This window comes from Pseudopodoces humilis, chromosome 14 (assembly GCF_049639895.1).
Source record: "Pseudopodoces humilis isolate 2021_Gansu_Grassland_sample_001 chromosome 14, ASM4963989v1, whole genome shotgun sequence".
Taxonomy (NCBI): Eukaryota; Metazoa; Chordata; class Aves; order Passeriformes; family Paridae; genus Pseudopodoces; species Pseudopodoces humilis.
In genome coordinates, this window is record NC_142213.1 from 14148956 (window position 1) to 14220000 (window position 71045).

A 71045-nucleotide genomic window follows, 5' to 3' on the forward strand; every position below is an offset into this window, starting at 1 on the left:
TAAAAGCATAAATTGTTACAGTAGTCACATTAGAGGAGAAGTTTACCTGCTTTTTTAGTCATCTCTGGATATTAATGTTACCCTGAAAAAGTGAGACATTTTGGAGGATTTGGAGTGCTGGGGAGGTCACCCTGGCCTCTCTGCCTGTGTCCTTTTAGCCATAATTGCCATCACCAATTTCAGGCCTCTGCTTTCCACAGAACTGCTTTTGACTTGATGGCATCATGTTGACAGAGGACCTACAGACAACAGAAGAGCTTCCTAATGCAAAACAAAATTGCTTGTTTTTATGGGAATTTTCAATAACCATGTGATTCACTGCCATGTACCTCACCACAGTCTCATCAGCCCACCCGTCCTGCCTATTTGATTTGGCTTCTCTAATCCACAAAACAAGGCCATGAAGTTGGACTTTAAAAGAAACCTTTCCTGAAAAGGGAATGTTTTGTAGAAAATCATAAGCAGCAGAGAGGAATCATCACCCATAAGAGGATACTCTGCGAAGCAGATAATGTAATCCTGGTAATCAGGATAAGATGAAGCATGGTGAGGCTATGATTTGAAATCCAACTAGAAGTTTCCCATTCACAGCTTTCTTTGAAACACTGGGGATGGTGTTTATAGCAGAAGCCATGTGTGCCATACAGGAAGAAAGCACAGAAAACATTTTCATGGTGGGGGGCTGGCTTTAGAACACGTTTTGGTGAGATTCTGGCTTTCAGGAGCTGGTCTCAGCAGAACAACCAGGCAGAGCAATGTCGCCCTGAAAATTAAGCTTTCTGATAATGTTTTCATAGTTTTAGTTACTTTCCCATGAAAGACCTATAAACATAAGTTGTTTATCACATTCCTTCTAAGAAACATCTTTTGATGGACGTTTTCATGACCAGTGTGCTTGGGAAGGTGGTAACTTAACTATCCAATCCCTGTTCATTGTCAAGAATCTGTAAATACTGGAGTCAGAGAATAAAGGCACGGTTTTCTCTGTTCTGACACTGAGAGGTGTTTGTGTGAATCAGTTTGTGTCCTCTAGCGATAGAGCAGCCCCTCTCCAGCACAGGGGGTGTCCCCAGAGGGCTGTTCTTGGTCACTGTGCCCGTGCAGAGGTGTGCTCAGCCCCATGTCCCTGCCAGTGCCCAGGGACACCAGAGCACTTCTGACATCTCTCCCAGCCTGCTACAGCGACCATCTGGCCCATGGAGTTGTTCTGAGGTGTAAAGCATGGCTTGGGGTGGCTCTAGTGCTGAGGAAGGTGAAATAAAAATAGATAAATGCAGAAAACGTCACATGTCGAGCTTTCATACACAGAATAATAAAGCTGGGGAACAGACTGAACTTCCACGTACGGTGCTTTGAGTTGGGAGCAGTGGAACAGACTGCAAATGCACACCCAGCTCAAAGAAAAACACTGATTTTGCTGGGATACAAAACTCAATCAGTGCTTAGATTTGCCCTCACAGTGTTCATCTGCTAACAGTATTGTGGCTGAATCCCTTCTGGTTATCACCACAGTTAATATCTTTACAACTTCTTCCCAGTTTCCTCCTGAAAACCTGAATTCCACAGCAGCCAAAATTAGTGAGTCGTGGCAGGATCACAGCTGAATGCAAAGAGCTCTAAGAGACAACACATATTGTGGTCAACTTTATACAGTATTATGAGGATTACCTCCTAAAAAAGATCAAAACAAGGCAGACCTGAACAATGGAATTCTCTAACTAGCAGTGTGGCCAATTTATTTAAACAAATGTCTATTTTTACGTGGTGGATTAATGTCATATCAGTGAAGTGAAAGCCTTAATATTTAAGCATCTGTAAATATCTGAATTCTAGAATTTTTATAAAGTTGTAACTGTTTGCTTTCTGCTCATGAACCCTTTATCTTCCCCCTGCCTATGCGCTGCACTGAAGGCAGGTGAGGCTCTGAGCAGGCTCTGGGTCCTGGGCTGGCCAGGACATTCCTGGGCACAGCTGGGCTGCAGCTACAGACCCCCAGCACTGAGACCACTGCCCTGCAAAGCCTCACAAATGTCACCCACACAGCCTGAGTCCCAGACACCAAACTCATCCCCAGCATGCTATGGAGCCTTCCCAACCCACCTGGAAAGCTGTTCCCCGCTGGAATGGCTGCCTGCAGTGAGCTGCACGTGACTGAAGGGCAGCTTGAGGAATAAGCACTCTGCTCATCATTTGTCACTGTGCAGAAGGTCTAAGTCAGAGCAAAGTCACACCCAAACATCAGGACTCTCACCCAGGAAGGGAGAAACGTGTTTTTGCGTTTGAGTTTTGGTATCTACATGTTATCACCCAAATGAGCCTCCCGACAGGAGAGCTTTCATGGAGCAGCACCTGAAGTCAGACACATGCTTATCCCTAGCAGCAGCCACTTTGAACAAATATGTGTTGCAGTTTTTTTTCTGAAAGCCTGCAAATAGAACTATTTGTCCATGAAACTCTTTGTTGGAGCCGTTTGCTCACCTCTAAAGACTCATTTAATGAAGACAGTTTGTCTCAGACTCTTCCAGGATGCTTTTGTAGATTAATTGCTGGGACTTGTGTATTTCTGCGGTGGTCATTATTATTTTAAGCTGACAAAACCTTATTTAAAATTTTGTAGAAGTCAAACTCTTCTGAGCATTTCCTAGAATCCATCTTCCCATATGTTAAATATCTCTTCTGAGTATTGGGCTTTGTCTACAGCCAGTGTTTTCTGATCACCCTTTTTGTACCTAACAAACTTCTGTCTGATGAAAATTATTAGTTACCACTCTGTAATGCACATCTTCTAATCCACACCTACCAACTGAGCTGCTGAAGTTAGGTTTTGGTGTTTCTTACTAGAATCTGTATGAAAGGATGACCTGTCAGAAGTTAACCAGTTCAGATCCTGGGATCAGGGAGGTGAGAAATAATTATTTTTAATCTTGTTTCCCTGAGAACACTGAGAAAAAACATCATAGTCTGCACATGAAGGATGTGGAATCAAGAATAATCTGCCTTTTAGTTTCCATCTTCATTCCTTTGCTTATGGCAGTATCTCCCCAAGTCTTCTAGTGCCACAAACTCTTCGGAGAATGGGGAGAGGTTTCTCTTCCTGGATGTTGTTGGCACTATGCAATTCTCATCTTTGGAAAAAATTCCTTTAGGGCCATGGGCTGCAGGAAAATTACCCAAGAGAAAATTCATCCTGGCCACCAGGAGTGGGTTCCAACCTTGCCAGCCAGAAGCTGAGAGGCATCCCCCACATCTCAGTTTCCTGGGTCAGTGGCTGGAGCTCTGAACCAGCCCCTCACATCTGAGTGCCAGCCTCTGCCTGATACACCCTCACTGGCCAGTTCCTCTCCTTTTGGGGAATAAGCAGTTCCTGTTTCTGAATGGATTTTTCCTCAGTCTGAGTCCTTCCTACCATCAAATATTGATGTGTCAACAGGCTATTCCAAACTTCCCCAGTGTCACCTCCCAGCCCAGCACTGACCATCAGCTGTGCAGTTTGTAACTACAGAGAGCACCAGGGACAGCGAGTCATTGACCCTGCCAGGACCAAAGAGTCACTCCAGGTCTCATTTGGGAGCCATGGTCTCCCAGAGTCCTTCTGAACCAGTGGGAAATGGGTTGATTCACCACCAGACTGAAGAGCTACATTGTCAGTGGAAGGGTTTTCTGCACACTGAAAAGCACTTGTCCTGTCACATTCCCTGCTGCTTCCACAAATGCAGGCTGTGATGGGAGGGGTGTGGAGGGAGCCCCTCTCAGTCAGGCTGCTCCATCCAGGCCTTCTCACAGAGCTACAGCTGCTGAGAGGAATGAGAACAGAATGGGGAATCGAGGCCAAATTTTCTTTCTTTTTTATATAAGGAAAAGTAATATAAATGATTAAGTCAGGGCATCTGATTCATCCATACAGCATGAGGTCAGGTGTTTCACTTGATGAACGAAGACATTGACTTATTAGCTCAGTTTTGGCAGAATTATTAAGAGCGTGTTTACATTCAAGCTCATTAAGAGAGACATCTGAAACCAGAAGCATCCAAAATTAATGGATGCTTTTTGAGACTGTTGGCTTCAATGAGTTGTGTTGCATTCTTTTATTAAGTGGATAGGTTTTTGTGGTTTAGGCAGAGAGCATCTGCAGACAATTCCTTAAAAAATATAAATGTTTTCTTGATCTGTAAAGGAAAATTAATTGAATACGTAGAAGCCCTTCTGTGCATCGGTCCACGTTTGCACACAATATAATTTCCCAAGTTGTATGTGTTTTATGTGAGCTATAAGATTCTTGTTTTACTTGAATGTTTCCTTACACTGTGATCTTTTGTGCTCTAGTATTAATTGGGAAGATGGGATCTCTGTACATTTCCTGATTACACTGATTTAACAAAGGTCATGGTTTTGACTTTCATGATTCACAGTGTCAACACCTTTTCTCTGTGTCACTCACCCATGATTCAAAGACACGGTACATTGACATGCTATGGACTTAAACCCCAAACTGCTAGCTGCAGTGACCCACATCCATGTGGAGTATTCCCTTATGTTCTCACTGCTTACACGCCATTTATAAAGGTATTTAATACAGAAAATCTTATCAATCATTTAAGGCACAACAACTCTGAATACCACGTATCTATATAGAGACACCATGTCTCTATAAACATAGATCTACACAAAACATAATGTATTGTGGGTTAAACTTTAAAACAATTGGTGCTGAGCACAGGAAGATTGGCCCTGTACCTGGGTGAGGCCAGGAATCAGAGGCCATGATGCTGCAGAGGATGCTCAAGTCCTGCTGACTCAGCTTGCTCCCTGCCTTCTGCAGGAGCAGATTCCTCTCACCCACAGTGGCTCAATTCCGAGCTACCTGGCAGCCACATCAGGAAACCTCATTCAGCCATGTTTAAAGCTTTTCTACCAGCTTTAGCTTCAGCTTGACCAGAGGGATGGAAGAGATGACTTTCTAATGGCAACTGTTTTCCTTCCAATTTTTTTATCAAATATTTATTATTAAAAAAATAAAAAAGGAAAGAAAAATAAATAATGTATCCTAAGTAAATAAAACTCACTTCTCCACCTCTACTTAATCAGGCTTTATTTGCTTAGTATCTGTGATGTAGCAGTAATTATACTAATTCTCCAGTCATTCATTGAATCTCTCTCAAAGAACTGGAAAGATGTGACTTGAATTTCTAATCCTTTAGATTTTCTAGCCTTGTACTAGTGGAGAGCCCAGCATGATGTGATCCTGGCAATGCAAACAATGTATAGGAAACAATCTTAGCTTTTTTAAAAAGGAAAGCAAACTCCCTGGTTTTACACATGGGAAAACATATATTCTTCTTTATAATACTGCACAGCAGGTACATCTCTTCCCCCTTTGCATTTGGAGATTGTTGAGACATTTATACTGCAGGTCACAGAAACACTTGCAGAACTGAGAGGCCTAAGTGTTTAAGAATTTGCTGCAGATCTTGTATGTTGGTTTCTTACATGGATTTCTTTCCTTATGAGGTGCTGGCAGTTCTTTGAGATCAAATATATGTTGTTTTTTTTATGTGGGAGATGTTATGAATATCTGTGAGCACAGTGGGAAATACAAGGTAATGCCAAGCCAAACTCAGTGGTGCTCTCTCTTGGACTTAGATATGGTGATCTAATATAATTTCTAAAGATCTTAGTGCAAGTTTAAACATTTTACTCCCAGGAAGTAACCACAGTGTGTAGGTAGAGACATTTCAGAGTCAAAAAAAATCACCTCCATTCTGTTTGGCACTGCTGGGACATCTTGGACTCAGAGCTTCTCATGGTAATGTGGAATTTTGGCTGCTACCCTGTATTTAGCATAGTTCTGCAGAGCAGAGTATTTTTTCCTAATTCGCAAGACTGAGCTGAGTTGGCTTTTACTCCTCTCTGCCTCTGGGTGATCCACCTCATTCAAGCTCTTCCCAATAAATTTGCTCAATCCCTTTCATATGCAGGGGTTGCACTGAGCAGTGGAGGAGAAGCAGCTCCCATCTGCTGCAGGTTGAGCTGCCAAATGCCAACCCCACGCGCTGATGAACCTGACAGATGACAATTTTTATATGTTTTCTTCTCATGCCATCTTATACTCCTGTCTGTTAGGCAGCCAGCATCATGTCTTTTATTAAAACAGGCTATATGCTATAAATTTCAGATACATTTTACAGTGTGGAATAACCTGGCTTTCTGACTGTCTTTGATTTTGTTGTAAGCATGGTGTGCTAGAATGTGAGATCTTGTTGCATTATTATGAATATGTTGTGTTCTCTTTCCATATGTTTCTGCACGAGTGTCTCATCCTGTTAGATCATTTAACAAAGAATGTCAGATAAGAAAGAAAAAGTAGAAACTAAAGTTAATTAAAAATGTATTTGCTGCATGAAGTGAGAACCGTGCCTAGCCAGAATACAGAAATGGTGCTTTCTACCTTAATCAGTTTCATGGAAAGTTAAATGGAGTTTTGTGGTAGAAATGTCACTTGTCCAGAGTAAGGATAAATAAACCAAAGAGGTAGCACAGTCTGCCAGGTTTAACCCTGAATTTCCTCATCAATCAGTGCCTTCTCAGATACTGTGTTAGACTTCTGACTACCACCTGGATCCTGCAATAGCTTCGAGGCAGTGCAGTCCCTGCTTGGAGATGGGAAATGGGAAATTCATGGTGTATATTGAAAACAATCCAGCCCTTTGAACTTGCAGTTTTTATGACCTTTTACAAGCTCCTTCCAGGAACACAAATACATTGTTCATATTTGATCAGGCCCAAAACAAGCCGTGTTCAGGACTGGAATTTGGGGGGTGGGGAGAAGGCAGAAACAAGGCAATTGTACCTCTTGATTGCATGTTAAACCAGTGACATTTAAAGGCAACCAGGGTAGCAGTTGCCAGCCTGTTTTTATGAGCTGCTCTGAGATAGAAGCTCCACAGTGAAGGTCAGTGTGCTGGAAGCAGAGATATGAACATTTTAACATCTCTCTACTTCTGCTTTTTTGAGTCTCTTTATATCCAATAGTCTCTTCCACCCCTCACCTATTTTCTACAGAAAATGCAGTTTGCAGAAGCCATCAGCATACTCAGGTTCCAGGGAGGCTCCTGAGCCCCAGAGTGTGCTGAGTGACAGCACTGTCTGCTCCAGCCCCCCATGTCCACAGGGGGCACGTGCAAAAGCATTTACTTTCTGTGACTAGAAGCAAAATTGGCCCCTGTGACCACAAAAACATGTCAGTCTAAAAGAAAAATGAGAAGGAAAATAAATTTGACAAAATCTAAGACTAGAGTGTGGAACAAGACTTATTTCTGCCAGAGGATTTAGGGGAGAGATTAATATTACTTAAATGTGGTAGGAATTTCATGTCACATCAAGTATGTTACAGTGCTTTTACATCAGCTCAAAGTATGTCTCATCACACATGCTTTGTGTGTGTAAATTTGGAAGTTTTTGCAGCTTGCTCCTTTCCAAAGGTAATCTGCACTGCCCTAATTTCAGAGTGGATTAACTCCAAACAGGAGTGAAGGCTCCTCAAGCAGACATGAGAAAGTATTTTGGTCATTCAAATAGAGGAGCTGCTAGTCATTTAAAAATATTACAGGGAGAATTTACAGACATTCTTAAATGTAATCAGCTATACAGTGCTGGAACCACTCAGGGGATTTCATGAGTTCCTGTAAAACACAGTTCAGCAACATCAGCAGAGGTCTGGCACTGGCAGCCCTGGGAGTGACAGTGTCTGCACAAAGCACCAGGCGCTCATCCACCGCTCACCGCCCGTCCCGCTGGGCTCAGAGCTGCTTTCACACCTGGGGGATTTGGGCAACAGTGGGGTATGAGAATGGGACTCAGAGATGACAGAGATGGCTGTCCCTTCAGGAGGAATTCTGCTGGTTTCATCCAATGGAGAAACTCTCCCACACTCCTCCTGGCTTACCTGGGAAGGTGCTCAGGAGGCAGGAAGGGGACTTCAGAGCTTTCCCTGCCACCATCCCCTCGAGCATGGCCTAGGAAGGAAGTCACTTGTACAAAGTGATGGAGAGTCCTGTTTCAGAAAAAATGCTTCTGTGTTTTGGTTTATCCTACATTAGAGGGATTTTCTAGTAAAACCTGATTTGGAACTGGCATACCATGGAAATGCCATAGGAGCTCTCCACCAAAACAACTAACTTCAGTTTGCCCAACTATTGTTACCTATCTGCCATACAGACTGCTGCAGCAAAAAAATAAGGTCATCAACTAAACACAGCCTTTATTTTAGGCACCTGAATAGTTTCCCTGATTTCTGAGAACTGCTGGATGATGCTGCAGGATCAGCAACTGCAAAGTGAGCTTCTCCCCATGGCATTCCTGTCGTTCATCACCTGTTTGGGGTAAGAGTGCAAGGAGGTGAAAGCTTTTGCTGTACAAGTCCCTTCTGCTAGCAGGATTGAATCAATAAATGACTTCAAATGTTATCATTCTAAGAGCAAGATGATTTGCACAGAGTACTTGCTAGTGAGTGCAGAGCACCATAGTCCCTCATTAGAGTTTTAGTGGAACTGGAGAACATAAAAGAGTCTTGAATTACTCTAACTTAAGACTGTGAAAAACACACTCTTGTGTTTCTTATTCCTTACTTTAATTGAACACAAAGATATCAGCACTTCAGTGTCAGCTGCTACACATAAAATCAAACTTGGAGGGTAGTAAATACAGCAGAACTGAAGGTTTAGTGTTATATATTGAGAGAACCATTCAAGATAGAATTGTCTTAACCAACACTACTACTACAATAACAACCTTAAATTTATTAAAATTGAACTAAGTTTAAATGCATCTGCCTTTCCTTTTCATTTTTATTACATATTTTTTATCTCTAAGAAACAAAACTCACTTAACATAAACTGGGTATTTTCACTTTCCCAGCTGTTGTAAATTTTCACAATGTTGCAACTTCAGAAGAAATTTTTAAACATCAATTTTAATAAAAACTTGAGTAAAAGTGTTTAAAACACGATTTGCCGCTAGTCACTTGATATAAAAATTACTTGTTTTGATTATGTTTATCCAATAGGAGCTTTCTAATCAATCCTTGTACAAAGGGCACAAAGTCATGGAATTGCCTCTCTAGCAGAAAACCAACTTAACCCATTCCTGGGATTTGACTGAAAGACTTGTGCTGCTGAGCAGAGTGGCTGCTGGATTTACTTCCTCAGGTGTTTCTGTCCTGATGGCCTTTCCCTGCCTTCTTCATGTCCTGGTAGGTGGAGCACTGCATGGGGACTCTGGCAAAGTGACAATAAAACCCCCTGCAATGATAGGTGCACATGTGAAAAAAGAAATAATGCTGGATGAAGCACACTGAGCTTTTTGGGTGAAAAAGCAAAGTGTCAGTAATTATTAGACTGTTTAATTAAATGGTGTCTACTAGTTATTATAATGAGGTTCTATGATTAGCAGGGGCTAGCTCCACCTGCCTGGGGAACTGGGCCCTGCCTGGAGCAGGATTTAGGCTCTCAGGAAGCAATCTGGAGAAAGGCAAGTTGCTCTTCAGGCAAATTGTCATAGACCTGCCAGACACAGGATTTGTCACCTGACAAACACACCAGACACACCTCCTGTCACAGGATTTAAGTCATGGTAAGTTCAGTAGGAATGGCTGAAAATGCTTTGAAGAAAAAAATTTCCAGCAAGAAATACTAATTTGATGCAGTTTGGGTATTCTTCAGGACTGTGTGAATTTTACTGGAAGTTCCTGGTGGAAACCTTGCAGAGCTGGGTTTTCCTAGCAGGGAGGCAGCAGCTGGCAGGGTCCACCAGAGCTTTTTCTGACAGGGCAGGGAGCTAGGTAGCTGGGGAGCTAGAGACTAGATCAAAGCTGGCCTGATTTAGTTATTCAAAAAGTGAATGTTCCCAGGTATTTTGTTCTGTAGAAATCTTCATATATCCAGCTAACACATTATGCATCTTTTTTTTATGGCATAAAATGAAACCATTAAAAACACAAAGGAACTTTTCTGCAGATCTTAAAACACACATCCCAGGCTATCATAAATAAAGTCGTTGCTGAACAAAATGGTGACTTTTAATGGAATTGGGGGGGGGGGGAGTATTTTAGAAATGCACCTCAAATGTATTAAAATACAGTTCTCTTACATTACTTACTGCAAAAACCAAATTCTGCTTGTGATTTATACTCACTGTCATGACTACTGATGACTTTTGACACTTCTATTTTTTAATCAGGACATTTGCCTGAAAACAGCTTATCCATGGAAACGTTTTCTTGTTATGATACTGTTTTCTAAATCAATAGGATTGGGTTTGTTGGTTTGTTTTTTGGCTTTTTTTTTTTCCTTAATGTATTTTAACAAGAAACAAACGCAGTGATTTGGGAAGGCTGACAGCAGGCGAGCTGCCCGGGAGGAGCCCCGGCCGTGGATGGTGATGCCGCAACCAGCAGCGGCTCGATAGCTGCGCTCTCAGGTGCCTCGCAGGTACCGGCACGGGCAGCCGCGGCTCTGGCGGAGCGGGACGGGAGCAGCGAGCCCGAGCGGCTCCGCAGGTCCCCGGGGCGGCGCCGGGCGGGGCCTGGCGCGGGGGGCGGTGCGGGGCGGGGGCCGGGCCCGCGGGGCAGCTGCGGCCGGGGCCGCGCATCCAGCGGCTCCAGCGGGGAGAGGCGGGCTCGGGCTGCCGCCGCCTCCGCCGCGCAGGGGCAGAGCCCGAGACGGGCGCACGGCGGGCGCTGCCCGGGCGCAGGAAGGAGGGGAGGGGAGGCTCGTCCCCGCCGCCGCCTCGCTGGAGCACGCGGCGAGCTCCGGGCGCTCCGTGGGATGGGGCTCGGAGAGGCGCCCGGAGTCGGCTCCTCGCTCTCGGGCTGCGGGAGCCCCCAGGCAGCGCCGGGCAGTTGAATCCCGCCCGCGGTGGAGCGAAGGAGCGGGACGCGATTTATTGCTGCATTCCCAGAAACGTCGCTTCCACCTGCGAGCGAGTTTGAGCAGCCGGCTGTGGATTTTATATTTGATTCTCCGCAAACCGAGGTTAGCCGGGAGGCTTTGGCTTTTTGGGAAGGAGCCCTGCCCCGGCCCGCTGTGTGCGATGGATTGAGGCGTGCCCGGCTGCGCCCCCAGCCAGGTCCCCGCCCGCAGCCCACATTGATGCGATGGAAAGTCGGGGGCTGTTCTGCACCCTTTGTTACCTGATGTTCAACGCTCCTCTGCTGTTCATTGTCACCGGTGAGTAGGAAACTTCGTCCTCTTCCCGCGGCGATGCGCCGCTCCGGGCACAACTTGCTGGCGAGAGGCTGCGGGGCCGTCGGGGCTGCGGGGCCGCCCGTCCGCAGCCGAGCTGCAGCCAGGCCCGGCCTCCCCGGCGGCGTTCCCAGCCGGGGCTGGGGGCAGGGAGCTGCCCGGGCGGGCTGTGGCAGAACAAGGTGGCACTGTTGGGCCGCAGCTGCCGGCAGCACGGAGCGGAACGGAGCGGGGCGCGGCGGGCGCGCAGCCCGGGACGGTCCCCGCGCCAATCGGCGGGAGGGGACAGCGGGACACCGCTGCCCCTGGATCAAGCCGGGGGCTTTCTTAGAAGGACCGGGGAGTTTTAAAGTCCTCTTCAAACTTTCCATTGAAGCCGCGGCTGCGGGGTGACGGGGGCCGGCTCGGCCCTGCCCAGGGTGCGCAGTCCTGGATGCTCCGCTTACCCGGGGATCCTTGGGCTCCAGGAAACCTGTGTCGCGGTCAGCGCTTAGCTCTTGAGCTGAAGCAGCTCACGTTAGACTGAAAAGGACTGATTTTGTCTTTTAATCTCTCTCGTTAACCAGCCCTTGTAACTCTATCTTCCCCTCCCAGCTACCTTTACTGAAGTTCCCAAAGATGTGACTGTTAGGGAGGGAGATGATATTGAGATGCCTTGTGCTTTCCGAGCCAGCGGATCCACCTCTTACTCCTTGGAAATCCAGTGGTGGTACCTTAAAGAACCAGCCAGAGAACTTGCACACGAATTAGCCATCAGTGTCCCCGGCAGCAGGAGCAAGGTAATAATACATTGCTATGGAGATATATCTCTTCATCAAATGCAACATGCTTAGGCAGGGATCAGAATAAACTCAGCATTCCCAGAGTGCTGCTTCTGCCCAGTGCCAGCCACCAGCAGGAATCAGCAGTGTGCCCAGGCCCTCTGAGGAATGCAGGAGTACAGGGCATGCACCATGAGGGACTTCATGTCAGGGAAAAACATCAATGCTTTAAGGACTGTAAACAGAAAATGATAAATGTTTCACTGCAAAATCAGCAATGAGGTCCCAAGAAAAGCTGTAGCATGAAGTGTGGACAAGCAAAAACCAGTGCTTCTGTGGACTGAGCTAGGAATCACTGTAAAAGGTGAGAGAGCTTCTGCTCACTGATAGTGCAGCGAAAGGCAGGAGGGATACACCTCTCTGTTGGTATATTAGTGTGGTATCCATCTGCAACCACCAACACACAGTTACTTGTACACATCCACATTGTGTCCATATCTGAAGCTCAGCAAGACGTTTTCAGTCAGATGTAGCAATTAAAATGCATGAAGCAGAGTTAAATCTTGCATGCCTTTTCCCTTCCCCCTCGGAAGCTGCTTGGTGTGAGGGTAGGCTTTAGTCTAAATTTTTCAGCTGCATTTCCCCAGCATAAGCCAGTTCATTCTACAGCCCCCCCGACCAGAGCAAAGACAACTTGCAGGGTTGCACAAGGAGCAGGGTAAAGCAGGACTTTGAGGCTGTGTTGCCCTACTGTGCAGGGCATGTCATCCTCTCCAGCCCCCGTCCTCTGTGCCAGCAGGGTGGCCCACGGCAGCCTCTGTGCCTGTGCCAGCTCCCCTCTCTGTGGCACGCTTGTTTTCCTGCAGAGCTCAAATAGAGATGCAAAGCATATAGACACTGAGCTAATGCGATGCCGCCTAGCTGGGGAAAGTGTAAGTCAGTTGTCAGACTGGGAAATAAATCGCTTGGATTTAAATGTCTTCTTTAACCTTATATAAAAACTGTGAGCTGCTTTTACAATAAATGATGACAGAGCAAGCCTGGAGAATGATGACCGTCTCCCCGAGAGGCGTATCAGTGAGGTCTGAGGCATCACTTAGGTTTACAGTGGTTGGCTGGAGATAAAAACATAACCAAATATGAAACCTGCTGCGTGATACCTGCTCCCAGGGTGTTTCAGGACTGAAGCTCTGCCCTGAGCCATGCAGGATCCAGCTTGCCCGAGCCCTTCCCTGCTGCGCTGCTGGTAACGCGTCTTCCCCAGTGTTTGTCAGTGACTGTGAGCAGCAGAGCATGCAACAAGCTTTTCTTTGGCTGTTGTTCACACCCTTGGGGAAGGCAGCGCTTCTGTGGGACAGCATGGGAACTTTACCAGAACAGTCCCCCGGGCTGAGCACTGGTTTGCTGCCTTCCCCATCATCTGGGGAGCTGCCCTGAGCCACACGGGCTGTGTGAATGGCAAGTGGAGAAAGGACATGGATAGATGCAACTATCTTTCCACCGGGGTGGGAGTATGAGCATCCTGTAGCTGTGCTGGCAGCGCTGAGTCTAATTGCCCTTTTTTTCTGTTCTTTTAGGTAGCAAATAAGGATGCAACCAAAATCAGCGTAAGTGCAGCTCGAGATGGGTGCACACCCCTCCTCCCACGCACGTGGGGTTTACTGCATGCCCCCCTCATTTCCTGACACACGAATGCAGCTGGTCTCACTGGCAGCCGCGCTCCTGCAGCACGGCGGGAGTGTGGCGCCTTTCCCCTCCTCAGTGTGCCGTGCCTCAAGACGTTGTTACCATCTGTTGCTGGTTTTGCAGTCACGTCTCATTCCTTGCAAATCCAGAGGAGGTGACGCTTGCCTTACAGCCCTTCCTTAGCCCCGTTGGAAAAGGACTGTCGGCCAAATCAGAAGAGAATCTTGCTTTTTTTTTTTTCCCCCAGCCTTCTGCAACCCCCATTCCCCTGAGGCGACCCCCTTCTCTGGCTGTCCTGCAGGGAACACTCCCCTTTCCCTGTGATGCGCCCGCGTGTCCCTGTTCCCCTCTCCGCGGTGCTGGGACACACAGCGCAGCTCCGTGGAGCCGGAGCGGGGACACTGGGCCCGGCCGGGCTTGGCTCGCTGCAACGGCGGGGGGCGACCCCGGGGAGGGTGGGGAGGGTTCCTGGGGTCTGCCCGAGCCTGGGAGCCGCCGGGGGACGAGAGAACAGCCGCGGGGGGTGGTGACAGCTGGGAGGTGGCGTGGGAACGATGTGGCCCGCTGCTAGTTCCGGATAGCCCCCGTGAGGTGAGGCTATAGCAGCGAGGTGCCCGTGTGGGGGAAGCAGCCCCGGCCCGTGCTCCCGGCAGCGAGGGGCACGGCGCTGGGGCAGGAGCAGGGTCGCTGAGGCCGTGCCGGCCGTGCTCTCTTGCAGACGGTCCGCGTCCAGGGCAATGACATCTCGCACCGGCTGCGCCTGTCGGGCGTGCGGCGGCAGGACGAGGGCGTCTACCAGTGCCGCGTGTCGGACTACAGCGACGACGAGACGCAGGAGCACAAGGCTCAGGCGCTGCTGCGCGTCCTGTCCCGCTTCGCCCCGCCCGACGTGCAGGCGGCCGAGGCGGTGTCGCACATCCAGAGCGGGGCGGCCCCGCGGCGCCACGGCCCCGCCGCCCGCCCCACGCCGCCGCCCGGCCCCGCCAAGCGCCCGCCGCCCGCCCCGGCCCCGGGGGGCACCAGCGCCGCCGCCACCGCCTCCACGGCCGCCGCCGCAGCCTCCTCGGCCTCGCCGCCGCCCGGGCAGGCCGCCATCCTCCGCCAGCAGCACGGGTCAGGTAGGGCGGCGGGAGGGACGGGACCCCCGTTCTCTGAGCCCCGGGACTGGCACTCGCTCCCGCGTCGGGCACTGTGACCCCTCTGCCGTGGGGGCACTCTGGCTGCGGCCCCGGAGCTGGGTAATCGCGCCCAAGTCTGGCAAAGTGTACTCGTGTTGTCCCAAAGGCCGGGGCTGGTGCCTCGGCCCAGCCTGGACGGGAGTGAACAGAGGCACGGGGATGGGGAGATGGGTCCGAGTACCAGGCTGGGACCTGCATCTCTTTGGCAGGTGCACTGGGGGGCCCCACGTTCACCCCCTTGCAGCTTTTTGGGTGCGGTGTTTGAAAAGGTAGCTACAGCCTCAGGAGAGCAAAACACCATGGAGGTTCTGCAGAGAATTTAGATTTGCAGAGTGGCTTACAGGGCTGGTTGTCCCAGGCAGATACGAGGCCTGTGCAGAGCAGGATGCAGATTCAGAAGGGAAATGTCAATTGCTGTGTAATGAGCTCCACATCTGAATTAATGGCAGGCTAAGAATTGGAGATAGAGTGCTCTATAATGTTTTCAAAATGCAAACATCATGCTAATACTGATTGTCTATCAGTTAATACTGTATTAAGTTATTAATGCTGCATTACCATATTGCAGTTTGCCAGAGAAGGCAGCTATAAACCTTTATTTATCCAATGACAGGAATGTCTGGGATGAAGAACTTACTCTTAAATCTGCACTACAAAAGTGTTTAGAGCTTCTGAGGTGTGGTGCTGTTCTGGCTGGGCTTCAGCTCTCCTGTCAGCCACTGTCACTTAGTTAATGTTGAACAAAAGTCCCTGCCAAGTTATCTGTGGAAGAAGGGAAACAGTTTTATGCCACTGACTATTCAGGGAAGGCCCTGAGCTCCCCGCTCTGCTGAGTCCCTTCTGACGCAGATTCATAATCTTCATGCAGGGAAGTTCACACTTCTTCCTGATACCTCTTCACACTTTCTGGGCAAACAGTTGCAGGTTTTGGCTCACAGTAATGGAAATCATTCCTATATGGGTCACTGTGACCTGCTGGTGCTTTACAGGTGCTGTTTTATCTAGCTACTACCTTTTCCTGTTTTCTGAATAATTTCTTTCTTCTGTAGAAATACATGTGAAAGCTAGATTTTACTCCTTATCATTCCCAAGACTAAGCTGGTTGTTCATTGTTGTCTAGTGGAAGATAAAGTGACAATTCCTGAGATCTTAACTACAGGTCCATGAGGGTATTTAAAGAAATTCATTTTGCTTTTGCTGTGTTCACTGGCCCCCAGAAATTAAACCAGACACTGTAATGCTCATGATCTATTATTTTTTTTTGTTGTTTGGAAAGATCTGCTTTCCTCCTGGGACCCCAGGGCTAAGTGGTGTTTTCATGTTTCCTCTCCACTGTGATGACAGCAAGAATTCCATGCTGACACTAGAGGTTGTGTTTAGGGCTTGCAGCACTGTGCACCCTGCCTGCTGAACCCAGAGCTTATGTGGTGCATATGAACTAAAACCAGGACAGTGGAAGTGCAGTGGGCTCAGTTCCACGTAAACAGATGGATGCGAGCGTGTGCCGCCAAGACAGCATGTCACACATGCCCGTTAGGGCAAGACCTCCTGCCCAGATCAGCTAAACTGCTGTCTGTCCCGATTTTTTACGTGTCTGTGGTGTGGGATATGGCACTTCTGCATCATTTCTAGGCTGCATTAAATTCTGAAAATAATCCGGTAGCGTTGTGGCCAGCAGTGGAGGTAATGGAGTGATGTAAATCAGTGAAAAAGGTAGCAGAATACAGAAAAACATCTAGTGGGGGTCTCCAGGTGGAAACTGATGCTGAGAGCTACCAGACTGGCTAAACCAAAATTTGATGCTGTGAGCTCCCTGCTGGGCACACTGCTCTCTGTGAACAGTGCCACTCCGTGGCAGCTCCAGCGCTGAGAAAGCCAAGTCAGACTGCTCCTGTTCCCGTACTGACTTAATAAGGTGTAAACCAGCACCTGCTTTTGTCCCCATAAGAGGAAGGTGATAAATTGTGTACTTTGGTCTGGTCCTCTTGTAGAATTAATGCCTTTTTACTCTGCTTGAATCAAGACCTCCCTGAATAACAGGCTTCTCCCTGGTTTGTAATTTTTGTACCTGTGGTAGTTTGGAGCTGCCTGTAATTACGAATCAATAGAGCGTCAATCACAGCATGGCTTAGGAGATTTGCAGCTGAGGGACTTGACCCTCAAAACTTCCTGATGCAGGTGCCTTTTGGACCAGAACTGTGTGAGTCTTGTCACCACAAGATGTCTCTTTGGTTGCTTCTGTGAAGCAGACTGCTGCTGTCCCAGTCCCCATCTCCTGGGTATTTCAGAAAGGCTGTCTGGGCCAGGGATTTGGTCTGAAGCAGAAAGTGAGCTTGGTGCAGAGGCAAGAAGTCTTCCCTAGCCATGAATCTGGATAGAGATCTGGATAAAATGTGACGGTCAGTGTGATGAGGACTTGCAGGAGTACCACCTGTTTTTGTGAGGAAAGGGAAGAAGGGGTCTCCAGTGCTGTCACTCGGGTTGGATAAGCACTAAACTTTCTTCAAAACATCGTAAAAGAAAATGACATCTTAGACCTTCTGAGTTTTCCATTTGTATGCTAAAGTGGTGCTTTTTAGAGCTATATTAGGTACAGTAATTATTGTATTATTGTATAAAGAATGCAGTTGCTTTATAGGAAATGTTTTTTTTTCCTTTTATTTACTTAGGGGAGGTAGAAACCCTGTTTCAGGTCCCCCCCTGAGGCAGTGTCACAACTGGTTTTCCACACAGTAGGGCCAACAAATCCAAGTAAATCTTTGTTCACGTGGTGTTTAAGACTCAGGACCTAACCTTGTGTTGCTGTATGAGTTACATCTGCATAGCAGTGTAATACATACACCTCATTATCCTATTTTGAGCTGTAACACATACAGCTAAGTACTTGCACCAAATCTGTGTGTAATAATTGAATAGTCTAATACATTTAAAGTATTTAGCATTTCTAAGTCTTTTCATTGTACACAGGGATATTTCTTCTGTATGAAAGCAGAAATGTGGTCGAACAATGGATTTGCTATCAGCGATTAAGAAACATCCTCATTTAAGACACTGGAGAGCTCTGCCTAAGAGCTGATGGCATGGCACTAGCTACAGTGTCCTGCATGAATTGGCCTCTAATCCTATTTTCCTTGCAATAGAAATCTTCCCAATACTTTCAGTGTAGTAAGAGAGGGCCTCAATGTACTTGGATTCCAATAAACATGATTATAGATCAAATGCTACATTGGGATGTGCCTGCAGGGCTCTTGTTGACTTCAACTGCTGCCCGTCACGCACCACGAAAAAGTGTGATTTTTTACATCTTCTAAGTGAACTGAAACATGAATTTATTAGGATAAATGTGTCTCTTACCGAGATTATCTGAAGAGCAGAGAGTTTCATCTGACAAACTGGGTAGAAATAGAAAATCCATTGTTTTAGACATCTTCAGAAATAGTATTTGGCTGTAGTTTGCGTCAGCATTATGGTATATAAGGCAATAGATGCAGAACAACTGGAAAATTGACAAATACGCCACAAATATTAGCTACTTAAGCAGAATTTTATCTGTGATGTTTAAACAACCATATAAAAACTTGGTTCTGTGGTCTCATGAGTCAGAAAGGTTACTGCTTGTCTGCCAGCAAGGTGAACTGAAGTGGAAACCTAGAAAATGGGATTTGGGCTATAAGGAGACAAAGATCTGCTGGCAAGACCATTTTTAACACTATCACAGAAGCAGTTGTCCATGTGGTTCTAAATGAAATTATATTGAGCTTTTAGTTTAAATGCTTGTACACAAGTGGAATTTTACACTGTAGGAAAATAATTGGGGTGAGCAGTGTGCAGAGTTGTTACTGTTTGGAAGTACTCCTGGTTTTCACTGGGTAGAGTAGGGGGATGCAGGAGCATCACTGAGTGAAACACACGGTGTCTCTGTCTCAGGAAGTTTGTAGTCCAAGTGTTTGAGACAGATAAATGACACAAGAACAATAACTGACTTTGTTGCGTCGTGTGACAGCTGTGAAATTAAATATGAAAACTTAATTTCAGGTCTTCTAAATTTAAGTCCAGTGCCTTAGATGGTGAAGTAATAAACAGGGTCTTCATCTTGACCTCCTGGGAGGGAAATTGACTGTATTATATCCTACCAAATGGTCTCCAAAATGAGTGCCTGTGTATTGGCTTGGGGGCAATTTTTAGTTTAACTTCTGAGTAGAATGTAGATCAGACATTGCAGCTTCCAAATTCCCTTTTATTTGTTTGATCTCTAGCCTCAAAGCTCAGAAGTGAAAGCTTTAAATAAAATAAACAAAGATGGGAGCGTGAAGCAAGGAGCTCTAGGAGGAACACGGGCTCATGTGTTATGCACAGATGAAGTGGTCATCACAAGGAAGAACATAAATCTTCACTCCATGCCTGTCCCTCCCCTCCTGAAAGCCCTTTATGTCTGAGGCAGAAGGAGCTCTGCTCCTGGGCTGCTTGTTTGAGATAAAGCAGCAGGTCACACAGTCCTGCAGCCTCTGTGCCCCTGGTGCTCAGAAGAGCAGGGCATGCACAGCCAGCCCACCTTGAGGCAGGAGACTCTCAGGTCTCTGTTGTGCACTAGGAAGAAAGAGGCCTGGCTGTGCAGCTTGGAGACAGCAGAAGAAGGAGCACGGTGCTTTATTGAGTGTGCAGAGCTGGGGCTGGTTAGGGGGACTCTGTTTGGAGGGGCTGTGGTTGGGTTTGGACTAATTTTGGGTAAGGGTTTGAGCTCAGGGCTCTCCTGCCTTTGTCAGAGCTTGAATGACCCTCTGCTAGTTTGAGACACAGCCCGTGGAGCTCGTTCATGTTTGATAGATGAACATTACATGAAACAGCAAGATAGGGAAGTGTATGAGGCTGCTCAGCTCAGGCTCCCTGCCTTTCCCCTCAGTAATGGCTGGGTCTGCTCCACTTCCCTGTGCTTTTTATGAGACCATGTATGAGCTCAAGTCTGTTGTTACTCCTAGTTAAATGCAACCTGGGTCACATCACATTTTCCTTTACATTAAATAAAGTAGCAAGACAGAGGCCATAACTGAATTATCAGGCTGACCTCCTAAATGTCACTGGATAATAAACATGCAAAAAGAATTCTCATTAAATACACATCACTAGCACTTTAATATCTAGGCAAATTACACTGCTTTGGGGACAAGTGAGGTCAAATATCTTCTTTTGTGTCTGTGTAATATGGATTAATTCTCGAACTGGACAAAAGCACTAACTGCTGTACTGTGTCACCTCATTATCTAGGACAGAAACAAGCTGTGCCTGGGTGTTTTTGTACTGTGGAAATGCAATTTATTTGAGTAACCTCCTTTCAGCGGTTCTTGCTTGTTCCCCAGAGGACAGACAAAACTGTACTAACCTATTCTACTCCAGCCTGTTCAGTGCCCTTGAAGAAATCTGAATATTATTTGAATTTCTTTGATATCTTTTAGTTATAGATTAAAATATCTATAAAATCTAAATAATATCTAAATCTAATATCTAAAAAATATTAAAAATATTACTAAACACAATGAAGGGAGTATTCCAGGTCCTTTTGATGAATAAGGAAGCTGTACCTAACACTGGTCTAGTTTTCTATGTAAGATTGATTCATTAGTGAGTGAAAATTAGAAATTTATATGAAGAAAGGCTCAGTGCACCCACATGTGTTTTTGCCTGAGCAAACAGCATTTGGGGCAGGAATATACATACACTGCTAGTTCTTTATACGTGATTTCAATAGATACTTTGCAAAACGGAGCCTTAGTTTGCAGAACCATCTAACTTTGTATCTTTTATGAGAGGCAGTAATGGTTGCACACTCCCCGCCTCTGCAATACTGGTGCGGCTTTACTAATGTGTACACTAACGCTTGAACTGTGTTGTCGATTTAAATAGGTCCCTAACACTTTAAAACTTAGCAATCTTGGCACAGAGAAATGCCCAGACAGCCTTACTGGTACTGGTTTTGAGAAGGCTTTTAAGTAGTGTGGGCTGTAGTTGGAAAGCAAACACAAAGTAGCCTCTGCCAGGAAATGAATCTTACAGTAGTCCTACAGTGTAGGTGTTTCTTTTTTACTTAAGAGAGCCTGACAGGACTGTGCTGGCAATAAAAGGAGGTTGCTTTGGATTTTGATTTAGCTTTGCTAAAGCAGTAAGAATGCTGTCAGGCTCACTATTGCTGTTTACTATGTGTTTTTTAAAATTAGATAATGGTAGAGCAGTCCCATATGTCAATAATAAACAGTTCAAGTAGGTTTGTATTGGAAAAAATGGGGTTGTCAGCAGAATGGTATTATTTGTCACAACAGCGGCTAACAACCGAGTACTTTATATTGCTAGGCTGTTATCAGCTGGGAGGCAATTTTATTAGCTGGAAAGAAGAGCAGTTTGGCAGAGCAGCAGCCGTGCTCAGCAGAGGGGTCTGTGTGAGCCAGCACGAGCTTGTGCTGCGGCTGGGAGGGAGCTGTGCTCACACAGCAAAGGGCCCCAAGCACTCCCCACAATATCTGCTCACCCTGCCCGTGGCTGGCAGCAGGGCATCTCTGTGTGTGCAGGGACAGGCTGCTGACTTCCAAAGCAGGCAGAGCTCAGCATGTCTCAGGGACATCGTCTTCCACGCCTGTTGTTTTGTTACCGTGCTCCTGGAGGTGTTCAGGAGACACAGGAATGCATCACCTGAGGACACGGGTTAGTGGTACACAGTGTGGTGCTGCAGAGTTCATGGCTGGACTTGGTGATCTTAGAGCTCTTTTCCAGCCTCACCAATTCTGTGATTCTAGGGGTAAAGTTCGTCAAACTGACATAATTAGAAATAATTTACTGCTTTATAATTTTTAAAATTGGCATGCTAATCTGAATCCCTCTCACACTGAGAAGCTGGACATTTCACATGTACAGAAGAGTATTGAGGAATATCCCATGTCCACAGTTTTGTCAAATAAGCCCTTGCTGCCTTATTCTGCAAAGCTTGGCCTCCCTTACACCTAGGGCATAGCAAAGTCTTTAGTTAGCTCACATCTAGCAAGTATCAGTCATTGGAAATGTTTGGAGGGTCTGTGTATTTGTGGGTCAGTCCCAAAACGCTGCTGTTTGTTTACAGTGAAAAGGTGATCCCTTCTTTATGGAACTCACAGGCTCTGCTTTTTTCTCAGGCACATGCTCTCAATACAGCCATTTTTTATGTGTCATCATGCATTCTGCTAATGCACTTAGCTCTGTTCTTTAAGTATGGACAGCATAGGGTTATTTTTCAAAAAGATCCTTAATCTGTACTTGCATCTGCTTAGGTTTGGTAATTCTGATTGGAGTGATAATTACAACTGCATTGGCAGCTTGCTCCTAATCCTGATCAAGTCAAAAATACTCTAAAAGCAGTGAAGTGAGAGCCACAGTGTCATCATCTTTATTTCTGGGTTGCAAATATTTACAACTTGTGTCAATTATAGAATGTGAAAACTGTGGTTCAGTCCAGTGGGACTCTTACTGTCAATCTTTCCATGAAGATCCAGCCTATGGAATTGTGTGACCATATCTAGCTTGCCTGCTTTTCTGCAACATGACTTTTTAGTCCTCCTACTTACAGTGAAAAACAGAGAATATGCCCCAAACTTGCTTCAAAGTTTAGTAGCTGAAACCAGCTACTTTACCAGTAAAATAATAATTTTAACAATAAAACTACCAGTTTTTTTCATTGCGTCATGATCTGCACAGTTTGAGTTGTGCTTTTGCTACTTGTGAGTATGGATTTGCTCTGGAATTGGTCACATAACAGTACAGAAGATGGATGTGTAGGACTGGCTGCTTATTTACCACCTGAACTACCACTAATGCAGTTACTTATTTTTCTCTGTATTTTAGTTTAGAATTCATTTTCCACCAAATTTCATTACAAAGCATTTTGTATCTCATTATTCAACTTTCAAGGAATGAATTAACTGTTGTTCTTGGTTTTGTTAAGTTAATTTTAGATCATGGAACTGCAGAAAATTCTGGAAATTAAAACAAATTCATAGTTGCATGTCTTGTTTGAGTGTCTTAATAAGATATTTGGCAAGGAGAGATCATCTCACCAATACCAAAGCAGAAATCTGTTTATGTGAGGGTAATACAAAGTAGAGACCAGCTGCAGGTCTTAAAAGAGGAATGTTTACTGGCTTATTTAAATGCAAACCAATAGAAAGTATTTAAACTGTACAATCTATATGGAATGAATTAGTCATTTTAAGCATTCAGGATGCCTTTCTCTCCATTGACACCATCTAGAGCAGTGTTTCCTTTTGGAGCTTGTTATAAATTACACCTGGTGTTGTCTTAAAGTTACTCTTTAATTTCTCCTCGAGTGGATATTTGGGGTGGTGGAAGGGTTTGTTTGGCTCTCTCCAGTGTAGAAGAGACCCCAAGAGCAGCCCCCAAGGGCCTGGCTGCCTCAGCTCAGCTGCTGCTCTGCTGGGCTGTGGGCACTGCCTGCCCTCAGCAGAGCTGTTCACAGGCACATGGCCTGTTTGAAAAAGGAGAGGGAGGTTTTAGGAACAGTGCTGATTGTTCTGTACTCTTATGGCTACCACAGAAGGGAAATGGGCTTATTGAGGGAAAAATTTCCCATATTGTGTTACCCCTGTTTTTTGTAACATTAGTGGGAGATGGTTTTTTGCCAGTCTGTTGGCAATGAAACTGCACATTTCTCTGGGAACCTAACAAACAGAATTATCTCTGTATAAAGGTATTTCTTGCTCCATAGCAGGTATGCATTTCCCTACATTCATCAAATCCACTAGTTCATCGACTCCTGTTTGTGATAGCTGTGGTTAATACAAAAGTGTCATGCCTTGCAGACCTGCAGCAGCTGTGCAGTGGGTGAGATCAATTGTCCATTTAATCCTGAATCTTATGTCTAATGATGTCCTTATGATCCAGGAGAGGGAAGAGCCTCTGTAGAGAGTTATGGAGCACTTGGCTGGTCTGTGTACCATGAGCATGTTTGGCAGGGATTGTCAGCACTAGCATTTTAAGGAAAATTTGGCCTTAATGAGTCTCAGTTAAAATTAGTTCTGTTGAGCTCAAAATCTACCTCAACAGTTGCAGGTGCCTTAAGAAACACATCCCCAACTCTTCTACCAATGCCTTCCTGTGTCCCACAGGCACTCACACATTGACTTCCACCAGAGCACTGCAGTGCTTCAGAAAATCAATACTGCAGAAGGAATATTTTTCTTCTCTTAGCTTCTTATCAGAACCAAACTTTGATTTCTGCAGCATTTCTTTGCATGACTACACCCCTCTGTCATTGCCATCCAATTTATTTGTTTTCTAATCTATAGCCTTCTTGCTAGCATGCTAAAACAGCAAAGTCTAAAACACCAGTCTTCTGTCCTAGGTGAGCTTTTTTTGAGTTATCACATCAAGAACAGTCAAAATTAAGGACCAGGCTGCTACAAGGAACTGGCTTTTTCCTCAACTACACATATTTATTTTTCTCCCTATTCAGGAAGTTTGCACTATACTGCCCTGTATGCAGCTTCTGTAGAGTTATCAAGCCTTAAATTCTGCCTCATCTCATTGTTTTCAGGTGAGTTTAGCCCAGCATGTAAATAAATACAGGTGTGGGCAAGTAAAACATGCTCATTTCAGGACTGCTAAATACTCCAAATTAAAATGGAATCTTATTTGAAATACTAAAACCTGTTGAGTTTCCAAAATTAGGACAGGGGAGGCTTTCAGTTACTCTTAGAACATTTGGCAGTTCACCCCTAAATATAGGCCTGAATATTGCAGTGGATATCTTGAGAGAGAAGGTGAAGAAACAGTGAAATTCAGGTGTATTTGAGAAGACCTAAAATGATGACAGCTTTACAAAACTCTGGTCAATGTCCTCTGGCCAGTAAAATTGCTTTCAGCTTCCTGGAGAGTTTGAGGCTGTGGTATGGATAAGGAAAGTGAAATGTGGGCATTATCATGAAGGGTGTGGAGGGCAATGCTGATAGTTTCAGCTGGCTGTGTGAGAAGATTTACTCTTGACCTTAAAAACCTTGATGTCATGGATGAAGGAACAAAGCAGAAATCACAAGCTTCTACCTGCATGGTTATATAGAAACCAAAAACATATGCTGACTTCTGTGAGATATTTTTGTGAGATGAGTTATGGAAAGCTGTTCCAAAAGTCAGTGAATCATAAATTAAAGCTGTAGTGGATAGAAAACTAATTTTTGTCATCATGCCTTCTAGGCAGGTTCCATGGTGAGCTGATCCCATGCAGCTGCTCGTAGATATGTGGGAAGTCACCACTGCTGAAATTGGCCACACCAAAAGGCAGCTGAGGAGCTGTTTGTGCTTGTGCCTGGGCAGGATGATCCACATGCAGCCAAAAGCCAGGAGCAGTGAGGACACCACAGTTCAGTGTTTTGTTTTTTTTCTGTTGTGCCAATGCTTCTTTGAACAACACTGTGCAGTGCTCTGGGATTGAGCTGGGAGGGTCTGCTGAGGTCAGCACATGACTGCATGCACTTCTGAACAACATCCTGGAGAATTAGTTCTGGGGAAGAGTGGGCATTTGTAGGTATTGGGTGCCAAAAAAAAGATTAAAAAGCAAAAATGCAGTGTGTGGATTGTGCTGGAAGTACTTAAGAGTGGAAGGGTGTAGACAGTTTATAAGATCTTGTCTCAAACTCTGGAACAGTTCTAATGGGGTATAGCTTATTATCTCTTTGGTTCAGTAAGTGTATTGTGACTTCAGTAATTTCAATTAAAAACTTCTAAGAAGCTCTTAGGTCTGAAGTTGGGTAAATTCCCTTCAATTCAGTGCAAGTGCTCCAAATGTATGTCAGTGAGTGAGAATCTGTTTTATCTAGGAGATTATTGCTTGCAGTGATCCTTGACCAGCAACCCATGTAAAACTCCATTTTTTCCATAGATAAAAGAACATGTATCAAGCACAGCCTAAAGTTTCTGGCCTGAGAGAACAGATCAATCTATATGGTCAGTTTGATCCCTCACCCCTTAATGAAATGCCAGGTTTGAGGGCTTTATTAATTGGGCATTGTTCTGTAAGGAAATAGGCCGGGGCTAATAGGTCACTGCATAAAAGGCAGTACAGAGAAATGTCTCGTGACACTGCCAGCCAGGGCCCCAGCTCCATCATCAATAGACAGTCAGATTTTAGGTGTTATCTCATTTTTCAAGGAAAATAGGCTACTGATGTCTTTCAGCTTTTTATTATGTGAGCCACTGCATTTTACCACCATCTCAGAAAAAGACATCAAAGGATTTTTCAGATTCTTTCTAGTAAGAAAAATAGGTGACTGCTGGAAATTGTGGGTTTTGACCGTTGGTTAAATATAGCTTGTAAAAGAATCATCCCATTTTTTTTCTGGGTGTCACAAGTCACTTGGTAATTAATGTTTGTTTTCAATTGAACTGTTTTAAGTCAAACTGTGATTAATTCTGGCATAATATTTTTTTTAAATAGAAAATTGCAGTAAAACACTTATGTCATAAATGGCAAAAAAGGATGAGTGATGCCAGAGAGCAATTCACCATACACAAAGAGAACAATTTGTTCTTGTTCTGCATGTTGGTAGACTTTTGGCCACGAGCATAGAGATGTTATAAAAGCAAAGTTGTAAGTCTGTATAGTGATAAATAAGCATGCAATAACAGATCATCAAATGAATATTCAAAATATCAGTGAAATGTTTTCTCACCAGCATCTGTAGTTTGCAAGTAACTGTGTACTCCTGATTTAGGGTGTTTGGATAAGAACCCTCTGTTCTCACACCTGGGTCAATCATGTGTCAGATCCTCATGCTCAAGCCCATATTTTATTTGTTTAAATCTACAGATGTAGCAATTTATTAACTATAAGTCAAGACTTCCACTACTGCAGTAATAGCAGAATTGAGGACACTAAGTTCAGTTTGTTTATAATCAATGGTTCAGGTTAACTAATCAGGAAGAAAATACTGGAAATTATTTTTCTAGTCTGTTTATATTTAGAGGGAGGAGAATTCTGAAGTTCTGTGTGTCCAATGCTTCCTGAAGTCTTAGAGTAGAACAACACTGAGTGAGTACAAAAAAAAGAAACTTGTATGTGGTGTTCAGTAAGAATAATTGCTTTCAAGGTTTTTTTTAAAATATGTTTCATTTAACTGCTGAGATTCTGTTAACAGAGTCTGAACTCACATTTGGCCATCAGAGAAGAAGGAGAATATAGGTTAAGAACAACAGTAATTTCTACAGAAGGAAAAGGTAAAATTTGGACTGTAGTACTCACAGTTCTGCACTGAAATTTAAAGTAAAACCAGTACATAAAAGTAAAACCAACATAGGAATGATTTTGGTAAGCAGGTACACAGGTGGTACGAGGAGTTGTGACTAACACTGCTTTCCCTTCAAAGCAGAAATGATCCTAAGCTGGTGCTCCTGGCAGCCTTTCAGTATCAGGGTTGTAAGAGCACTTGAGCTTCAAGAGCCCATTTCTCCAGGTTGAGTTTCTCAGTGTTTCCAGGGAAATTCCCCCTCACAAAAACACATCTTGCTGTCTGAGTAACCACCGGCATCTCAGACTCAAGTCCTGTTCATTGAAGGAACAAGTTCAGCCCTAGCAGGGAAAGAACAGGTTCTCAGCACCCTCAGGTTTGACCACAATAAATATCCAGGGCCAGCTCTTCCCTGCAGTGCTGGGCAGGTGTGGAATTGGCACAAATTTGGTGCCATTGGGCTGTGTCAGCTGCTGCTGGGCTGCCCCTGCATCAGAGGCTCAGGGGACAGTGGCAGCACATGGGGACCATGAAGGGGACCATGTCCCAGAAGAGAGGACTTCCCTGCACACACCTTTAGTGTCTTTTTGCAATGAGTTGCAGCTAACTCCTTTAGCTGCTGGAGTTAATTGTGTTTGTTAATGATTTTTTTCAGCTTTCAAAACAAAAATCCTGTATTCATCTTTATGCCTTGCTGTTGCTATGTAGGCAGTCCTTAGCACATGTTTGTGCATGCAGGGATTTAATTAAAACCTTAATAACTAAATAATCACCACACAGTCTGGGTGTCTGTGAGATAGCACTGTGGGGACATTTCTTGAGTTCCTCAATTGCACACCACATTGCTATGTGGTATTTTTGATGCTGGCTAATCGTACTCCAGCATTGCTGGTGAGCTGTACATAGATTAGGAGGCAGCTGGAGCAGCGAGCCCAAGAGCAGTGCTTTGCTCAGGCACTGTTTGAGGCATTTCCTTTGATCGTGCCACACGTCCTAGAGACCAAGACTAAAGTATTCACATTATGGTGCCTGAAGTGAGTTGCCTGAACAGAAGTGCCCTGATTACTTTTCCAGAGATACTGAACAGAGAAAACTTGTTTTTAAAGTTTTCACGCTTTGCAGTGTCTCTCACTGGGTGGCAGTCAGTGTTTTGGGCATTGATTTGGTCGGGTGTTCAGCAGAGAGGAGGCCTCTCCCCAGGTGTCTTCTACACTTAGCTGCAGGAAAAATTCCCACTGGACTAAATTCCCAGTGGACTTCTGCTTTTGTGTGGAAGTGTCCCATATCTATCACTTCCACCCCATGTCAGCAGCACATGCTGGTCCTCTCATGGCTCAGGAAGGTGTCCCTGGGGGCACCTGGGCTCTGTGCCCAGCCTGGCCTTGTCTGTGTGGGCTGGCTCCGGAGTGCCAGGCACCCTGTGCAGGGGCTGCTCTGGGAACGGGGCTGCTCTGGGAACGGGGCTGATCCAGGGAACGGGGCTGTTCCAGGGAATGGGGCTGTTCCAGGGAATGGGGCTGTTCCAGGGAACGGGGCTGTTCAAGGGAATGGGGCTGTTCAAGGGAACGGGGCTGATGCAGGGAACGGGGCTGATCAGGGAATGGGGCTGATCCAGGGAACGGGGCTGTTCCAGGGAACGGGGCTGTTCCAGGGAACGGGGCTGTTCCAGGGAACGGGGCTGATCAGGGAATGGGGCTGTTCCAGGGAATGGGGCTGATCCAGGGAACGGGGCTGTTCCAGGGAACGGGGCTGATCAGGGAATGGGGCTGTTCCAGGGAATGGGGCTGTTCCAGGGAACGGGGCTGTTCAAGGGAATGGGGGTGTTCCAGGGAACGGGGCTGTTCAAGGGAATGGGGCTGCTCTGCCTCCATTGACAGCACAGCAGTGACCATTCCAGAAGTGGCACAGCCAGAGCCTCATGCCTGTGTGTCCTCTCTTGGCTGAGCGTGGCCAAGAGACCTCGGCCCCTTGGCTCAGCCCTCCCATGCCAGGGAGAGGGGCCACACCACGGTGCACACACAAATACCTTCTGGTATCTTTTCAGAATAGAGCTGAGCGAGTATCTTGGTGTGAGCAGGGCCAGCCTTGGTGGCTGCAGCATGGAGGTGGCTGCCACTCACTGCTGTGAGCAATTGCCTCAGTGTGTCCTGCCCCAGGAGTTAGCTCATCGCTCTCCTTGGGACAGGCTGACGGGAACAGATGTGTTCCACACCCGACCTCTGTTTTTCTATAGCTCCTGAGCACATTTTGAATTTAAAATTCTGCTCTTTCCTATAAAAGGTAAAGAAGATGTCAAGGTCTTGCTGTTCCCATTCCAAATGAAATGGGTTCATGTCCTGTTAATCAAGAAGTACAGACGCAGCATTTGTCATTTCCCTTTAAAGTAATGGGTGGTTGATACCTGTCATTTCTCAAGAAACTATATACCAGATTATGGTGTATTTATAGAAATCTCAATTGCTAGTAACTTGGCTGAAGCCAAGTTTAGGCATACCATTAGTAACACATAATGAAATGACCTAAGTGGAGTCAGATTTGGGAGGGGGAGGAAAAAGCTATTTGAGTTGGATAGCTTGAGGATGCTGTTTTACTATTAAAATTAAGCTTCTGACCCCTGGCACTGAAGTGATAAAAATGAATCTTCTTATATTGCTCTTCTGCATTTAATCTTCTATACTGGAAAAGATAAAAAATCAAATCTCCTTCTCTCCCTTGTCTCTTTCTTTTCTAGGTACAGGACCTATTTATGCTACAGACCCACTCCTATACATGTCCCTGTTAATACTGCATAAGCTTGTACATTTATTAGTAAACCACTGACGGACTGCTCCCTCCACTCCTCCTCAGCCAAACAGAAAGGAACCTATTTAATAACAAACAAAACCCCTGACAAAGAAATCCCTACCGTTTTAAAGATGGACAGAAAGAGACTGAAAGAAGCATGATAAATTCTACTTGGGGGGAAAAACATATTTTTGGGGATGCCACAGAAGAGTAAACAACATAGAATAATGCATCTAATTTCCAGACTCTATGGTGTAAAGCCCTGCTCTGTGCATGGCACTTATGATTCCTCTATTTTAATGTAATATTTTTTCTTTTCTAAACCTTTCCTCTGACTCTTCATTTTGCACGAACTGTTGAGCAGTTATCTTTATGACAATATGTAAAGATGTTGGGTCAAACCCTTCCTAAGAAAGGAAATATTTTTAGTAGATTATTGTGTTTAGTTTTTTTTGGATTTCCTTTTTCTTTTTTAATTAAATTATTTCTTTTGGAGACATTAAAAAGGTACATCTTACCATAATTAATATTCACTGTCAATAATATTTATTTTTAAATGAAGATTGGAAACAAGGTAAGACATTTGTTTATAAACTGTATTGTATATTGCTGAATAACAGTTGAATAAAAAGATTTTGAAATAAAGTTTTTACAGATGTGTGTGCCTTTCCCTGTGTCCTGCATGTCCCTGAGAAGCCTTGATGGCTGCGTGCCTTCCCTCCCTTGTCACAGTGCAGAGACTTGAGGAATGATACAGCACAAACAAAATAAAATTGAAATCAGTTATTTTTCAGACACCCTCACCTGATGCCAAAGCCCACAGCAGAAGGTGCAGGCAGCCAGTCCCAGGCTGCAGCTGCCTTTTCCTTGGTGCCACCAGTTACCTCTGGGCACTCAGGGCAAGATCTGGTAGATGGACAGTGTGATAGTGTGTGGCATTCAATGTAAAGTGCTTTGCTTTTCCCCAGGCCTCTCTGAAAAAAACGGTGAATCAAGCAGTGGAAAATCAAAATAAATCATCCTGGGATGTTGTTGTGTTCCCTAGTTCCAAGATTTGGATTTTTAAAAACACATAATTGTGTCACTTTTCTTATCCAGGTGAGCTTTCTCTAAAGAAGCTTTTTTACAGTAAATAGTTATTTTTTCTGTTGCAAAATGCTTGTTTTTCAAGTGAGCCAGTAAGATGATTTGGTAAAGAAACATGACCTTCACTAGCTGAATTAGTGAAATACCTTGAAATTTCCTATGCCCACCCATGACTCTTTTGCTGTCATTCGTGTGGCATTTCAGAGGAGCTTCCTTGTGGGAGAGGCAGAGTGACAGCTCCGGTGGCAGCAGGACTGTGCCTGCAGGAGCTCAGAGCAAACACAGGACACTGCCTCACCTCGTGCCCGAGTCCTGTTCTAGAAGGAGGACAGGAAGGGATTGGCATTTTCCCTTTTCATTTTCCATTTTCATGCTCAGGATTTCCTTTTCCTAGGGCTGCTAGTGACAGCCAGGGATTTGTGGCACTTGGACTCACTGGGTTTGAGACCATGCAGGTTTGATATGTGTACTACACTGTGTAGTAAAAGCCTCTTGCACTGGGGCAGACTCACCATGGGGATCCAGAGGGGATAAAATCTTCACAGTAATGTTCATCCCATTATGGGGAACAATCCCTAATCTCCCCACAAGAAGCTAAACTGCTCTTTGGAAGAACTCGGAGGAGGTGGTGATTGTGAGCCTGGAAGTGCATCAGAGCCACACAAGACATTGAAGATCACAGTCCTTGGCTTCCATGTGCACACGGGAGGGCTTCTAAACCTGGAAGGAAAGGATAGGTGGAAAAAAGATTTGCATGTTGGACCATGTCTAAACAAATACCAGCAGTCCTGTCTGGGAATTTCCTCAAGGACAGTTACTCCAGCAGAGGTGTGCGTGGAGTCTGCAATGTCAGGAGAGTTCTAACCCTTCCACCAAGGGCTGGTCACACAAGTGAAACCTGCCTGTGTTTGGACTGGGGGTCCTCTGGCCAGCTCTTCATCACTGCTGCTGTTTTCTCAAGGGCAGAGAATATTTCTCAGGGCCTCAACTTCCTTCTAAGAGAGAGAACTAAAATTTTTCCACAAGAGGGAGAAGAAAATCTGCCTAAATTGATGCAAATAAATAGCTGAGGCTTGAAGCAGTGAAGCATTTTTACCTAAGAGTAGTTATGCTTCTATTTCAACTTCAGCCCTACCCCAGCTGGTGTGCAAGTAAACAGGTATCTGCTTTGCTCTGATACTTCTGTTCCATCACGTACAGAACACATTGTCTCTTGAATTACAGACTGTGTGGTTTGGAGGAAATACATCAATCATCTTGAGCTTGTCCTTCCCTTCCTTTTGTAGCCTGTTACCTGCAAAGGGATGTGGCAGCAAGTTTGGTGTGCAATGACAGGAGTAGAATTACCAAGGTCTTTTAGACTTTAATCACATTAAAGGTGAAAAAATATTAAATCTGCAAGTAAAAATAACTTTTTTATCCTTTCTGAGATCAGAATTAAGTGTGCCACAGTAGGAATAACAATTCTTATATTCCAATTCACCATAAAACCTCAGAAATACTAAACAATAACCTGGGGATTTGATGAAAAATCTCTTCTAGCAAGAGCAACAGGCATCTTTGCTTTCCAGTGAAGATCTGTACAGATGCAGAGAGAACTCATTCCCAGCGAACAGGATAACTTCAACAAGTGAGATTGCCTTGCTTTACCTTTACCTTCACCTTCACTTTATGTCTGCTTTTAAAAATGTGCAAAATGAGTCCTCCAGGTTTTGGGGTCATGGTTTCCACGTTCAGGCCAGCTTTTTTTTGCAAACTACACAGCCTATAATTGGCCCCATATTCCTGTAGTGCAGGGAAAATACGTGGCTAAAGAAGAGACTGCAGCTTTCAGTACAGTATTTAGTCTTTAAAAAGCACTTAAAGGAATGAGAAACGTTTTGAAGAAAAATTGTAAAGAATTTGGAGCCTTATTGCTTGTGAGTGTGTTGAGAACTTTTGCTAAAACATCTGTCCTTTGAGAGTGCTCTTTCTTCTGAAAAGGGCAACTGCCTCACTTCTGCTGATTGTATTTACAAAGGGCAAAGCGAGGTTTTGCCGTACCCTTAATGGACAGAGGCTAGTGGCAAATCTTGCTCTTTCATAGATCTCAGCATTCCTCGTGGTGTGTGCTGTCAGAATCGATTAGGAGTAAGTGGCTGTGCTGCAGAGCCGTGGGAGGGTGGTGTGGCTCCTGTGGTGCCACACGGAGCCGGGCACAGAGTCCCCCAGCACCGCGGGTGCTGCCTGGGGAGGCAGCCCCTGCTCCCTGCACTGGGGACAGCACAGGCTCCTCACACAGCCAGCGAGCAGGGAAACATGAGGGATGGCTGTTGGGGGCCAGAGCTGAGTCATCTGTAATATAATCATAAGGAAACACACATTTCTCCTGAGAGAAAATCAATAGAACTTTGCACTTTTCCTTGTAATATTTCCAGTCTGCGCCATCAGCTGCAGCTCGCTCACAGTTATACTGCCATAAATTCACTGCGAGTTAATGGATTTCCACAAAAACGAATGGATTTACAGCAGGGTAACAGAGCTAGTGCTGGAGCCGTGCACATGTAAAAATACATGGAACAAAAGCGGTTTGACAGCACACAGGTGACCTTCAAAGTGCCAAGACCGAGGGAGTAAAAACCAAAATTACCCAGTTTGTGGTGTGCTCCTTTCCCGGCAAAGTTCCTGAGGAAAATGGAGCCTGCGGTACTGAAAGCCTCGCTGTGCGTGGCAAGAGGGCCAGACCCACCGAAGAGAAGATGGGTGAGTGAGCAGCTTCACACTGTGATGGAGAGTGCAGAAAGACTGTCTGAACATGGCATTTGTCATTTCCTGCATAAAACATTTTGGAGCCTAGTCTCTCTTAGAATTAGTAAGTAAGTAAATAATGTGCTCCCAAACTTGAGTGTCAAAACTAGGTTGGTTAATGTATGAGCTGCCTCTGTTGCATTTGTTACTCTACAGCAAATTTCATGCTTAGCCAGAGGCTGGCAAAGTTCATTTATTCATTATCCCCAAACTTTGGGCAGTTATTATTCAAACTCCCCTAGTACATCTATTTAATAAGAAGAGAACAGAAAATTGATGGGATCAGAAATGTTAAAGTCTTAATTAATGCTTTTAGCAAAGACTGATTGGAGGGGGGTTGTTGTGAGAATATTAATGCGCAGCAAGCGTGTCTGGCTGGTGTCACTGGGCAGGGGGAGGGCTCTGGCAGCCCTGCCCAGGGAGCTGTGCCCCTGCAGCCCCCTGAGCTCTGCATCTGGGGGACACCACCTGCATCACCCCGGGGCTCTGCGCCTCCAGGTCAGGGAAAACCAGTGCTGCAAGCCTTGGGAGAGCGCTAAAATACCAACATAGGTGAATCACTGCTGCTAATGGGCTTAAATAGCAAAACATCCACTTAAAGCAGAGTAAAGATGGGGAATTCTTTCTTTACTGCTGTTTCTGGGCTTTTGTGGTGTTCCTGTGCAGTGCTGCAGGGCCTGTGCTGCAGTGGGGGCTGCTTGGCAAATGGGGGCTTTGCTGTGGGCACACGGGGACCAGGTTTGGGTTTTGTTCATGCAGGAGCAGCTACAATTATTCCACAGGAAAATGAACAGGAACAAGATGAAAGCTTGAAGAACCCCAGCAAGGCAGTCCCTAAGGTCCCCCTGCCTTTCCTGCCCCAGCACAGCAGCAGCTGCGTGTGACAGGGATGGGGAGGAGGGAGGAAGGGCAGGATGTGCGGTTTGTTGCTGAGTTTAGACCATGTTTATAAAACCCAGCAACCTCTGCTGAGTAGAGATGGATAATATTATAAATGAAGCCAGTCAGGGAAGATATGTGCCTCAGATCCATAAAAACGACAAACCAAAATTTAGCACTGAACAAGGTGGCTTTTTTTTAAGGTCCATGCTAATGCCAATGAGTGGATTGAAATCTCCTATTTCTCCTCTGATGACTGCCCGCCTCCTAATTACAGCAATTATGGACATTCCAAGTAAAACAGAGTTACATTAGGAGTTGAATCGAAGAGGACTGTGATGTAGAGTTAGTTAATGGATTTCCCTATTTGTTGTGTATAGATTTCCTTTCCTGTTATTATTGAACTGTTTCTTAAATCTCATATGGAAAATCATCTGTAGTGTAATAGAAACTAAATTACCAAGATCTTCATAAATAATTCTAAGTGTTTACAGTTCAGCTGAAAATTATACTTTTCTAACAGGAAATTTTTGGGATTTACTCTGGGGAAGATGGGAAAAGGGGTATTATTTTTTTTCTATTCCATGACAAGATCTTAAAAAAATTTTCATTCATCTCTGTGTTAGTATTGTCCTTGAAATATGAAGCAACTCTTTGGGAGTATTATACAGGATGAAAAACACAGATGACAAAGGAATGGGCTCTTATTTTTTTATTTTCTTCTAATTTTGCTTGGAAATCTGAAGTAATTGCTTTCTTTTAATAAACTAAAATAGGAATTCTTCATTACTAAGTATTTTTCAGGCTTTGAATTTACTCTGACAATCCACTGAGTATTATGGCTCATTTTGGGTTTTAGGCTGATCGACTTAGTACCTAGGCAGGTGTTGATATTTCACCTGGCAGTCAAAGTAAACTGTTTGGCAAAAATTAGTAGCATATTTCTGATTTCCAAGTGTTGTGTTTTTATAATAGGTTTTAATTTATTTTTTTCTTTGACAGACAGTCTGTCTGTATTAACAGTCTACGTTAAACATGAGATTTAGCTCTAAATTCCCATGGCAGAGCCTCTTTTTAATGCCTATGCTGTAATTTATTTACTTGCTGTTCTGGACTGATGAATTTCAGTGCTTCCAGAGTTGTCAGAGTTGATCCAAGTGATGGATACCTGTCACTATGTCATAAACCAAATGTCTTTGCAGTTTTACAGATGTGTCACCAGCCCCACAGGGAGAGTGTCTGTGCTCTTAGGCTGGGTGTGAGGAAGGTTGGTGCCAGGACTCTGACACCCTCTTGGCTTTGCCTCATCCTTCCCCCAGGAGAGCAATGTGGTGGTGGCTGTGACCCAGAGAGCAGCAGCTTGGTCAGATCTTAGCCAAGCATCTGAGAACTAAATCCCCCCTTGGGAATGAACGTGCCCTCTCGTGGCATCAGGCAGCCCTGGGCTGGGGGTCAGTCTGTGCTCTGAGAATCAGAGTCAGTTCTCTGGAGCCCACAGAGCATCACCAGCACAGTGGTGAGGACTCTTAATTTGTCTTTCTTTTCTGGGATCCTCTGCAAACACTGAAAGCAGGATGGCAGGGGCTGTATTGCCAGGCTGCCAGAGCCACGGCCAGTGCAGCTCAAGAAAGCTCCTGCCCAGCGTCCTAGGGCACAGCTCAGCCTCACCACTGCTCCTGCTGCTCTGAGCAGACAGGGACAGTGGGAGCACAAGGAGAAGCCACCCAACGCTACCTGAAGGGACCCTCAAGTGCCTCAAGATTTAAAAGCCTGTTTTGACTAGATAAAGTCATCCTGTGTCTGTGGCAGGAATTAAGATGCTGCTGAAACACCCCCCAGTGCTGTACTGAATTGACAGTGCCCTGGGAAGCCAGCAGTGCCTACCCAGTGTGTCTCACTCTGACTGAGCCAAGCAGTGCATTGAGCTCCCGTGCTGCACTTGCTTGGGAATGCTGATAAACCTTAGGAGAAACACATAATGTGCACATCTAAATCCAAGCCAGGCCAAGGAAGAACTGTACTGAGTGATGATCTGAGCTGAACCATGTCTCTCAGTGATACCTCATACCCTGAGGGGAATGCAGCACTTGAGAAAGTGCACAAGAGAAGCTACAGGCAACAGAATCAAATGAGACAGTGAAAATTTACAGTTTGATTAAGGATACATCAGTTACTTTATGGTCTTTACCAAATACACTCATGTTTGTTATTCATTTATGCTAATTCAGTGCAAGACAGTAAAAGTACAATCGTTCAGTGCTACAAATAATGATAATAGTGTAATCCATTTGCAGAGTGCCTGGATATAATTTCAACTTTTATAGTATAGTAGTATGAAAGTCTCAAGTTAGTTAAATGCACAGCAAGGTGCTAATTGCAATCCTGGTTAGAATGAACCTCCGTTTATGGTTAAGTCACTGATAATGTCTTTGCACCCAAGCTAGCCAAGAACCACACAGCCAGACTCCTTATGACATCCTTTAATAATTAATAACCCTGGCATTTCGGTCTGCAGAGAAGCAAGCATGGTTTGACAAGACAGGAAGACCAGAACTGAATACCTATTAGTGCTTCAGTCCTGGAGGAATCTGTGGCTGTGGCCACCTTGCAGCTCCCCAGCACTAGGGAGAGACAGAAGGTGGGCTCTGCCCTCCCTGCCCCAGCACAGAGCAATCAGCAACCACACCAGGCTCCTGTCAGAATGGGAGCTGTAACATGACTTAATAACAAGACTGAATAAAAGGAACTAAATCCACCTTGCCACAGTGTCAAATACAAGTAGTCGAGCATTTTGCAATATTTTTTAAGAACATCAGCTCCCTTTATGAACCTGAGTTAATTATTTAATGACCAAAGAGGTCTTACACTATTTATGCTAGACTAAAGAATTTCACTAAAGAAAAACATCTCAAAAGCAAATATGAGGAGCTTTACTGGTTCAGAAAGTGTTTGCCAACCTGCTTGTAAATGTGTATGGAAAAGTCAACCCAGTTTAGGCTCATTACCCCGGGTAATTCAAACCTTGCCACAGCAGGTTTTTTGGAGCACAGCAGCACCAGAGAAAGCCCTGCTCACGTTCAGGGCCATGAAAATGACCCAGCACATTTCCCTTCATTCAGTGCTCATCTGTTGCTGCTGGCATTTACTGGGCTTGGGAAAAACACCCGTCCAGTTTGTTGTTTACAGCCAGGAGTGCAACTGTGAAATGGTGAGGGGTGGAGGCGGTGTGGGGAGCCTTGGGGACCATCTGTCCGGGGAATGTCACCTGCTCTGGGGGCTCAGGACAGCGACACACACCTGCTGCACGGCCAATGGGCTCTGCAAGTTCTGCGCTCACGCTGAAGCCATTTATTTTTATTTTAGCACCACTTAGCATTCCCTAAACAGCCGGATGGAGCTCAAGGACACAGGTAAATAACCATGATTTGACACAGCTCGAAGTTTCACTCTGCTCTAAAGCAAGATTTTTCTCGGTAGAGAAAAAGGGTGTGTGTTTTTTTTCTTCACGTGCTGAACCAAGAAAAAAATAAGGTGTTTTCCCACCTAAACGAACAGATAACGGGTTTTGTCATGCATCCCTAGCTAATTGGGGTGTGATGAAGTGCATAATTCCAAAGCTATCTAGCCTGAGGGCTTAAAGAAAAGCTTAACTATGCCTGCAAAGCAGAGTGGAGATAGCTGGTGTGACAAGTGCCTATCAGGAGGCTGCAGGCTTTGGAACCAGCCTGACACAGGGGCACTATCAGATTGCAGCTGGGATTCTGCCCACAGTCCTGCTGCTGGCTTCAGCAGTGACTCGATGGCCAATTAGACATTAAAGAGGCACAATGTACAGCTTATTTCAGGAGGAAATATTTTAACAGCACAGGTGACTGTCATGCATGCATTAAGAAAACCAGGACACAGCATACCAAATTAAGTACAGCTACAGTGAAATAATTGTAACAGAGCAATGCTGACCCCAGCTACTGAATGCTGAGACCTGGCTTTTGCTGCACAGGTGAGATTAGGTTTTTCTGGTTTGTTTTCCTCCCTGTCTCCTTGCATATATAAATCACATATACAGTGTATATTCACAGAAATATAGCATATATTTACTATTCAGATGTTTGAGATAAAACCCCAATATCTTAGAGAAGTGTCCTTCAAGCTCTGCAGCACAAACTATGGTCTCACAGAAATACAAACTGCAAGAGGAAAACAGCCCCTACTGTGCAACTCTTTCACTTTGTTAGATTGCAATGTATTTTCTTATTTTTCATGTGTCTGGTTCGTGTGACCCTGCCAATATGTAAAAATGGTTGTTGACAGTTTCTTTGTTTTGGTTTTATTATAATGTAATTTATGGGATGCTGAAAGTCTGCAAGTACTTGTACTTGACTGACATTTCTCTGAAGTCAAAAGATTGCTCTGTATACTTGACTGAGATTAAAATGAGTAGGCTGCGTATAGCTGTATCCTGTTTTGAAAGTACAGGATTGGAAGGCTTCCATTAAATTGTTATTTTCAGTTATTATTAGCTCCTAAATCAGTTAATATAATTCCTTTCCCATAATGAATGCACAGCACTGTAAGCCTAAATGCCATATTTTCTATTGATCTATTTCCACAACCTGTTTAGTGAAATAATTAAAATGATTTACAAGGCTGACCCAATATCTTAGTGGTTTAGTAAATCACGCTGCCATGTGGGAGGCTCAGCCGGTGTTAAAGCACAGCCGTGGCGGCAGCAGCAGCACCTGGGAGCGGAGCTGTTGTGCCACACCTGGAGATGCTCCGGGGAGAACGAGGGCTCCAGCTGCTCTGCTCAGCCATCACCTCTGCCCAAACACCGGGAATGTCTCGGTGCCTCCCAGAGAGAGCACAATCTGAGTTGCAGGGAATGGATCTACACTGGCAACTGGAACATCCCCGTGTCCTATCCCCAGAACTGACTCTGTATATCTGTGTGAGCATCAAAAATGTCTCAGCTGATTTTCACATGCATGACAATGAGAGAAATTATTATTTCTTCCTTTTTTTTTTTTTTTTTTGTTTGTTTGTTTGTTTCAATTTATAAGAAGAGGACAACACACAACGTCGTGTTTAAATGCCAGGGTTATGGAAGGGCTCAGTTCAATTCAGTAGTGTCAAGACACATTAAAGCACGGCCCACAGAGTCCCTTAAAATCCCTGTAAATCAGTCCTCGGGGGATAGGATTAAGAAGATCTCCTTGGCACGGGAGCCCCTCCTGCAATGATCTGAGCTCTCCTGACTCCTCCATGTCTCCCGCAGCTCATGCAGGCAAACACACAGGGCTGATGCTGGTAGGACCTCCAGGATATCCCTGGGTTTGTTCCCAGCCCACCTCCCAGTGTTATGGAAACACTGAGAGCCCTTGGATCAGGGGCAGAAGGACACTACAGCAGTGCCTGGGAGGAGACACAGCAGCCAGACTGTGTAGCAAGAGTGGCAAGAGCCAACTAAAAGTACCATTGTCAAAAGCAGGAAACTCCTTCCCATGAAGAGTGTGGATTTTGACAGCTGCAGTCTGGAACAAAAAGGATCGAGGTGACTTCTGTGGCATCAGGACAATGGCTGTTAAGCAAGGAGTGTGCAGCCAGGGCGAGTCCTCGTGGGGTCCCTCAGGGTCCTGCCCTGGCCAGCCAGGCAGGGAGGACATCCCTCAGGGACACGTGTGTGGGCAGGAAGAGCATGGACCTCCATCCTGGAAAGACAGAGCCCGTAACTCTGAAATCAGAAGCTGAGACACCACTTATAATGCCTCTATTTGCAATCCCTGAGCAAGCCTCAACCTTGCTTTCAGCATCTAGTACATTTTTTTTAGTTCTATTTTTTTTGCCTAATTACACAAAGAAAAGAAAAAAACATCCTATTAAAAAAACTTTAAATTTTGAAGAGAGTTGTTGGATGCACTTTGCAGCAGATGTCATTATCTTCCTTCCCTGACCCTGACCCGCAACCATTTCTATTTTGCTTTAAATGATACTGTAATTTCACAATATGTATTCAGCTGGAACTATTCTTTTTGTTAAATAAACTTTACCCTTGTGCTGACTGCTTCAGGCTCTGAAAAGAAACACTTCTTCCTTGTGACTGTTCCAAAATGTAGGTCTGAAATTCAAAAAAAAAAGAAGTGTTGGTAAATGGGCTGTAATCATACTGAAGGGCAAGTGAGTATTCCTTCTCTAAGGCAGAAGAAAATAAAGGAAAATCTGCTTTGCTTCTGCTGCCTCAATGCTGATAATTTTACAGATCAGAGGGTTTTTTTTAGAAAGAAGCCTGCTGTGCTGCAGTGTGTGTCTCAGCGCTGAGATAGCCGTAGTCAAGCCCTTAATGCCACACTTGGATGTGTAAATCAGGGCCTCATTTGGTGTCCCCAGCAGCACCTGGTGCAGCGAAGGGCCCTGGCAGACACCAGCACGGGCAGCTCCAGACTCACCAGGGGCCTGGGTGTGCCCTGGGAGCAGCGTCTGTCCTCAGCTGTGCACCTGAGAGCTGCACGGATGGCACAGGAGAGCTCAGTGCCTGAGACAAACAGCGCTGAAGTGATGCAAGGTTCAAAAACTACCTCAGAGAGGGACAGTAACCCACAAACAGCCACCTCCTGAGGGCACAGCAGGCTCGCAGCCCCCTCACTGCCCTCTGCTGCAGGAGAACATCTCCCCTACTTCAGTGCCTGCCTGCCTTCAGAGTTAGCTTTCTTCCAGAACAGCACAACCACTGAGCAGAAGGAGCTGGGCAGCTCTGTGGTCAGCATGTGCCACGGGGCTAAAGCTGACAGGGTCCTGATTTGCTGATGATTTAGCAGTGATTTACTCACTGCCCCAAGCCTGCATGGCACACACACAGCTCTGTGGTGACTACCAGCTCTGCTGAAGATGATTACCAGCTCTTGGTGATTACCAGCTCCCTTGGTGATTACCAGCTCTCTCAGTGATTACCAGTGTGTTTTTACATACAAATCTGTTCTTTCCTGCAGCTCCTCTGTACACCTGCCAGAGCATCCATCCTTGAGCTAGCTGTAGTCCCAAATAACCACTATTCTTCCTGTAGTGGGACCCACCTCTGCAGCACTCCTCATTTCACACTCTCGTAACTCAGAAATCCTTTAAACCACAGCAACACAGAGTGACTTGCACTACCTGCTAACTAGGGCTCTGTACTTACTGAGCTGTGGCAAAGCCAAGGAGCCCCTGGCAGCTGTCTGCAAGAGTGCTCTGGGTCAGATATAAGCCTGTGATTAGTTAATTCTGTTTAGAGAATGTACTTAAATTAAACATTTTCTCTCTCCCATTTTCATACACTGTTCTGTTTTTAACAAGTATAAGGTGCTTAATAATCTCTACCACTGGCAGGATGAAAGCTCTCCCCCTCCCATCCTTGCCATTTCGTCCCACTGCAAAATGTATAAATTAATCCCATGCTAAAATTAACATATATTGCTATGGCAAATGAATTGGCATCTCCATGAGTATCTATTAGCTTCCAGCATTTCCTGAGAGGGCTTTCATTTAATTACCAGCCTGACAGTCTAACTCACTCCCAAACTGCAGCCACATTTATTACTTTTATCTCCTTGGACACCTGCCTCTCTCCGTGGTTTATCAGATTTCTACTGAAGAGAGGGACAGAATATTTTCTATTGCACCAGGTTATTGTTTCTTTAAAAGGCACTTACTAGAGCACTGACCTCAAACAGGGGGTTGTTTTTGTTAGCTTTGGATAGGCTTTTTTCTTTTTCAATTATCAAAGGACTGCTGCAGCGTTAACCCCCTCACTGCCCCACCACACTCGGGCAGTCCCGAAGAAATGGGATTACAGACAGGGAGCTGAAAGCCTCATCGCCAGCTCTGTGCAAGGAGCTGACCACTGCTCATAAGGACCCTGCCTGCAGTGGGAGTCCAAGCCCTTAAGTGCTGTGACTGCTTTTTACACTCCCATGGATGAAAACTTCAAGCACAGCTCAGTGCCCTCCACTGCAGTCCAGTGGGGGAATTAGCTGAATTTCCCCTGATGGTTTGGGTCACACTTTATACAGACACTGATGCCCCTATAATCGGTTGATAAAACACCAATGCAGACAACCAGGAACATTATATTATAATTATATTTTATAAAAGCAATGCTGCCTCCATGCATGACCAGCATGGTCCCAGGCAGCATTATGGGTTAGCAGCACCCTGTGTGTGCAGCAGTCCATATCAGTCAGGAATCGCAGCTCTCCCCTCAGATCGCCTCAGCAGCAGCTCAGGACACTGCTGGTTCAGGTGCTGACTGTGCAACAGGGGTCATTCAGCCCAGTTTCAACAGACAAATAGCTCCCACTTGTTTTTCTCTGGGTCACTGTACCTGAGACACACGGGTCCCCTGGGGAGGACTCTTGTGAGCTGGCATGCTGTGACAGCCGCGTTCAAAGCAGCAGGAGCTGAAGCTGAGTGCTGCAGAGGAGCCTTTCCAGTGTGTATTTTGCAACTGCATCCTTTGGAGGTGCACAAGCAGACCTGCTGTGTTAAAAGGAATGGCTCACTCCTGACAGCCTCAGCACGCTGCTTCCAAAGAGTCTGGCAGGAACAGGGCTTTGCTGAGAGTGATGCTTTTGAGAAGGATGCCTCATTATAGAGGAAAAATGAAAAATTCCTATCTGTTCAATCAATGAACCTTCTCAGCCTCCCTGGGATTTCACAGCAGCTGTAACTCCAGGCATGGGGCTGTCTGGCAGGAAGCAGCTGCTGGCTGGGAGCTGTGCAGGAGGTGGCTGTGCTGTGGACACTGCCCTGCTTGGCTGGAGCCTCCTGCTCCCTGCAGAGTGTCAGAGTGTCACTCTGTCGGGTCGGGGTGTCAGAGGCAGTGCCCACGGTCCCAGCCAGAGCCCCCCGAGCTGCAGGGTGCCCTCCCTCTGCCTCTGGCCTGAGCACCTGCTGGGAAACACAGCAAAAGATGCTTCAGGGAAACACAAATTATTTTAACATACACCTTTTATTTTCAATACACCTGTATTATTTTCAACTTTTAATGAATTACGTTAATTTTATGTAGTTTAACCAAAACCAAATGAAATACATTAAACTAGTCAATCTGCTATAACTCAAATAATTATTATTACTTTCTAATTTACTATTCTTAATACTCATTTTTGCATCATGCCTCCCTGTCACATATGTGCCAATGTTAACTACATTTTAAAACAGAATATTCAACAAGTTCTAAATGAGACTCAAAGCATAACAAAAGTAAGACTATGAGACACACTGTCATGGAATAATACATGAATGTGGAATGCTGGTATTAATTAGTAAATACAAGCTGTTCAGGAGCAGAAGTGGTGCCTGTCATGCTGATGTGTGTTTGGATCATATGTGATCCCAGCATGCAGGGAGACCAAACATCAGCTGCCAAAGCCTCAGCTTTTCTGACTGCTTGTTACTGTTTTGGGAAGCAAGTGTTGCTATTTTAGTGCTGCTCTGTGCACCAAGGCTGGCTACTTGTAGTTTCCAGTAGTTATCTCCAGGTATTCTAGGGTTGACCTTATTTTACATATTTTAAGATAGATATAACTTCATATTTTGATAGAAGAATTTATTGGTGTTTAAAAAGTGGCCTCCTTAACATGTGGTGAAATTGAATTCCTTCACAATCCTCTTTTCACTGACACTGCCATGTAGTAAAGGTTGGTATATGGAGGAACTGGAGTTCTGTATGCTAAATCAAGCTGAAAACGGGCACATTTCTTCCATACGGGGACACAATTTGTTTTTTTTTTCTCTGAGACAGTGAGCTGAATTCCAACAGCACTGTACAGACAGTCTCGGGCTGCCCTCTAGTGTGAGCAGCTGTGGGGACGGGGCACAGCCTGCCAAAAACCCGCCTTGTTTCAGTTTGTTTTTTAAAACCCAGCTATTAAATCATCGGGATTGTCTGAAAACATTTTTGGATTATTATTTGCTTGTGATTTCTGTTCCACTGAGATCTATTTGGACTGTGCTTCCCAGCGCTTTCTTGTTTCTGTCGAGCGCAGACAAGCCCGTCTTTTGTCTGTGCCCCGGAGCGGCAGCTGCAATTCGAGATGAGAAGGAGGCAGAACTGTAAGGAAATAATGACCCTTCAGCTGGGAAGGACAGCTTATCAGCTTGGGGCGGGGGCAGAACACGATGACAAACCAAGAGTTAAGGGCGAGCTGATAAAGCAGAAAAATTAATGGAAAAATATATGGAAAAGAAACATTTGAGGGATGCATGGTACTTCAAAAGATGCTGCTCATCAGCCAGCCACAGAAATCTAAAAGCAGTCAACCAAGCCCCTAATGCAAGAGTTCGGGCTCACACACACAAATACTGCAAACCTTCCTCTGGCATACCTGCACTGACAGGAGATGAAGATTCAGGCTACCTGTGTCAATCATTCCATGTATCCCTCGGGCTGGACACAGCAGACCTCACCCACCCACCAGCCCCAGACATTTCCTAGATGGGTTTTTCCAGGGAACCCCAAGTACTGACTCCCTGGGAAGGTCCTGGCTGCACAGCCAGTGCTGGGAGGGAACAGTTGTGTTGGGTATGGTCAGCCACTGGCCCTAAAACTGCTGGCACAGAGCTCCCCCCAGGCCCAAAGGAGATGTCAGGAGCAGGATGCCAAGGCTGGGTGCAGGCAGGAGCTGGTGGGATGGTGGCAGGGCTGACACGGACTAGATGGACGCTGCTTCAGCACAGCCGTTGGAAGGGGGTGGGAATTGCATTATCTGGATAGAGGAAATCAGATCAGAGGGCTTTAAATGGAAATTATTTTCACCAGTACAGATGTCCCTAGGGACCAAATTCAGCTGCTAATACAATTTGGCCAAGTGGAATAAACAATATTGATCTTGAGAGTTCAAATGCTTGCTGAGACAGTCCTTCTAGAGAATTACAGTATTTATTTCCTGCATCACTGTCAGCAAAAGTATAACAGTGATTACAGCCCAGTGACTTTTTGCACACACCAGTTAACTTCATGCTCATCTCTCGCTTCAGTTCATAATTACTATTTTTTTTTTTTTAAATCCCTGATCTGCTATTCTTGTGTCACACAAACATCTTTAATTATACTGTCTTCAGTCACTTCACATCTCAAGTTTTAGCTTTCTGTGACCGTCACAATAAAGCTCATTCTGTAATTGCTCCACAGCCACACAGCTCTCCCAGGACACTGTGGTTCCCCATCCTGGCCTGCACACAGGTTCTTGCCCATCCCTGCAGTTCAGCAGCCCCAAGAGGTACAGCAATATCCTCCCCCAGGGCACACAGCTAGATTGTGCCCATGAAAGGGGTTTGCAAAGGTGTGAATGGGTTATTATTTTTGGAGAGCAATAAATAAAGCCATATAGATTTAATTGGATAAGAAGCACCAATGTTGGCACCTATAGCATGGTATTAATAATGTATATCAGGGAATTTTATCACTACAAGTCTATTCCAAGGTGATTTACTTGAAGTAAAAAGCTTCAAAATTCTAAGACACTAAGGGTGCTGCATATCCCGAAACATGCATTACCATTATTTGCTGGCATATTTCCACATCATTTTACATTCACATCTTGCCCATCTTTCCTCATTTCTCTGAGCCTTTTTTTTCTTATCTACAAACTGCCTTTGCCTATTCTGTGGTTTCTCAGTTTCTTCACCTATTCTTTTTCATATTTATTTGATGTGAGTCTCAGCTTCTGATGCAGAGCCTTCTTGCTGGGACACACACTAACGCTGATCTCACTCCCTCAGACATTATATCTGAAGATAAATTGGGAAATGAAGATGTAGAGCTGTTGGAAGAGACTGGTTTCCCCAGGCACCAGTTTAGCCTGGATCATTGGATTTACAACACCAGCACCGCCAACACTGATTTGACTATTAATCCCTGAAGTGCCCTAAGAATTGCAGCATAAATCCAGTGAAGGAGCACTCATACGGCCCTAAAGACCCATAGCGCTTATCCTGGTACTCCATTCATGAAAATTGATCTTCTCATAGTAGCAATGACAACTCAAGGAGTCCATGCATTGTAAAACCAAGAGATCTACTTGCTGTGGTAACGTACTTAACTGTCAGGAGGTCTGTGATACAAACCAGCTGCTGTTCATGCTTAATACTCTGCAGAGACCGGCCTTTCTCCTTTACACACTTCCAGAGAGATCTACTATTTCATCCCCTGTTAAGGATCACTTTAGTACCTTTGTGCCCCACAGCAGTACTCCACAAAATCATCATGTTTCCTATACCCTGCCTCCGTAACTCCCTCCCCAAATATCCTTTACCAAGCAGTGCTTAATTATCTGCTAAGCCAATATCGCCATGTGACAAGAATATAAATCTTTTCTGTATTTGGAGAAAAATCATGCCTGAGCAGAGGACTGCAGGAGTTGTGACTGGGCTGGCAGGAAAAGGAATTGGCCACTCTGGTTTCAAGATATTTCCGTGTTCTAAGTGAGCAGGACTTTGTCCTATCCTGGTAGGAAAGAGGCCCTGATGTGTCAGAGGACATAAATCTCACAGAGAGTGGCGTCTTCATATGTCTTGACCTTGATTGCTAGAAACACGAGGGCTGATTTTAACCACAGATCTCGTGTTGCTGGGTGTGCAGTTCCAGGAACAGACCTGACACACTGATAACCACAGAGAACAGAGACAGACACTGCCTGCAGCAGCAGCCACAGCTGTGGCTGGAGAGGCCTTGGAGGACAGGATGGGAATAGGAAAGAACATCTGTCTCCCACCCGGAGAAGTGGGATGGGATGAACTCCAGTAGGGTCAGAGAGGACCTGTGCCTGCCATGGCCCCCGCAGCTTGGGCAGTGGCTGGCTGCAGCACCACGCTGATAAACCTCGGGAGAGAGGTCTCCAGAAGAAATGAGGCAGCAAAAGCGGGAGGTGAGGAGACTGCAGGATGGAAAGGTGGAAATGTCTATCCCAGCATCTGCGGCGGGAGTGACTGCAGGGTGAGAGGAGTGAGCACTGACACGGCCAGGCTGCCCATGACGAGTGTCCAGACCCTGCTGGGACCATGGGAAGGACACTGACATGTCACTAGCCAACAACAGCCTTGTGTACCCCGTGTCTGTGACCTTACCGCAGCGCTGGATGACCACGGAAAATGAGGCGGCTGTGTTACAGAACGTATGTTTGACAGGGCTTCTTAAAAAGAAACACCCCCATGACAGTAAATTAAATACCTGTTGCTCAGTTCAGAGTATTTATTAGCATAAGAGCAGTAAATAGCCAATTACTACAACAGCTTCCCTCACGGGAGCCCCCAGCTACCGCGGGCGGCGGCGCCGCCTTGTGGCCAGGCCGGGAGCGCCACTCTGCGCATGCGTGCCCGACACGTCATCGGCCCGCGCCGGCTGCGCCGCGACGCCATGGAGGGTGAGGGGACTGGGGACAGGGGAGAGAGAGGGACGGGGATAGAGGGAGGTGAGGGATGAGCGGGGAGAAGTGGAGGGTGAGGGATAAGGGGCGAGCGGTGGAGGGTGAGGGATAAGGAGAGAGAGGTGGAGGGCGAGGTATGAGGGGGGGAGCAGTGAAGGGTGAGGGATGAGGGGGGAGCGGTGGAGGATGAGGCACGGGTGGAGGGTGAGGGATGCAGGGAGATGGATGCATGGAGATGGAGGGTGAGGGATGGGGGTGAGCGCCCGCCCCGTTCGACCCCCGCGCCGCCGTGCCTTGCAGAGCAGCTGTACCGCCGGCTGTCGCCCGAGGAGAGCGGGGAGCTGCGCCTGCAGGTACGGAGCAGCCCCGGCCCGCAGGGCCCCGGAACGCCGTGCCGGGGGCTACCTGGCCATTCCCACTCCTACACGGTCTTCTAAACCCCATCAGGCACCGACTGGCCGGGGGTGGGTTGGGTCTCCGGTTTTCCCCTGTATATCCCGCTCGGAACTCGGCGTTTCGAACGAAATGCAAAAAAAGGGCTTTTCCTCCAAAACGTGATTCCGAGAGCGGGGAGGGAGGGAGGGCCGGGGTGGGCCCGCGCTCGGCACTGCACGCAGGGGCTTCGGCGTGGAAACATCTCCCTCCACTGGCACCGAACGGAAGATCTCCAATTCCCACGGAGATTTTGCCGAGTTGACGAAGCCACTGGTCAGCAGCAAGTTCTAATTTAATGAACACGTGCTACTTTTAAGTGTCCTTTCACATGTCTTTAGCCCCAGGGCTCAGAAAAAGCCAAGACATTTGTACATGCCTTCCTGAAGCGTAGCATGCCCAAAATGAAAGATGAAGCTATCCAGGATATGTTATCTCGGAAAGCTGTCGTTCTGGAGCATTATCCCAAAAAAAAGACCAAGCAAAAGAGGAAAAAGACAAAAGGTTTTACTGCCAAGCAGAGGCGAGAGCTGCGTCTGTTTGAAATTGAACCTGAACAGCAAAGGTAAGACTTTAAATGTCTTCTTTGTGTAGTAAAGTAGAGCTACACCAAAAGTGTGTAAAAGCAGCAGCACGTGCATGTGGATAGGAACCCTCCAGTGTGTAGTCAGTGTGAAACACTAGTGGCATTTCAGCATGAACAAAGAGTTCTCTTGTTTGCATTGGTGAAAGATTCATTTCTGTTGAGTTCATTTTGTGTACATAAATATGGTAAGAAATCAAACACAGACAATTCCCTCTGGTTTCAATTTTTAAAGTTGGACTGTCTGTGACCAGAGAATCAAAATTCTGCATAAGGTTACTTGAGTTTATCATGCTGAATTTGCTACCAGAGTTAGCTAATTTGCTATCATCCCTGCTTTGCTAACAGAGTAAGCAGGGAGATAAAAGAGTGGAGAAAAATGGAGAAATCTCTTCAGTCTTAGCCTGATGCTGTAAAGCACATCACCGTTTTGGGCTGGTAGACAGGAGCATGCTTTGTGCTTGTTTTATAAAGTAAACCAGCTGTTTGGAGTGGGTCACCTTGCAGGGTAACTTAAAAATGTCAGTCTTAACTCTGTGGAAATACAGAGTACTTCAGTAATGGACTTTTTTATAACTAAATTTTGTATAATACTTTTCATTTCTCTTTTTTTTACTGCAGATATGCCATCTTCCTCCCACTCCACGAGCTCTGGAAACAATACATCAGAGACCTGTGCCATGGACTCAAACCCGATGCGTATGTTGACATATTTTAAATTTATTCTGGGTTTTATACAGCAGATATTTCCAGTTTATTGAGTTATTGCTTGAAATGCTGTAGCTAGCTGATAAGCATATTGCTGCCATTTCACAGAATCACAGAATTATCATGATTATGACAGTCATGGTCACATTTTGTAAATCTGAGAGTTCATATCATTTTTCCCCCTCTTCTGATCCCGTTCTCTTCTTCAAGGCAACCCCATGTGATTCAGAGCAAGCTGCTCAAAGCTGATCTCCATGGAGCCATTGTTACAGGTATTCTGTCTGTTTGCTTGTAGAACATCATCTGAAATGCAGTAGATGCCCCTGTAGTTCAGGTGCTTATTTCTAAATGCCTTTCAATATCGGTAACTCTAGAATCACATAGTTGAGATTGTATTTCTCTCCTTAAAAATGCTAATTACTTTATGACTTCTCTTGAAAATCATGTTGTTGGTTGCAAGGGTTAACTGCACATTTTTCCAGTGATTACTGTAACTGCATTATTTCAGAATATTTAAATGTTTATGTTTGAAAATGTGTAAAATCATGAGGCAACAGGAGAACAACAAATAACGTGCATCTGAAATTTTCTAATACGTACTTCTGTTCTTTCAGTTACAAAATCAAAGTGCCCTTCTTATGTTGGGATAACGGGAATCATTCTACAGGAATTTAAACACATCTTCAAAATTATCACTAAAGAGGACAAATTAAAAGGTATATAAAGCATTATTTTTCAGTTCTTTTCATGACTTGAATCATAAAACCATTTTTGAGCACACTCTTCATTTTGTGCCTCTGAGTACATTGGTTTATATGAGTGCTTTTGGCTCTTTGCATAGAGTGGCAGAAGTCACCATTCAACAGCCCAATATCTTACCAAAAACACATCTCATTAGAGATGAGCAATTTTTTAAAAGTGCAGCACTTAACTGTATGCTCCTGCACAAGGGCTAACTTTGGTAATTCCAGTTAAATGTGGAGGCTTGGGTTATTTTTCTTCTCTTGATAAAGTATAAAAACCTTGAAGTGCCTCAAGGCTCAAATCTACAGGTGAATAAACATGCCTGGGTATGTCAGTGTATTTCCATAACAGGGACTAATGTTAGCACGCTTTGTTCACTTGTGTCCTTTTGCATTTCAGTTGTTCCCAAACTTAACAATGTATTTAGCTTGGAGCTTGATGGATTCATTTCCTACATCTACGGCAGCAAGTTCCTGCTCCGAGCAAGTGAGCGCTCTGCAAAAAAATTCAAGCTGAAAGGATCTATTGACCTGTGATTTCAGGGAAAGTCAGAAGCATTCACAGAAACATCTGCTGTTTTCCTGCAGTTCAAAGAGCAGGTTTTCTGGCAGATGGACAAAGCAACAGCCATGTGAAATATTTAGAAAGCATTTCTTTTTGCTGAAAAGTGAGCAGTATCTGCTGTCTTTAAGCAGTCTCACTGACTGTTGAATTTGGTTGTATGTGGGGTTTTTATTTGTATATAATATTCTAGCTTTTATTAAAGTTATATGATTAATATTAACTACCTAACTTCTGTTTCAGTTTATAATTGTAAATTTGTACAGTGAAAATTACATTTTGTAACTGTAATAAATGTTGTTGCCTTCTGTATGCATTGGGCTTTAGCTGCCTGTGGTGTACTTGCAGGTGCTGACAACTGCTCTTTGCAATCGTTGTGCCTGGGCCAACATCAGCACCTTGGCCTGTTGCAGACACATACAAATAAACAGTTTCAGCTGTCAGGTTTTACCTAGAGTATCTCCCTGCTGGGGTTGATACTGTTACAGGTCCCACTTGTCTACAATATAACCCCAAGTTAATTATGTACAATAATGTGTACTGTAACCACACCAAGCCTCCTGCAGCCCTGCTGCCAGAGCTCACCGACATCCTGCTGCTTTCAGGCTGTCAAATACCTGTATCAGTACACGTTGTCACGGCACAGTGCAGGGAACACAGCACAGCCCCTAAGAGGGAAGCACTTGAAGCTAGAAATTCACAAATGGAAGTGACCCTCATTCAATCTTGTATTTCAATTACCCACAAAATTGCTTTATGAATATTTAACCTCTGTCCACAGAGCTATTGTGCTTTGTCTGTCCTCAGCCCCTTTTTTACTGTACACTTCATTTTTGATTGCCCAGATCACAATCCCTCATTGACTGGGCAGGTTTGACATGTTTGGGAGGTGGAAGTGACCCCTTTATTTAGATTCCTTCACATTTTTTTGTTGCAAAAGTGCTTCTATGATAGCTTTAAGTGTAATTTTCAGGAGCTTTTCATCAATTTTACTATCAAATGAAAGACTTGTACATAGGAAATTTTTTCCCCTGTCACCATTCAAGCATTTGTAGCCAAGCAGGGTCATTTCTTTAAAGAGGACACAGCTGTTCCTCACACAGTCACGCCCCAAAGCTGAGTAACTGGGGCTGGGAGGGCAGTCAGAGCTTTTACCTGCACTGGAGGGCACACAAGGCAGCAGAGAGCCAGAGCCCATCACCACCTCCACAACACTTTCCTGGCTTCCAAAGCTCACACTTACTTTCCAGACCTGTTGCTGGGAGAGGACACAGGAGAGCTGCCCATCCCTGGCACGAGCCCTCAGACACCTTCAAACCACCATCACCATCCCTGAATGGATGAACTCAGTGTGGACAGTACTGGTGTTTAAGAACAGATCCTTTGGAATCAGGAAATAGAAGCAGTTGCTATAGAAATAAAAAACCTTGTTGCAATTCTATGAAGTATTGCCCTTGAGATGGGGAAAACAGTGTTCTTGCCAGGGACAGATATTTTATATGGGGAAACAGTAATTTCACACCAACGAGAATTTTTATCAGTGAAGTAAGAACAATATGTGTTAAAGTTGTTAGTCATAAGTTATTATTCTAGCTTGCATCCATTACTCCTTTCAACATTCTCTAAAATTAAAACTCTTGGTTTCCTGGAAGAGGTCAGAAAGATAAAACAAACAAAGCTGTAGAAGCCATAAATCATAGCAGAAACTTTCAGGACACTGACCTAGTTTTAATTTTGCTCATAGCCTTCAGTGTAACATCTAATTAAGACATCTGTTAAATGCCTATAATATTAAATTAATAGGGGGAAGCTAATAGAACTTTATTGGCATAGTCTGGTTAATTAACATTAAGGGCCTTTAATGGAGGGCTGGAAGAGACATTAATGGGGATGCCATACAAATTGGAATTAGGCACAATCATGTCTCATTGTGCTGTGAAGGACAGAACATGTTCTACCATATGGACACAGAGATGAACACGATACAACTTCCCATAGCTACTGACACTTGCATTTTTTAAACTATTTCAGCAGCCACAAAAACAAACGCTGCCTGGCAGTGCCTCTGTAAGAGCAAGGCTTTCAATATTTACAGTGAAGGGTGCCCAGGAGATGTCAAAGGGCTCTCCAGAGTAATCCCAGGCTCGTGGCACAGAGACAGGTGACAAATGAAGAATAACAAGAGCTGAACAGCCCAGGCATTCAGGATCCTTTACTGCAGCTGGTAAATCAGTGAGAGGCCTTTTTGCAATGCCTCCAGGTGTTCCAAACAGCCCCATAGCTCCCTGCAGCTGAAGCACCCTGCAGAGCTGGGGTCACTGCCCACCCCCAGCAAATCAACCAAGCCCCACCTGGGAGGGCTCTGTGCTCACTTTCCCTAGAACACATCAACTCCCCAGTGCTTGTCGAGGAGCTCCCTTAGAGATTGGGAAACGTGAAAATGACAGCTCACCAGCCCTCCCCTGCCCATTCATAGCCATTCCCCATCTCATTAGCCAAGACAGTAAACACTTAATGGATTCAATATTGGAAAATTGGAGAACTAATCACAGCTGTCTCTAATATGCTTCATCCTTCACATGTTCAACTCTGGATCGCACTCAGCAGAGACACGTTTTTTGTAATGATTTTTACACCTAAAGTCTCACTAACCAGGGAATAATGAACAGCAGTGAGCAATGTCTCACTACCTTACACACATTTCTGCTTCTCTATTACTGTGGATGTGTATTTATTACTAATATGAACTAAAACAATTGTAAGAAATTCAGTTACTGAATTTTGAGCACTTAAGCAAGAATAGGAAAACAAAAATCCCATAATTTCTGTTTGAAACCTCAAAATAATTCATTGTAGAAAATGTTTGAAATTGAAGCTAATTCACATCCAAGAAAACACATGGAAAATACTCTTTGAGGGGGATTTCCTCTAAAGAATGAATAATAACTGCAGTAGAGGAAACCCCAAAAAACTGTGACTCTGACAAACTCATATTAAATCACTGAAATAACAGCAGCAAGTAGCTGGTGTTAACTCTATGTATTCAATTCATCCAGTGTTTTACAGACTTGTAAGAGAGAGCACAAAATTCAGATCCTGACCATGTTTTCAGGAAACAACAGCAGTATGTTCTCAAAACCAGGGTGGCCCTAATTTTGTCTGAACAGGGCAATCCCTCAGCCCCTTACCAGAACAGTTCCATGTGCCCATTCCCCATAACAAATGCTCCCCTTCCTTCCTGCTCTTAGATAAACCAAAACCTGATCAGGCCTGTCAGCATTCACCAGCCCATGGTCCCACATACCAAGTCCAATTATTCAGCAACAGCTGATTCCATGGGATTTCCCAGAGGTTTGACCTGCCTTTGGCTCATATTCCCCATCCTTAATTCTGTCATTCCTGTGGTAACTCCAATTCTAAGTCCCTACAGTGTGATGAAAATATATTTTTTTGGTAAGGCAGAAATTTCCCTCGGTGTATTGGATTTATTTAATCAATGAGCAAACGTGAAAAATAGAGGATCTATAAAACAGAGGACCTGCTGCTGAGAGGAGCAGTTACCTCTGACAAACACAAACCTCCTGGGCTGCAGAACAAACAGCACCTGACACTCTGCCTGCAGATGGGTTTTGACACCTCCCTCTGCCTGTTGGATAGGGATTATGGAAAACTACAGAGAACCCAACATTTAATACTGAATTAGGAGCTCTCCCTGTGAAGAGAGCTCTCTGCTGTTTTCCACTGTTAGTCAGATAAGGTACCTTATAACCATTGAGAAGAGGAAAAAAAAATGAGTATACAATTAGCTAAAATAACATAACTGATAGGAAAAGGCACAGCCTAAACTTTCCTGTCTATCCTGCCCTACTCCCCAGCCTATTTTTAAGCTATTCCTTTCTTTCATTCTGTTGGGAATCATTCCCATATTGCTAAACCACACCAATTTAAAATATATTATTTTCATATACTTTCAGCCACTGACCAATCTTCTAATAACCATCCCCTTCTACAGGCATGTGAACAGCATGTTAAAAAACTGCATACAGGCCTGTTAATAGAAACCTCTTCCTGCTGTATTAGTTAATAAATTCAGCCTTATTTCCTTCAAGTCTCAGGATAAGATCCTACTCTCATGGCATATGTACATACTTTTGACTGAGGAACTAATCTTGAAAGGTACAAAAATATGTGATAGCATAGATAGAACACTAATGATAATATTCAAATCAAAGGACTTCGGCTTCACCTCAAAATTTCAAATCAATAACCTAAACTGAATATAAATGCTTAAGGGCTTATATGGTTGTTAGGGGCAGAACACTTCAAAACCAAAACCTCAAGCATGACTGCACTCACTTTTCCATGGGTCAGGGCTTCTCAGCTGAGCCTTGTGGCCCCAGGGCCCCAGGTTTATAACAGAATGTGTATGAAAATGTGCTTGTTGTGTGTCTGTGTGTCCAGCTGCCATCACTGGCCTCTGACTACAAGCTCCTTGGACATTCTCTGGTGTACACACAGTACGGCCCCAAAATAGACTCCACTTTATAGCACCATTATTCTGGGAGGGAGGGAAGAATAGGATCATGCACTTCTTGTAAATGTTAAAATAATTCTATAAATCTGAATAAAATTAATTTTTTTCTTGGTGAAATTGTCTGCAACACTCTGCCATGCATATTCCTCCTCTACAGGATTATTTCAAAATTATGGACTCAGAAATGTTCAGCTGGATAGTTCTTGGGTGGCTGAGGTGCTCACTGAAGAATTTAAATGATGTAATAGCTATTGAACACCCCATTATATGGCTGCCTAATTAATGTGAATGATAGTTATGTCTTACTCACAGAAGATTATTTTACACGGAGGAAAATCTATTCAGTGCCACAGTAGCCATTTCAATAGTTTTTATAGGAGCAGTTGCATTATGGCTTCATTGAGTAAAAGGTAAGTAGCCATCCTAAATAATGAAGATTGAAGGTTTAATAGTCCCAATAAAGAATCCTGCAGGTTTTTTATTTCAAAAATTAGAGTTTGATTGCAAGCGTATGATAATGAGCAGGAAGAGAGCACTGGCATGTGGAATCCTTTTGGCTCCTTGGGAACTTCCATTTCTTCTGTGCAGAAATGCAGAAGAATAAGGACAGCAAAACAGAAAATTAGCTGTTCTTTACTTTTCCTAACAGCATGTCCAAGCTCCAAGCCTCTCCCTGTGGCACCATTTCCGTGGATAAGGATGTGCTGGATTGAGCTGCTGTCCTCGGAAGGCTGGCGTTACTGGAGCAGCTGCACGCGCCTGATCACGTACACACAAATAACCTCAAATAATGTGAAGAGCCCAGCTTAGACCCATTTAAATGATGATATGCAGACATAAGCCAGCCTTGCAAACTTGTCTCAGAACTGCAGCCTATTACAGCAACTCTTTTTTGCGAGGCAATAGCCAAGGGACTCGGCATTTCTGTTACGAGACCCTATTTCCAAGGTTATATATCAGAGATTATAACAGCTATAAAAATTCAAATGAGATTTAAAACTTGGCATGAGCAGTCTCGCTTGGGATCTAATATTTTTTAAGCAAATCTTTACAGGAAAAGCTAAAAGTTTACTTGTTCCACTTGTTATTTTAGGTCTCCATTGGTACATAATTCTCAATCTAGACTCTTACACTCTCCCCATTGCAGAACCCAAGTAATCTCTTCTCACAGCTTGCATTTTCAGAATGGCAATTCAAAGGTAGGACAATTGATTTGACATTTGTTTCTCCAAACAGCAAACTTTCAGGAAGGGTTTTAAAAGAACTTCTGTTCCAAGGCAGCCACTTTTTTTTTTTCTTAAGCAATAAAGCACCACATGTGTTTTAGCAAGTAAAAAGTGGCAACAACATTAACCTGAATTATGGCAACAATGACTACAAAATAAGCTGGCTGGGGATTTGCAAACACAATCTCCAGATGTCTGCAAAATATCTGATTTATCAAACACACTCCGGGTAGGATTTGCACTTCCTAATAAAAGAGGTCTGTAGTATTTATTTACTGGTGGTGTCAGTGAAAGGTGCTAGCCTCATGACGTGTCTCAGAAAAGTGAGTAGATCCCTTCTGAATAATCCACAGGATATGGAGAGAGACACAGACCCTAGAAATTAGAGCTTGGTTTCACCGATGAAACAGGATGAAACTCAAGCTTAAATAAAGGGGGCGGGGAAAAAAGATTGTAGGAACTGGAAGCAGCCTCAAGAGAGAACATCAGGCAGTGCCAAGGGGAAGTCCAGTGTACCCCAGCCTCAGGGGCAGGTTAGAAACACTAAATACCAGCTGTGGAGGTTGCAATTGTATTCTATCAGCACAGCCTGTGGCCATTTAAAACACTTCCATCTGTGTGGGGCCTTAGAGCACCACAGTGAAGACTAAAGGCTGGTTTCACCTGTAGTCTTGCTGCTGAGGCTGTGATGGGAAGCCTTGGCTAGTGCTTACCTTAGGAATGATTATTGTGATATGATTCCCTGACATACAGGAATGCACTCTTTCCAAGCAGGTCTCTACACACCCTCCCCACAGATAAATGCTGCATGCAAGTAACTTATCACTCATGTTAGTGATCTTAGAGTATCACAAGCACTTTATATTCCCTCACCTTCACTGTCACAGTTCAGCCATGAAGTAATTTGGACTGAAAACTAGTGCTTTATACAAAGAATTTGGGGTTCTTTTATCCTAGGCTCACTATCTGGGGGGAAAAGAAGAACATACATATGTAAACAGGAGTAAACGAAGTCAACACACGCTCCACAGTTTTAATTTTGTGTTTACAGAGCAGTGCCTCCTATTTGCAGTGACTTGCAAACAGCACCTCAATAAGATAATTACCTTTTGTTCTGATTTGTTGTGTTGGGTGTTGTTCTAAAGCAGCAAAGCTGAGGCAATTCTTTAGGATTATTTAGAAAACCCAAGGCTTACCCAGCAAATGACCCTGGTTTTGAACAATGACTTACTTCTGATTAAAGCAAAATGAGTTACTAAGGTGAACAGATTGAGTAATCAAGCTCAATTAAGCATGCGCAATATGCGCTGTAACAACATTCACTGCTTGGTGAAGTAATAAAACAGCTTTATTTTCTTTTGACTTCTGGCAGTCTACCTCCAAGAGCCATTCATTCCTGCTTCTACCCAGCTAGCATTTCCATGAGGATGCATCAGGAATTTTAGCTGCTTTGCCAAAGATGTTGTTGCAAAGGGAAACAAAGAAATCCATCCTACAGCGACGAGCAGGAGACAGGAACAGCACCTACACGAGGCTTCATCACCGAGCAAACACCGTCTGCACACAGGTGAAAGGATCAAGAGCAGTGTCACGCTTTAGAAGACAAGCCACTTGGGGGCTAAACATCTAGGAGAATGTTTCAAAAAGCAGTTTTCTTCCAGCAGAATGATTTGTAGCTTCAGGAAATCTACATTAATAACGCGTACCTAGGCTCTAGGGCACAGGTATTTTAATTTATTATTATTGTCGTTGCTGCTGGGTTTGTTGTTGCTTTAGAAGAAGCTAACATAAAAAGGATGCAGAAATCTCACCTCTGTCTACATCCAGAGCAACACGTTTTGCCTTGGTACCAGAAGATGGAGCCACATGCTCACAGTTTAAAGTGGTTTTTTTTAACTCTTGTGCCAGAAAACCCACCCATGAAGCAGACAGTGCCTAGAAACTGCTCCCTTACCTTACATGAACTTGCTGTTTTAGTGTGTCTGTGTGTACAGCGAATCTGTGCCTGCCTTACCCCGTGTCAGCTGCCTCACTCAGATGTTTCCATAACAACTCCATTTTCCTTGCTGCAAATATATTTTCTCAATTGCCTTCCATGTCAAAATGAAATTGGGAAATAGAACCAAACTAAGCCAGGCATTTCCAATGGCTAAAATATCACACTCTTCATTTCCTCAGAGGAAGGGTATACTCTTAAACAGAGTCATAAATATCCCAGAACCATCAACATAAGACTCCTGACTCCTCATCTTAAAAAGGCCAAATAAAGGCAGATGTCATTTTTATTCTGTGTCCTAAAGCTTAGCTGTGTGTGCTCGGGTGACAGAACTGGCTAGGTCTGTGCTCTGCTAGCTCTTCAGTCCTGCTGCAGTCAGAGTAAAGCAGGGATTTCACATGACCAAGGTGTGCTTTGGCCCACCCCAGCAGGCCAATAAACCCCTGGTTCTGCTTCAAAAGCTACTTGCAAAACAAAAAAAAGAAGAAACCAAACCAACCAAAAAAATAGCAACCAAAAAAAAAACACACCTAAAAAAAACCTAAACAAAAACAAACAAAAAAAAACCCACCACAAAACAAAAACCACCCAAAAACCAGCCATGTTAGGGCATCTCCCACTGTCTGTTTGGGGTTTTTGCAGTAGGTTCTGAAGCAGAGCCATCCAGGCTGCAGCAGGGCCAGTGGCTGCTGCTCCACAGGCAGGGAGTGCTGCTGACCCCTGGCAGCTCCACCCTGAGCCAGACAGGGCTGGACAAGTGAGAGCTCTGCCAAACCCTGCCTTAGCAGAGGGCTGTGCTGGTCCCACTGCTGCCAGCCATCCCCACCAGGCACACTGAGATGAAAGGGGCCTTTGTAAAATGACACACATCTGATGGGAAGAGAAACCCTTCACTGAAGGTATTAAAGTCCATTAGGGCTGTTCTTTGTTGGCTGCTTGCTCTGTGTCAGCTGTATGAGCAGCCAGTCCTAGAGAGTCAGATCAAAGCAAGATAATGGTACTCCTAATAAAGCCTGCAGAGATCTTTCAGTAAAAATGTTTATTGTTCAAGAACACTGTCAGATCCTTTCACATCCTTTTCTGACCTGGCAATGTCCCAGGTTAGTACAGGACTGTTTTAAATACACAGGTTTAATTATTCTGTTAGCTGCTCTTTCAGACTGCTCTCAGGCAGCAGAAGCAGGCAGCAGTTTACTCTCATCCATTTTCTCAGTACAATGCTCTAACTTCTTTATAACAAATCCTCCACCACAACATTTAACATCTCTCTAATGGCACATTAAAAATGAAGTCAGTGAAGCATTGTACCAAAGTGTTCACAGAAAAGAGCCCTCAACATTATTTTTTATAAAATCTAAGTACAGGAGAAAGCAGGCTGCCTCTACAACCCCAAATGCTGCAACCTATCAGCAGTAGATACACATTGCTTCCTTGGGGAACAACCATCTGATAGGGAAAAGCAGATGGATGTGCACTACACTGAGTGGGGCCACAACAGGAGAGACTGACACAAGTGTCATCCTCTATCCTGAACTTGCAGATACCACGGGAAGGCTCCAGCATCTGGAACAACCAGAGGAATAGTTACTATTAATTATGAGCTTTTGTTTTAAAAATTGTTCTTGCAAGAGTATCTCCATTAAAGGCAACCTGAACAACAGATCTGAGGGAAATGTCATATCAACCCTTTTTGCCCCCATTTATTTCAATGCTGTGGCTGAAAGCTGAATTACAGCTTTGGCTGCCAGGACTTCTGAGCAGTGGCTCCATCAATCCCTGTATAATTTTCAGATAAACATTTAAAAAGTTGGATTTGCTTCCTCTGCCTTTAACATGCATGTGGAAAAACTCACAACACCAGAGGTTTGTGTCCAAAAAGGAGACAGAGGAGCCCTGTAACTTTATTTGGATAAAAGGAGAGGCCACGGGGCATTTCCCATGGGGGTCTCTCAAATTGTTGGGGGATGCTGCCCCCTCTTTATCCTGGATTCCTGGCCACATCACCCTCGTCCTCACCCCACTAAAGGTACCTGAAGACTGAAGAGTCTGTACCTCTGAAGGTACAGACTTCCTGAACAGTCTCCTCCATGCCCCCCTGTAATACACACCCCCTTTATTTTTTCTTTTATAACAAAACACTATTCATTGCTGTATTAAGCCTTTGTTCTTCTGTAAGATCAGGAATTTAACATGGCCTTGGCTGAGCAGCAGTCTGTGTCAATTAGTAGCATTTTCTAGAACTGGTGGTTTCTTCCCTCTCTTCCCTATCTGTTAGTCTCTGCCCCTATCTGCAAGCAGATTCTCATGCTCTGTAAGGACACATTCATCTATTCTTTCCACGTGTAAGCAACACTCAGAGTCCTTGGGGCTATGAAAGCACTCTGCAGAGGTGCAAGGGAGCCCAGGCATTCCTCCACAGAAACTGAAAGGACTTGCACACTCTCCCCATGTGCAGTCTGGGTTGCTAGCAGAGCGGGGTGTAGCACAGCTGTAGCAGCTTTCCCAGTGAAACTGCAGGGCTTGGAGACATCTCAGCCACAGCCAGTGCAGCCTGAGGTCAGCACCACCAAAGGTGAATAAACTGTGCACCTAGCAGGCTAAATCCCTGCCAGAACCCACAAAGGACACGTGGGCACTGCTGGTCAGTGTGCTCCATGATCCCAGACACAGCAGCAGCTGCTCTCTCTGCTCAGACAGACATGGCAATCCCAGACACGAGGACAGCGTTCCTGTGAAGTGCTGCCCTGAGATGGGACAAGCTGAGGAAAGCTTCAGGATGAAGCAGAAAAGGCCACAATGATGACTGACTCCTGTGTCTGTAAGATGGATGAGAATTTGAATTCCTTTGAAAAGGACCAAACATATCACTTAATAAAAACAAGGCATCCTACAATGAACCTCTCTTTCCCATATTTATTCCTCTCTAAACACAGCAGTGCACAGATTATAGGAAATGGTTTTACATTTAACTTCAACCCCAAGTGGTAAAGAAACGGATTGTATCTCACAACGTAAATTTGCATCTACCATCATTTAATGGATGTTTTATACATGCTATGTACTACTGTGTTTTTATGGAAAGGCAAAAAAATTACTTGGGAATTTGTTTTTAATTAAGCAATAAGGCTCAATGGGGTACTGCTATCATGCAATAAAACCACTCCTGGGGTGTTGTGAGGCATTTGGTCCAGATGAGTGCTTCAAATCACCCCCAGATTGTGATTAGATGATTACTCCCTGGAGTTAATATTAGACGGCTCTCTCTAGAGTTGTCTTATTGCTATTATAAAAAGTCTTCAACATGGGGAAACTAAGTAGCTTTTGTGCTTGAAGAAGATGAAGTTTGCAGTTTCGACTGTTGAGTGGCTGTGTGAGCTGTGAGGGTCCCATAGATCACTTCACCTATTTAGCATGCGTGAAAGATCATCTCGGGGCATTGCTTTGACCCAAACAGTTTTACAATTAAGTGGCTTTCTTTTTTTTCTAGAAGATGGAAGGATATAAACAGCAAACAACTCCAAAATAAAGCAATCCCAAGACAAGGCGCTGAGGAATTTGATTCAGAGATTTGTATTACCGGCTTTATCTTTTTGTTGGGAATAATGAATCCTAATCGCTATTATGCTAATTGTATTAATGAAGGCTAATGCATGCAGTAGCGGCAAGAGATTCTCCCAAGTTGGGTCCATGAGGAGGTGCATGGCCTGAGGCGTTTGTGAGGGCTCCCAAGCTAATGAAATCAAACAACCCAAATGGTACAGAGCCAACCTGCAGTGCCTTCCCCTGCCTCCCCCCAGCTGCTCTTCAGGGGTGAGGTTAGAGATGAAAATGTCATTCTGGGAACAGATAAAACAAAAACAAAACAAAAGGAAAAAGAAAACCAAAGCATCCTGTATGTCAGTACACCAGTAGGAGAGAAATCTCAGGAAAATGTTAACTCTTGCAAAACTCTCCCAAAAAGAAGAATGGTACCACCTGGACATGGACAATTTTTGCAGAGTTTGAGCTGAAGTACAGAGCAGAATCCTCAGCTCCTCCTTCAGATGTCTCCCAACAGCAACCACACACCACTTATTACACAACATCCCTCTGGTTTCTCAACCAGGCAACAATTTTTACACTTCACAAATTAAGGTGTGATCCTTCCTCTGTGTCACATTTTATACATCCTGCACAGCCTAGGCAGCAGCACAGTCTCTAAAAGCCAATAAACCTCTTCTTTCTCAGAACAAATCCCCAATTCCTCATTCAGGACTCTCCACTTAAAGATCCAGCATGTCAGTGGATGGGGATCTCAGCCAAGCTGAGGTTTGCTCTCTTGGTTGCCAGGATGTCAGCAGAACACCTTGGAAAAAACCACACCACCCAGCTGTGTTCCCTTATATTTGAAGGTAACAAAAGGAAACAAAGATTTCCTTTTTTTGTTCCCCTTTCACAGAGCTCCCCGCACATGCACTCAATGCATGAAACTTCCCCAGGCAATGGCAGCAGATGCCTTCCTGCACAAAAGACACTGATGTTGGGCAAGATCCCTTATAAAGAGGTTTTTCCTTTCTGAGCAACACACACACAAAGGAAAGAGACCAAAGTATGTTCTTCACATAAATAGCAGCTATATAACAGGCAAAGCAGGGTTCAGGAATGACACTTTTTTATTTGTCTTTGACTAATCAGTCAATCAGTCATTTACATCTTTTTGCATTAACCAATGATTATCACACTCTTGTTCCCCATGCTTTTTCCCTATTTCAATATTTGAAATGGCTAATCTACCTCAGTTCAGTCTTTGAAAGACTTGCTCACCAGTTATTTGTTCACCATGATTTATCTTGTGCAATAGAAGCACACTGACTATGAGATCACTGCTCAGACAGAATAGCAACAGCAGGAAAAGAGTTCAGAAGAACGTGCACAGAATGGTGCCTTCTGGAAGGAAGGCTGAGCTCAGAAGGTGCAGCACTCTCTCACAGCACACTGAAAAATGCATTCAGTAGCTTTTCTAGACACACCTCTTTCTTCCAACATTAATTTCATACATTTAGTTCTAATATTACAACGTCTCTGCACTGAACACTGGACCCTTCTCACAGTTCTGGCATTTTATATTCTCTTACCTCAGCTTTTCCTCACCTTCACCTTTTGTATTTCAACTCGAGCCTGTTGCCACTGCTGGGGAACACTACTCAGAAACAGGGGCTGGCAGCATGTCAGAGCTCCTGCTTGCTTATCAGTGTGTGCTCACCCATCCTCCTCCTCAGGAGAGCTCCAGATTCTGAGTTTCCCCTGTTGTGAGTCCCTGCACTGGGCAGTTCTTGGGTGCAGCCTGGAGGCTCGTCACGACCAGCCCACTCCATCCACTCAGAAATTATTGATCATTATTGGTTATTCAGCACTGAAGCTCCAACTCCACAGCACTGTACTCATGTCACCTGGGAGCAGGGCTGAGGTTGAGCAGGGAAGGGTGCAGCAAATACCAAGACAAACTTGTAACTTTAGAATCTGCAAACGTGAGAGGTTTTGTCACCCTTGCACACAAGAGCTTCTGTGAGGATCACTGAGACTCGTGAGCTGGGACATGGCCCTGTGGGGAGGCACACGGGGCTGTGAGTCAGGAGCTCTGGGGGATGCTCCTCTGCTCCCAAGTGACTCATGCTGAGCCAGAGCCTGCTGCTGCTGAGGACAATAGCAAATAACCCACTGCTCTGTGTGGTGACCAAGCACCGTGTGACCAAATGGAGCTCCCCAAGAGTGGAGCTCCCCGTCAGAAGGGTACAAACCCCCACAGTTATTAGGATTTATGCTGCACTTCAAGAGCATGAGAATAAAGTGCTGCACACATGCAAAGCACAGCAATGCCTCTGTAAAAAACAAAAGCATGTTGATTATTGCTTTTGCAAAAGGCAGAGGAGCAAGAAAAGGTTGCTTTCAAGATTGATTGAAGGATGATACTTTCATCACTTGGACAATCATTTTACAGGTTCCCAGAGCCACTCAAGAAGTGGGCAATTTCCTGCACAAGGGTTTAGAGATGCCCTAAAGGCACAAGTATCCTCTGAAACAGGTTTGCTGCACAGCAGCAGTTTCAAGGCATGTGGACTAGCGAGAATTTGGAAACTGGCACGCTGAAGTTCCAGCCTGTACTGACAGAGCTCAGCAGGGATGTGATTTCTGCACTGTCAGGCTTGGAACAACTCATTTCTAAAGCAGGCAGATGAAGCTGGTTGGGCTTCAGAGACACAAATCAATCATGGCAAGTCACACATTTCTAGAAGAGGCTGATTAGCTGAATCCCCTGGGAGCCAGATGAGACAAATTCATTCCCCCCACACAGAACACTCTCACTCAGGACAGAGGTCACTCCTCCCTACCAGTAACCTGGATGATGAACACAAGGTGCCTTATTCCTTCATTAGGTCACAGTATGCCAGGCTCAATTCAATAAAATCTCCATTGCTAAAAGCTGTCTCGTCCACTGATTAAATGCCCCATGTAGTCTATTAGTTAAAACCACTGTCTATCTTATGATCACAGTGGGTTCCTAACATCCCAAACTGAATCTAAATATTGAGTTTTATTCAAAAGAATTTTATCAAAAGCCTGGGTTGTTTTTTTCTTCTTTTTCAAACATGCACTAAACATACACTGAGCTGAGAATTTAACAGATGTTTTTGTTACTATTATAATCTAATCTTTTCCTGCAGGCTGTTGTAGTAATTTTGCCACTAGAAGATAATAAAAAAACATTTTCTCCCCTGCAGAGCTTACCTTTGGCTGACTCAGCTGAGCAGCTGCAGTTTCCTTTACTTGCTTTGAAATTATTGCATCCCAATTGGGCAAGATATTTCTGCTACTGAGAAACAAGTGGCTTTGGAGAAAATGCCAGAGGCAATCAGATAAAGTCTCTTCACCTTGCTCTGGTTGCATTAAAAGCTGTCATTTTGGCTGCAGCTTTTTCAAGTGGTCCCAACCTGGTTCCCAGCCAGGAAAAACAGAGCTGCTCAGACTGCCTATCAAACGACTCTTATGGTTACTGGTGAAACACCCAGTTTGTATCTCAGTAAGGAATTCAAAGAAGTGTGCAAGAGCTTCCAAAACAAACAAACAAAATACCAACAGAAAGTCAGCTCTCAATTGCAACTGCTTAATGCTGACTGTAAGCCCAAAGTGTATCTTGGGGCTTCCCTTGCCTTGTGCAACAGTTGCCTGAACACTCCTCCACCTCTGACTGAAGAGGGACAAAGGGAAAAACCTTCAAATCCCAGGTGGTTTGGCCAGCCCAATGCTGTGTTTGGCTGATGTGTTGGACAGGTGAGCATACTGAGAAATAAGTAAAATAAACTAAAGTATTATGTCTCAGTAATAAAGACTATGATTAGGATATGAGAGCAAATTCAGAATAATTCAGAATAATCAGAATAAGAAGGAAAAAAACAGTTTCAGAGTTATAATCAGTGGTTGGTTAGATTTGAATTACTCTGTCAGCTAAGACAAACTCTGGCATATTTAGTTCAGTGCTTTGTCTATTTATAGTTTACAGATAGTTACAGTTAGATCTTGTTAAAAAAAAAACCAACAAAACAACAAAACAGCATTCTGTATAGAGTTAATTTCTAAGCTGGGCAGATCTCCCCAGAGGTAGCAGACTGCTCCCAAGGCGGGCAGGACAGAGAGAGCTGGTACTCCAGTACCAGTCTGCAAAGGCAGATCACGCTCCTTCCACCGACAGACCGCTCAGTCCCACAGAAAAGGCAGGAGGACTGAAAAGACCCCCACACTAAAGCCCCGGTGACCTGCTCAGCCCAGCAGCCTCCCCTCTGTGCTGAGCTTTCTCGCAGGTTTTCAGGGGTTTGTCAGTGACCTCTGTACTGTACCTCTGCAACCCTCCCTCGTACACTGCTGGGCAGCCACGTACTGCACTGAACTTAGTCCATGTCCTCATTTATCTGCTCGTCTGCCTCAAACAGAAGGTGTAAAGAAGTAAGGTCTTGTGGAAACTCCCATGATTGCCAAGCACTTTAGCTCTAAAGCGTACCATGAGCCACCCAGCCCACATTATTATTACCAAAGAAAATGAAAACCTGGAAAAAAAATATTTCTAGTACCTTGACAGGTCCATCATTTCCCATTAAAAATAGAAAAGCCATTTCAGAAAGTGAGCAAGCACCTGAATTATAGATCAGCACAGGCCTGGGGTTGTGTGACTGCACCTGGCAAGGGTCAGAGCTCGGCTCCCCTGCAGCACCTTCAGCAGCCCTGGGGGACTCACAGCTCTGGCCACCAACCCCAGCACCCTCCTGGCAGTGTCATGCGGGGGGAATGAGTTCGTGGGAGAGAGGAATGCAAAAGATTTCCCTGCAACGCCAATCTCGGTGTTAATAGCTCGTTCTCTACACGAACGTCTGTAATTGTAATCACAAAAGTGGTTAGAAGATGTGATCCAAAGCTTGGGAAGAGGTCTGGTTTCTGTTTTGGACCAGTGTTATGCGTAGCTCTATTTATATCCCTCTCCTTAACTGTAAAACACTGGGGGTATTTTATCACTGAAACAATCTTCATACAACGTCACCCACGTCTACCATTCTGCCTGACGGAATTTACTGCTATTAGCGGATGATGAAACTTGACCCTAAAACTGAGAGCAAAGTAAACACACCGAGTTCTGCTTGCGGGAACCAAGCGGAGAGCGCGCAGGAGGCTGCTGGCTGTCAGCAGGGCACTCCCAGCCGTGGGGCTCACTCCCGGCCGTGGGGCTCACACCCGGCCGTGGGGCTCACACCCGGCCGTGGGGCTCACACCCGGCCGTGGGGCTCACACCCGGCCGTGGGGCTCACACACAGCCGTGGGGCTCACACCCGGCCGTGGGGCTCACACCCGGCCGTGGGGCTCACTCCCGGCCGTGGGGCTCACACCCGGCCGTGGGGCTCACACCCGGCCGTGGGGCACTCCCGGCCCAGCCCAGCCCGGCCCGGCCCGGCCCGGCCCGCGGGCTCCATTGGCCGCGGTGTCGGTGGGCGGGGAGCGAGCGGGCCCGGCCCCGGAGCGGAGCGGCCCCGCCCGGCGCGGCCACGGGAGCGCTGCCGGGGCCGCAGGTACGGGGGAACGGGGCTGGGCAGGGGGGACAGACCGGGCTTTTCCTCCGCCGGGCCGGAGCGAGGGGACAGGAGCGCTCTGGAGGCTCCGCTCCGCCCGCCGTGGGACAGAGCGGCGGGGTGGGGTCCCGCGGTGTGTGCTGAGCCCCGGGTATTGGGGTTTTTGAGGGGCGGGGTGGGTTGGGGTTTTTGAGGGGCGGGGTGGGTTGGGGTTTTTAGTGGGACTCTCTAAGTTACCGACTTTGCCCGTGTACCGAGAGCCCGGCCGCTGCTCTCGCTGCGGAGCTGTGCGCGGGACCCCGCTTGGGCCGGGCGCCTGTTCCAGAGAGCCCCGTGAGCTGCCGGGCTCAGGGACGGACAGGGAATTGTCGCTTCCCCCGGTGGTTCCCCCCTCAGCAGCCAGCCCGTGCCTGCCGCTGGTCACGGCTCCGGTGAGCGGCGGAGCGCCTCGAATGAGTGCAGGGTAAGGTTCTGCCTTGAATTTCGTGGTTTTCCCCCTTCCTCCTTCCCTTCCTTCCCTTCCTCTGCTGCTCGGGCGCCTCTGAGCCGGGCTGGCACTTTCAAGAGCCACAAGTGAGCTAAGGCTGCCAGCAGCTGGGTTTGGTAGCATCAGTCGGAGCTCCCCAAGAGCCGCTGCCCGGCCTTCCCCTGCCTCTGGCCGTGTACGGAGCAGCAGTGACGAGAAGTTTGGTAGCTCAGTCGGTCCGTGTCCCGCTGGCATCGGCGACATTCTTAAAGGCCTGATGTGACAGCCGGTCCCAAAATGTACACGTGCTGAATTGGGTTGCTCATAAGCGTGGCAGGAAGGAGATTACCAGAGCCCTCCGTAGCCCTGCAGTTACAGCGTGCCTGGAAAGAGGGAGAAGCAAGCTGAAATGCCCTTGGGCAGGAAAAGGAGAGGAACTTCGTTCTTACTCTAAATGCCTGCTCAGGCAGCTGCGTCCTACTTGCTGACCATGGTGAGCAAGAGCTTTTGCCAGCCCTAACTCCAGGAGAGATTTCTCAGAGCAAAGCATAAAGAGGGAGTCAGGGAAAGCTGCAGAGAGATGAGGCTCGGGGCATTTTCTGCTGGCAGCCCTCAGCAGTCAGATCTCGGTGTGGTGGACCATCCCATGCGTGGTATGCATGAGGTATGCATGGCTACCGAGGCTGTCAGTTCTGCCTGACGGCAGGAACGGAAGGATCAGGTAGAACAGCTCGCTACATCAGTACACCTAAGCCTTAGATACATACAGACTTGAAAAACATACCCCTGACTTGTTGACCCGTGAGCTTAAGTTGAAATGGTGTGCCTGGCAGGCATCAACATGGCTGTTTATAATCACAAGTGAACAAGCGCTCATTGTTAAGTGTTGTGGCGTGCTTACTTCTGGAGTGGAGTGCCAAGCTGTATTTTTTTTTTCCTTTGAACATCAGTCATAGTCATATTCACTGCATAGTATTTGATCACATGCAGAACCAGCAGATCATGATGAAAAAAACAACCCCAGAATTTGCCATGCCAAAAACTTCTGTGAAAAGCAGCATGCCAGAAAAACACATCTTGCCCCCCTAACTTCAGCTGGGTAAGCTGCTGCTGCTGCATGTGGTACACAGACATATGTAGCACTTGGTAATAAGCACTGTGACCCTGCTGACCTGACACAGCAAACTTGAGCAAACAGGAAAAAATCGTTTACCAGAATGAATAAAATAGATTAGCCTTCATATCCTCACTTTGTTCCAAAGGGAGAGGCTCTCATCTCCCAGGAAAGGAGACCATAGTAACACTCAGCAGATATCTTTATTTACCAGATTCCCAAAGTGCTTACGTTCCAAAGCCAAACTGTGGATTATTTGCAGTGAGTCACAGCAGTAACATGAAATTGTGTTTTATGTGGCCAGTCCAGCCGAGCACTGTGTGGAACTTGGGGCAGGATGGATCTGGCTTGTGGTGGGATGTGATGGGTCAGCCCCTCAGATGGCTGTTTCTGTCCCCCTACCTGAACAGGGAGCACACCCAGGGATAGGGTGAGTTGTCCAAGCCTAAAAGTAGGTACTGTAAATCCCACTCCTATTTTTTTTTTTAATTTTTTTTCTTTTTATTATATGTGCTGTTCTCCAGTCACTTATGCCTGACGGGGGAGAGAGATGGAAGGAAAACATTCTGCTTTTGCATCCCAGGAAAACTCCTTCAAGAAATACCCTGGGCTAGAGCAGCCAACAATTTTAGTCTCAGCAGAGAAGATTTTCCCATGACAGAGTTGGCTTTTCTTAGGCTAATTCATGGTATTTTAACTAGGTGGCAAATTAGAGGGTGGAGGAGTAAGGACATACCTGCAGGTGAAAGTCTGATGTGTAACGAGAGCTCACCTTCATTTTTTTTTCATACTACAGGATTGTGTCCAGTCCCTTCTCCTTTGCTCCATGCAGTAAGTCCAAGAGCTTTCTGTTGCAGGGACCCAGGTCAATGCAACAGCTAAAGCTTTCACAGCAGCAGAGCTTACACTCCTCTTTGAAAATGAGTTCAGGTTTCCTGGCTCTGTGCAGGCAAGGTCTTTATATCTGACAAAATATTTTCATTTCCACTGGAATCTGGTGTGCAGAGATCCCTAGAAATAGAGTCATTCAAGTACCATCAGTTCTTGAGAGGTTGGGCCATGCCTCTAAACTACATAAAGTAAAAGAGCTTGGCTAAGAGCTCTGTGACCCAGAAGCGTGAGGAAAGGAAAGTGGTGGGACTGTTTTGGTTTATCTCATTTGGTGTTGCTGGTGCCAAAAGTTGACAGTATATTATTGCAGTATATTCACAGTCTTTGCACACTAAGGATCCCAAGCTGTAATTTGAGTTTTTCCTTTATTATTTATGTGCTCATCTTGCTCTTTCACGCAGAAACTCCTCATGCAGGGATTTGTGGAGAGACCACATGCCAGGATAGGTGACAGTCCGGGTAGCCCGAGTCAGGGAGTTTGGTGCACAGCTGTGGACAACAGTTTGCCCTACCTGTTTGTTCTTCAGCCTAATTTGTGTATTTAAGAGGGAGAGGGTGTTACACATGGTGCTTATTGCAGCAGCAGGGCTCTCCATGCACAGACCCACTCGGGCTGATGGATCCACGGAGGGAATGGAGGCTCCCACCCCTC

General features: G+C 45.2%; 3 protein-coding genes across 4 annotated transcripts in view; all 3 read left to right on the top strand.

Moving 5' to 3' along the window:
• The first annotated feature begins 10671 nt into the window (after window positions 1-10671).
• Window positions 10672-30434, top strand: VSTM2B (V-set and transmembrane domain containing 2B). The gene is made up of 5 exons (XM_005526390.3): window positions 10672-11222; window positions 11832-12016; window positions 13576-13605; window positions 14403-14802; window positions 29848-30434. Exons 1-5 carry the CDS (start codon window positions 11150-11152, stop codon window positions 29934-29936), a joined length of 777 nt encoding a protein of 258 aa, XP_005526447.1. The 5' UTR covers window positions 10672-11149; the 3' UTR covers window positions 29937-30434.
• Window positions 30435-47935: 17501 nt separating this feature from the next.
• On the top strand, window positions 47936-51393 carry POP4 (POP4 ribonuclease P/MRP subunit). Its single transcript, XM_005526391.3, has 7 exons — window positions 47936-48046; window positions 48350-48402; window positions 48823-49046; window positions 49686-49763; window positions 49983-50044; window positions 50387-50488; window positions 50916-51393. The coding sequence occupies exons 1-7, from the start codon at window positions 47992-47994 to the stop codon at window positions 51050-51052; spliced, it is 711 nt and encodes a 236-aa protein (XP_005526448.3). The 5' UTR covers window positions 47936-47991; the 3' UTR covers window positions 51053-51393.
• A 16485-nt stretch (window positions 51394-67878) lies between these two features.
• PLEKHF1 (pleckstrin homology and FYVE domain containing 1) overlaps window positions 67879-71045 on the top strand; it is a 7122-nt gene continuing 3955 nt past the window's right edge. Inside the window, exons 1-2 of one of the 2 annotated variants that reach the window (XM_014255566.2) lie at window positions 67901-67922; window positions 68181-68385. The gene's annotated coding sequence lies outside the window, so the exon portion shown is untranslated. Of the gene's footprint in view, window positions 67923-68180; window positions 68386-71045 lie in introns of both variants that reach the window. The other variant, XM_014255567.2, reaches the window with a different exon arrangement.

Bases quoted from the DNA above. Each gene is read 5' to 3' on its own strand.
- POP4 (XM_005526391.3), top strand. From the start codon at position 47,992: ATGCGTGCCCGACACGTCATCGGCCCGCGCCGGCTGCGCCGCGACGCC. The intron at 48,047-48,349 runs GTGAGGGGACTG...CGTGCCTTGCAG, and splicing joins GCGCCGCGACGCCATGGAGG to AGCAGCTGTACCGCCGGCTG. The intron at 48,403-48,822 runs GTACGGAGCAGC...ACATGTCTTTAG, and splicing joins GCGGGGAGCTGCGCCTGCAG to CCCCAGGGCTCAGAAAAAGC.
- VSTM2B (XM_005526390.3), top strand. From the start codon at position 11,150: ATGGAAAGTCGGGGGCTGTTCTGCACCCTTTGTTACCTGATGTTCAAC. The intron at 12,017-13,575 runs GTAATAATACAT...CTGTTCTTTTAG, and splicing joins TCCCCGGCAGCAGGAGCAAG to GTAGCAAATAAGGATGCAAC. The intron at 13,606-14,402 runs GTAAGTGCAGCT...GCTCTCTTGCAG, and splicing joins AGGATGCAACCAAAATCAGC to ACGGTCCGCGTCCAGGGCAA.